General features: G+C 57.7%; 1 protein-coding gene across 1 annotated transcript; it reads right to left on the bottom strand.

Annotated features, from left to right (window-relative positions):
* Positions 1-231: 231 nt before the first annotated feature.
* LOC116279249 (uncharacterized) lies at positions 232-51,401 on the bottom strand. The gene is made up of 33 exons (XM_072975910.1): positions 51,223-51,401; positions 49,559-49,700; positions 48,902-49,116; positions 46,276-46,382; positions 46,000-46,153; positions 45,139-45,305; positions 44,158-44,313; positions 41,027-41,251; positions 39,414-39,517; positions 38,111-38,325; positions 37,149-37,369; positions 36,040-36,186; positions 35,330-35,494; positions 34,767-34,918; positions 34,281-34,449; positions 30,144-30,314; positions 29,810-30,034; positions 27,887-28,099; positions 23,446-23,570; positions 20,794-20,921; positions 19,970-20,114; positions 18,923-19,055; positions 18,484-18,645; positions 16,720-16,846; positions 16,337-16,548; positions 15,399-15,561; positions 15,096-15,178; positions 13,277-13,437; positions 11,300-11,418; positions 8,959-9,067; positions 7,215-7,352; positions 5,261-5,486; positions 232-396 (listed from the first exon to the last, which is right to left on the bottom strand). The coding sequence occupies exons 3-33, from the start codon at positions 48,964-48,966 to the stop codon at positions 392-394; spliced, it is 4,692 nt and encodes a 1,563-aa protein (XP_072832011.1). The 5' UTR covers positions 48,967-49,116; positions 49,559-49,700; positions 51,223-51,401; the 3' UTR covers positions 232-391.
* Between the last annotated feature and the right edge of the window lie 9,547 nt (positions 51,402-60,948).

Here is a 60,948-nt window from a genome sequence, read left to right as displayed (position 1 = left end):
TGCTGCAGGGAGACTCGGCCTCAGACACTAAACGTCCCAGGTGCAGACCCCCTGGGGAGGATGGAGGGCAGCTCAGAGCTTGGGTTCAAAGAACATGTCAGGCCCCAAATCCATCACCGCCCCTCTCTCCCCACGCCATGCTCAAGGACTCTGAAAGGCCTGGTTTCCTGAAGCACATAATGCTTTGAAGATACCAGACAATCAATAATATACTCGAAACATTTAATGAAAATCAAGATCGCTTTCCATGTTGTTCACGAGAGTGTGGAGGGAACAGTGAGGGAGGTTCTCCAGGAAGGGGCGCTTCTGTCTCAGGTGGGCTGTGCGTGAAGTGTTTCAAGCTGCCCCAGAAAGAGACAGGAAGCTTGCACTCTGGGCTGCTAATGCCATCTTAGCCTGAAATACATAACAGCAACAATAAAACAATATTTCAATAGGGAACATTTATGAAGTGCTGTGTCAAAGCTCCCTAGAGAGTTTACGTATATTTGCTCATCTAACCCTCAGACAACACCAAGCTAAGTATTATTACTAAAACCGACAGACAGAACAAGGAAGAGGGTGTCAGAGGCTACACTTACTGGACGTTTACTCTACTCAGGTCATTGCACTAAGAAAGTAACTTGTAACATCTCATTTCATCCTGCCGTGACCGAGTGATTTACACATCATTGTCCTACAGATGAGGAACACCTCAACCAGGAAGTGGCAGAGCCAGCTGTGAGCAGCTCCTCCCTGGGGAAGAGGGAACCTGGGTCCTCGTGCCCCTCCAGGGAGTTTTAATTTGGTCCCTTCCTCCTCTGTGCATGACATGCAAATGTCCTCGCCAGGGTTGGGCAGCAGTCTCACCTCTGCAACAGGTCATGGCCCTCCGGGTGAAGCTGAGTGCAGGTAAGCCTGCTCTGCAGTGATTAAGGGGGTGGAGGGGATGACTTTGAATCAGTCCTCTGAGCTTCCTGATACCAGAGCAGAGCTTGGAAAACTGGGGGCCGGCTGGGAGGCTGGGCTGTCAACACGAGGAAGGAAGGAATGCAGGGCGGGACTGGGCAGAGCTGCAAGTTCTGGGGCCGACCCTCCTGCACGGGGACAGACAGGTGGGCCAGGCTGGGCGCGCCTCCAAGACGGAAATGCTGTGGTGTTTTCCCCAGAGACACTGCCCGCGCTGGGGAAACAACAGGCCCTCTTCACAAAAGTGGCAGAGACCCAGAGCTTCACCCGAGAGGCAGGGCTAGGGCTGGGACTGCGCAGAGCCGGCTGAGAGTCTCAGCTCAGACGTGATTCACAGGCACACAGGCCCTTTGAGAAGGGAGAAGTCCTGCCAACCAAATCCTGCGTGGAGGCAGCATGGGACGTGGAGAAAAGGCGCCTTCCAGGAGTACCTTATTTTCTCGGTTCAGATTTCTTAAACTAACTTCCTATGAGTGTCCGGCGAGATGGCAGGGCTCTTCTGACGGACCCGACGGGCGTTCTGAGGTGGGGTGGACGGCACTGGCCAGCTTCTCACTTGTCTGGGTCGGTGGCACATTATTGAGAAAAGTCCACAGTCATGCAGATGTACCATTGCAAGTTCCCAAAGTTTAGATGTGTCTTGGTTTGGGATCAGGAAATTTCAAAATTAGGGCAGGAGAGTTATTTTGGAGTCTATGTTAAGATATACTAACTTAGCAGTTGAAGCGAAGACTTTGGTGACATCCAACGATTTGTATGTTGACAGTTAACGTCTTTGAATGTACTTTTTTACTTTTCAGTTTTAGAAGCAGTTAAGGACGCACACGGAGGAAGTGAAAGTCAGTCCCTGTAGAGGATTTGACGTGGGCCCAGGGAGAACGTGGGGCTTCTGTGGTGCGTGCCTTGGAACCCGCTAGCCTGGGAAAATCCGAGGCACCTCCCTTTGGGACTCTGGGTGTGTGCGGGGCTGCCATCACTAACCACGTGCAGATTTCAGAAGCTGGTGAAACCATCGTTGGGTGTCACTACAATGCGGTGGTGAACACCGTGGGCTTTGTTGTCAGACAGACCTGGGTCTGAACATGAACCCTGTTGCTTAGCAGTGCCTGCAGGTCACTGTGTCTCATCTGTAGAATTGATTGGTGCCACCTCCCTCGTGGGTCCTGTGATCTTTGGAGCACTCGGCCCAGCCTCTGGCATTTAGAAAGCACGGGCTAAGGGATGGGGACAACCTTTGGTGGCTGCCATGGCTGTGTCTGTGCCCAGACTCGGGGACGACAGGGGTCCCGGGGGCTCTGCATCCAGTGCCCATGCTGCCCGAACCCCAGGCTCACCTACTTGCCTAGCAGCTCAGACTCAGGAATAAATGAGATTCATGCCCCCTGACACTCTCAGCCTTTGTACCCCTAGACCACATTCTCCTGTGACCTCGACTCCCAGTGAGGCCACTCATAGCATCCTGGGCCGCTCCCCTGCAGCCTGCTGGACGTGCAGGGCATGGTTCCCTAGAATAAGAAGCTGCCTTCACAAGATCCCTGGCGGTTCTCCTGCACGTGGAGTTTGTGATGTGCTGAACCCCCTGCTGCTCTGCCCTCTTAGGGGCTCACTGTCTTCTGGGCCCAGGAGACCCCATCCTGCAGCCCCAACCTTCCCACCCTATCCACAGGGACCTCTGTAGCAGGGCCCTCGCTGTCACTGGCGCAGGGACCAGTCCAGGCCCAGCATCATGGAAACAGACTAGCTGCTCCCTCTTCTGGTTCCCTTCTGTGAATGAAGGCTGGTCTCCATTTGCTAAATGTCTGGCTGCTCTGATGGTTGACTTGGGACCCATGTGAGGTGGCCTTGGGCTCAAGTCTGGGTGGACACAGCTCCTACTCCAGGCAGCTGTTTCCAGGCTGATCCTCCAGACCCATGTGGGACCACATGGACACATGCTCGCCTTCGGCCTTGGTCTGCCCTGAACCATGCACCTGACATGAGTTCAGACACACACACACACATCTGGGCTGTGTTTAGGTGTTTGCTGGTGGTGGAAATGGGATTTCTAGGTCATTTGGGGTCAGTTGTGTCAATCTCAGAGGCCGCTGGGAAGCAGTTTGGATAGAGATCTACGTGGAAGCAGTGGGGAGACACATGGTTGGTGCTTTTTTATTACCTGAGTGGGGAGTGACTATCCTGTGTCCTGGCCCAGGGACTGCTGCTACTAAAGGGATGGGCGTCACTCGCCTCCGTGGAGGAAGGTGAGCATTTCTGAGCGGGTCATACCAGCCAGAGAAGCAGAAGCCAGCGGGCAGTCTGCAGAGCTGCCTCTTGGCCCACGCCCACCAGTGAGGACTGGGCAGGGACTCTGGCCCCTGTGGCAGCTCCTCCCTCCCTCATGACCTGGAGCCCCGGGTTGTAGGGTCTCACAGGTAGTGAGCTCCCTACTGGCGTATTTGGGGCAGGACAGGGGGTGTCCGTTCCTCTGGGCCCCACGTGAGCTGTGGCCCCTGGGGTGCCCGGCCTGGAGCACAGCTCTAAATGCCGGGGTCCAGGTGTAGCTCAGTCTGGCTGCGAGGGCCCAGAGCTTTGGCTCAACACTGGCCATCAGAAGAGGCTGACGCAGCTCTGTGCGCTGGCCTGGCAGCTGCAGCACAGGCCGGCCCTAGGGCCAAGGGGCAGTGGCCCGGGAGAAGAGGGGAGCCCCAGGAGCCCAGGACACTCTCCACCCTGCTTGCCTCTGTGGTTTCCTCTTCCTAAGTGATTCTGCCCTGAAACTTCTGGCCGATACCTGGCACGCTCTTTTGTCTCCTCTCTCTCTTTCCAGCCACCTAACTAGTCTGCAATGCTCTCCCTTCTCCCTGCTCCTTTCCAACCATCCCAGCCCCAGCCCTCCGTGAAGCTGTCCCTCGCCTCCGAGCACCTTCCTAGCTTGCCCACAAGGTTGGCCCTGAGTCAGTGCAGGCTCCCGCGAGCTGGCGTGGCCCTGACGTGGCTGTGAGGTCTCAGGGTCAGTGTCCTCCACAAGGTCAGTTATACTCATGCAGCACTTCTGGGTCACCCACTGCCCCATGCGTGAGGAGCAGTGTGGGGTGTGTGTGTGTGAGATACATGTTCTGCCGTAAGGAACTCAGTCTGGAAGGGAGGACAAAGTATGGCACAGGGAGTAAAATAGGAGTCAGAGCCCACGAGGGTGAGAGGAGGGGTGAGTGAGAAAGGGGTGGGGTGAGTGGCCTCCAGGGCAGGTCACAGAGGGTGAAGAGAATTTTGTCACTGAACCAGGTTTGCCTGCAAGCCAAACACTGTGAGCTGAGGTTTGCAGCAGGGAAAGGGTTCATTTTCAAGGCAGCCGAGTGAGGAGAGGGAGGATGAACCTCAGCTCTGCCTCCCTGAAGACCAGGGGCTTGAGATGCTCATGGGATAAAGAAGCAGGGTGGGCTGAGGCGGGGGAAAGGGGACTGGAGGCAGAGAAAAGATGAGGTAATTGGTGTTCTGCACAGGCCCAGTTTTAGGGTCGGTCATCCCAACCAGTCTTAGCCAGTCTGAACTAGGCGGGAGCTGACTCCAGATTTCTGGGAGACAGCTCGAGCCCCCCTTACTGTAGTAACTCATACATCAGAAGCCTGAGCTACAGGGCAGTTAAGAAGTCTGGTGACATGTCACCTGGGCCACGGGAAGCTCGGAGGGCGTGCAGCTAGAGAAGGAACAACAACAGCAGAAGAGACTCAGTAAAGGCGGGGCCGCCTGTCCTTGTCTGCTGCTCCGGAAGGCACACTCAGCTCCTGTTAACTGTGGGGCATGGTCCCAGTGCAGCTGAGTGACGGGGCTGCCCCAGAGTAGGGCTGCTTGAGCACAGGCATGGGGCAGGAAGTGCCGGCTGCCCGGGAGGCAGGGCCTGTCTCTGGCCTCCAGGAGGTCCTGGCTCCCAGAGGGGAGCAGGGTCCGGTGGGCTCCCACAAGGACTCAGCTGTGACGGGAGGTGGGGGTGGAAGCTCTGGGCTGGGGCTGCACCTGAGTTCTCATAGTCCCCACCCCAGACACCTCTCACCCCTGAAGCCAGGGCTCCAAGTGAAGCACAGAGGCTCAATGGACAGAGTTAGTGATGGGAACGCATGCTGATTTTCCAGCCTCACCCCAAAGGATCCCAGACAGAAATCAGCACAAGCCGAGGTCCAGGCTTTGAAAGGAATCTGGGTGTTACCGGGGAGCATGCCATGAAGCCCAGCACACACTCTGGGCCGGGCAGTCCCCCAGAGCCCACCCCTTCCTGCCAGCAGTGAGCAGAGGAGCCGTGTCTGCGTGGAGAAGGCCCCGTGGCCCCTGTGTGACTCACGTCTCCCCAGGCGGGGCCGGCTGCCATCTGCCACCTGGAGGAGCAGGGACAGCTCCCACTCCAGGTCTTCTGCCCTCTGGGCCAGGCAGGCTCTCCTGGCCTCCAGTGTCAGGGCCTGGTCACTGTTCAGGGCCCAGGTTCCCAGGTTCTCTCTGCCGGGGCCTCCGGCCTCTGCTGGGTCGGGTCTGTGTTCCTGCCACACAGGAGGGCCGGTTCTGGGAAGCACCTGAAAAGACACAAATGGAAGAGGAGTCAGCCTGCGCAGCGTGCTGAGTTCACTCTGCCCTGAGCCCACCCGCGACCCCGCGTGGCCCTGTCACCGACACTCTGACGACACCCACCCCAACTCGATGCCCACAAGTTACATCCAGGGACTGGCCTTCCGCTTACGAAGAAGGACATAGTGTCCCCTGAGTTTATGTGGCCATATTCATGCACAATAACAACTAATTACTGCATTACACGGTCGTCACGTTTAATAACTTGCAGCAATTGTTAAACAGTTTAATCTTTTTATGGCCCCTCAGCTCATGCTGGTTTTCCTTCCTTAACACAAGGGATATTTATGTCATATCTCCTGAGGCATGAACACTCCCTGGTACTTTATTCTCACCAAATAAGTGTAAACTTAGATTCTCCGTACAACTTGTGCTGGGTCCCTGCACCTGGCTGCCGCACACTGGAGCTGATGCCACAGCTTCCCTGAGGAGCCACCCCTCAGCTAAGCGTGACCCCTTTGGAAGGGGTCTGGATGAAGCTCAGGGACGGAATGGTAGACACGCTGGGAAGAGGATAATATCAGAGGCTGGCGCCTGCATTTGGGTTTCTCGGGGGGACCTGCTGTGGGGTTCAGGGACACTTCAGAGCCAGAGGAAGACACAGCTCCTGCAGCCCCTCTGGGAAGGATGTCTGTGCTCTTCGTGGCTGTGACAAGGCCCTCTGTTCCTTGTTTACACACAAGATAAAACTTCCCTCAGTTGTTTGTGAGCTTAGGTGCCCTTTCTTGTGGTTTTGTCTTAAGAGGTCAGATTGATGAAGAATTGATTTTCCAGACATCCCCCCCACCCCAAACATCAAGGCTCAGGCACACGCTCTGCTCCAAGCAGAACCCTCTGTATTCAGGGAGCACCTCAGCTCCTGGGCCCCCAACTCCTAGGGCCACTGTGCAGGTGGGCCACTCCCCGGTTGTGAAGAGGGAGTCCTTGGTGAACAAGGTTTCTCGGTGCTGACGCCCACTCCGGGAAGCCTGGTGAGAAGCGATGCCTGACCGTGCCCTCCACCGCCCAGGACATTGCCGGCCCTAGCAGCTCAGCAAGGCAGGAGCCAGGGTGACAGAAGGGAGGTGCTGGGCATGGGTGCAAAGGTCAGGGGGGCTCCAGACCCTCAGGTCAAGAGAAACAGTATTTTAATGCAGTATTAAAGATCAAACTGGCAAACTGAGGCCCACAAGCTGGCCGCCTGCTTTAGTAAATACAGTTTTACGGAGTGCAGGGCAGGCACGGCTGAAGCATCACTTCTGTCTCATGCCTCTGTCCCCCTGCCGTCCCTGTGTCTAGCCCTCCAGAGACCTGAGTTGGGCTAGGGTGCGGTGCAGGTGTGGGGGGCACCCTTGCTCCAGAGCCACGGCTGCTGGTCAGGCTGCATCTGGAAGAGCTGTTTCCATCGCTCGCTCTGCAGGTGCCCTTCCCCAGTCTTTCCAGGACATCCGTTTCCTGAGACACCTGCAAACGCACGGTGACTGTGCCTCCCGGACCCTGGATGCAGCCCTTAGCCCTCCTGGGGTAGGCTGCCGTCTGCCAAAGAGAACAGGCAAAGCTGGCCCTTGGCTGGTGGGCTTTCTGGTCAGAGCTGGTTGTTTTGGTCTGAACTGCTTTCTGTGGAAGGGGCTGTGACTCCGTGGGGCCCACGCCATGAGACTCAGCCGTCTGCGGACACCTTAAGAGCTGAGACTCACCACAAACCTGTTGCCTTCCCTTGGCGACAGCTGGCCCGGCCTGGCCTCGTCTTTCTGGAGCACTAAGGCTTGAGCAGTGAGCTGGAAGAACTCCTCATTCAGCTCATCCAGGTTGTCTTCCACCTGCCGTATCTTTCTCTAGAAATAAGTGACACAGGGTCTTCATTACTTTCACTTTTATTCTAATTTCATTAAAAATTCGTGAAGCTTCTGCTCTGCGACAGGCTGTGGCATCAGTGCTGGACATAGAGAGTTGAAGTCAAGTCTGGTCTCCAAGGGCTCAGTGCCTAAAGGAAAGTAGACCCAGACCTACAGTCCAGTCTGGCGAAAGCTGTTGTGGAGGGACACACAGGGGCTACAGGAGCAAGAAGCAGGACACCTGAAACAGGCAGGCGTGATCACAGAGAGCTTTCTGGAAGAGGAGAGACATCTCAGCTGAATCTTAACAATGGATAGGGATTAACTGGGTGGACAATGGGAGAAGGGCATGCTAGGCGAAGGGAACTGCATGTGTGGAAACACAGAGACACAAGATTGCACAGGGAACATTCATCCAACTGTCAGTTCATCCATGCATGCATGCATCCATCCCTGCATCATCCACCTATCCATCCATCCACTCATAAGTAAAGGAAGATTTATTGAGCACCCAGTATGTATCAAGCCAATGGTTGGTTCTGGGACTCAATTAGTGAACATCCACAGGGTCAAGATGGCAGACACAGAACAAGGAATTATCAGCGACCAGTGTTACCTGAGGGGATGTTCAGGTTGCTGTGGGAAATGGTCAAAATTCAGTTAGTGATAGCATGGAATTTGTTTGGAAAAGCAGAAGGAGGTGATGCAGGAGATATAAGGACAGCAGGCTGCAAAGGGTCTTGTGTGCCAGTCTTGGCTCCAATGGCAGAGACTTCTTGTTAATTTTGCGGGAGTGTCAGCATTTCCAGATGAAGAACTGCTTGTTTCAGACACTCTTATGGACAGAGATGATCATGTGACTGAGTTTTGGCCAAGCAGATATAAAAGGAAATTGCTGAGGGAATGGATTCTAGAAAACCTTTTACAAGAGAGAGCTGCCTCAGTTACCCTTTTACCTTCCTGCCTTTCTAGTGCCTGTCATATGACTGGACGTGACCGTGAAGATGAAGTCATGGCCGGGGTCACAAAGCAGAGCCATGGAGGCAAGGGTCAAGTTTGTAGACCATCATGGATGCTGATGGCTTTGCTTTGAATGTGGTAAATTTAAGCTACCTGCAGGGCATCCCATGAGTTCACACAGCAACCGATGCAAGGTGGACTCAGCTGTCATGAAAAGCCCACCTCTTGCTCCGCATATGAAATGCCAGATAAAATGCAAACACAAATGCAGAGCCACAGCTGAATGGAAACTCTTTTGATGCCGAAGGTGAAGACACAGACTGGGGTAGGAGAGAGCTGAAGGCTCCTCCTTGGAGGCCAAGGCATTAACTCCCACTTTGGGCAGATGTTGAGGCCGTGAAGACATTTATGGTAGAAACTGAGTCAAGCGTGGGTGGAAGTGGCTGAAATATCCCTCCCAGTCACCTTTCCCCCAAACCTGTGTTTGACTTCTGTCTCCCAGAGTCACACCACGGTGTGCAGGTAACAAGCAGGGCTGAGTGGTGGCGCAGCTGGATGGCACAGATCTCAGAGCAGGCGATGGAGCACGTGGTGGCCCGGAGCACCCCTGACGTGAACGGCCCCCGTCACAGAGCCCGGGTCCTACCTGCAGCCCAGGAAAGGCTCCAGTCCTGCGTCCACGTCCCCGGCTCTCAGCGTCTGTTCCTTTGGCGTCACCCTGGGGGAGCCGCCCAGGTCCTGACTGCTGCTGGGGGCTGGGAAGAGGGGGGATGAGAGGCGGGCTCTCAGGCCTCCGCTGCCCAGTAACACTTGGTTCTGCCCGAACCAGAACAGAAGAGACACCGGCCGCTTTTGAAACCTCTGTGGGCGTCTGAGGTTAGAGAAAGACGAGCTTTTAATGAGAAGGAGGAACCGGCAAGCCCTTAGGTCCCCTGTGGCCGGGCTAGCGGACCCTTGCAGCCTTCCTTACCCAGCAGTCCGGTGACTTCCCAGTGATGGGAGCAGAACATGCCAGCTGACACGTGCCAGCTGAGGTACTGATGTTTTTGAGGTGAAGCCAAGTGAGAAGCAGCAGATGCAAGAAAAGCTCTGTGCGCCCCCTAGTTGCCTAAAAACAGGACTCACATTCTGAAGGTCCCCGCCTCCCCTCTACCAGGAAGGCCTGCAGTTAATCACTGGAGACAACTCTAGATCCTTACCAGCCCAGAGATGTCACCAAAACGTAGGTAAAAACCTTGCCAAAACTAGCCCCCTCCACCATCAGTTTCCCATGTATTTACTTTCCCACAATTGGCCGCCCTAGAACTCAAAGTCCTTTTCTTTTATCTTGTTATGTCTCTAAGGATGGACTGTTCTCTTGTCAGGACGCTGTGCACGCTGCACCCCTTGCGTTGCTCGGCGCCCTGTGCTGCTGCACCAGGGCACACACGCGTGAGTGAGCTTCGGCTTGCTTTCCTCTGGTTGCTCTTTGTCGGTCTAACTTACAGGACCCATGTGGAGAACTGAGATGGGCAGGGGAAAAGGCTTTTTCCCTTCCCCATGTCACTGGCTATGCCCCGCCCAAGGCCACAGGCTCCGTGCTGTGCTCCTTCTGTGCCCGGAAGCTGCTCTGCTGACCCGCGGGGCTGCACGTACCTGCTCGCCCTTCCTGCACCTCCCTCACTGTGCTCTCCTCGAAGTTTCCCTCTAGAATGTGCCAGCTGCTTCCTGCTGGGACCCTGTCAGTGCACGACTGTACTCTTCAGAGTCCCCTTGTGTCACTCAGTTCCAGATCTCAGTTTCTATACTTTGAAATGAGACGGCTGGACTCATCAGGGAGCCCTCGGGCCTGGGGGACTGGTCTCAGTTCATGAGTCAAACCTGAGCTCTCTCACCTCCATCTTTGCCAAAGCTGTTCTCCAGGAAGACCCTTCCCCAACCCGCTCCTGATTAGGACTCCACCCTTCGTTTAAAGCCCACCCCACCTTTCCTGGTTCTCACAGGCTCCTTTAACCTCTAGAATCTCTTGCTGTAGTCACTTGTTCTTCCTGGCCCCTTCATCAAAGGCAGCAACCAATGTTTGTCGAAGGGAATGATCCTCAGGTTGAAGCCATACAGCTGGCTGGGAGGTGTCCTCTCAAGGTCTGCAGTGTTCGGGGCAGAGCCCAGGCTAGAATCCTGATTCCTGAGTCGCCTTTCCTTTGTGTGGCCACTCTTCCTGGAGTCTCGACCCTCCAAGAGCCCCAGGCCCCCGCTAATTTAGCAGGAGGGTTCAGACTTTTCTCCCCTTTCCTGTAGGAGACTTCAGTTGTTTGTGTGAGCTTTCTGGGCACCTTAAATCAGGAAACCAACAGGAGCGATGTCTGTGGGAGGAAGGACTGTTGTGGTTTGGTGGGGGGAATCAGAGGAGAGGTCTGTGCGGAGCGGGCACTGAAATCCCAGCCCTGTCACGTGCCGAACACGCCTCCCTGAGCTCTGGCTCACCCTGAAAGGAGCGCAAGCATGGGATCCGCTTCACAGGGTTGCTGTGAGGATAAGTTAGAGAGCAGATAAAGTGCTTGTCTCAGGACCAGGAACTACAAGTCAGTGACAGCACGTTTGCTAGTCAGAGGCAGTGCAGGGAAGGACAGACGGCGTGTCTGAACACCTGGACAGAAATCGCACTGGCACAAGCAAACTGACCAGCTCAGCCTCTTGCTGAGCTCGGGGAAGAACAGAGACTGGAGGCTACACCTGGCGGGAGGCTGGATCAGAGGAGGAGGGTCAGAGGAGGCGGGTGGGAACATGAAGGGTGGGGACAACCTCAGTAAATGAAGGAGTTCTGATGAGTACTCAGACCAGCAACGCTTTGGCAAACAGGGTGGCCACAACAATGGGGGGTTACCACGGCCAGGGGCCCCCAGACTTGTAGCTGGATTAGAGGGGTTAAGACTCTAAATCAGGCTCCGGTTATGAAGAATGAGAGTCTCGTTGCCAGGGAGCTTAGGGGGCCAACACCTGTCCCCTACCTTGGGCCTTGGTGCTTCTCATCCGAGGGCAGAGGCCGGGGCTTCAGGAGCACTTCACCCACCAGTTGAGGGTCTCGCTGACGAGCAGAGAGAGGCTGTTCACCAACCTGACCAGAGGCCTTGGAAGAAGAGACACTCCTGTAACTTCCCTCCAGCTCTGGGCTCAGAAAAGAACAGCAATGGACCAGGACATCACAGCTAAATTGACCTGGACTCATGTGCGGATCTGAGCTTGGGACTCCGTGTCTCTGAGTAGCCTGGCCGCTGACTGTCTGGTGCTCTTGGGGGCCCTGGGCACCTGCCCAGGAGCAGTTAAGACCCGACTTGGGTCATGGCCTCCCTCATCTAGGTCCCAGGCCCCTTGGGGACACTTGTTGCCATCATGGGCTCTGCCCTCTGCCCTGGGGGTGTCCCGGAGGGGGGACCCCTGCACAGAGGCCCTCTGAGTCCTCCTTCCCGCAGACACACTGCTCTCAGGGCGGGATCTGTGAATCGTGCTTCTGTCCTGAGCTCTGTGTGAGAGGCCAGATCAGCTCACAGACTGGGGAGATTCTCGTGTGTGTGTGTGTGTGTATGAATCTCCACAGCTCAGGCTAGCGGGGTACCTCAGGGGCCCTTCACCTTTCTGCTGATCCAAGCTTGTGGTCCGCTTGCCTGAGAAAGTGCTGACGCCAGAGCGTAAAGCACTCTGTCCAGCTCTGGCTGAAAGCCCGCGGGAGGGACGCTGAGGGTACAGCCTGGGGAGGAAGAGCACAGAGAAGCACCGTCTGCACATGGACGCCTGGCCCGACACTTACTTCATGCTTTCCCATTTTGGAAGCTTGTGTGTTTGCCCTTTTCATCCGAGGACCTTCCCTCCCGCTCTCTTTCCTCTGGGCAGTCACCGCCATGGGCTACGTGTGTGTGTGGGCTGCCTTGCATATGACCAAGGTCCTTTCCCTTTGTATACATCTCATTATGTTTCTTACTTTTTCTAAACTTGGAAATGTTTAAAGATCTGTGCATCTTTAATTTATGCATCTCATCTATCGCATCTGACTGAGAGCACCCATGTGGGGCCCAGGATGCCCCTCCGCACCCCGCCTTATCCTGCCCTGGTGGACACTGAACACCTGCTCCTCTGCAGCACCAAATCCTAAAGGAAGAAGCCTTTGCAGCCTGGAAAATGCTGGACTCTGCTGTGTAGCAGGAGCATTTCCGAGGTGTCATGAGAGGGGTTTCCCCGGGGTCCATGAAAGAGCAAATGAATATTCACATGCAGACTTGCAAGGCTGCCCGACTAAGTGGACTCTCGCTACCCGTTTATAGCCTCTTCTGTGCCGATGGGAATTTGTAAGGAGCTCTATCATTTTTGCCCTTTAGAAAAACATAACTAAAGGTCTAAACTAGGGAGACTGTCAAAGCCTCAGGGTCCGCGTCACCCTGATATCTTACACAAAGCCACCCCTAAAAGCCAGTGCTGGAGGCGGCCAGCAGGAGAGCTGGGGGAGGCCTCACTCCGCCATTGTTATCTGAGTCCCTTCCCTGGCCCTGGGGGAGCAGGGGTGCTGTCTGGCCGCCGTACCACGTGAGATGATGAATGTGAAGCGACACTGAGGCACTACCCACTGCGAGCGCTGCTGTCATGGCTGTTCACCTGCAGGTGTGGCACCTCCCCTCCTCTCACCTGGAGGACACTGCCAGGGCTCCCTGGGAGAAGCCACAGTGTGGCTGCCCCACGAGTCCTTGCTTTGCCCGTCATCTGTCCTGGCAGCGGCTCCGGCCCCCGTCGCTGGGTCCCCACTGCTGCCCAGACCTGGCTGCTCAGTCATGCTGAAGCCCTGCAGGAGGTCCTGGAAGAATCAGGGCTGCATCAGCCTCTCAGGTATGGAAGTCCATCTTGGCTCAGGCAGTTTCGGCAGTTTCCAGGAGGAAGTGGGCATCTGCTCCCCCAGGCCGGGGCACCAGGGGCTGGGTTGTCTGGGGTTGGGGGCTGACCTTGAGCCCCTGGAGCTGCCGGCAGGCGCCCCTGTAGAAGGCCAGCATGTCATCCCTGTGCTTGCTCAGCTGGGCCGCCACATGCAGGCTCTGGTCCTCAAGCTTGTCATATAGCGTGCGGACACTGATGTCCTCCAAGGTTGTGGCCGGGGGTGGCTTCCCTGCAGGAAGAGGCCTTGGAGTGAGACTGTGGGATAAACAGGGCCTCCTTCCCCTCAGGAGCTGTCTTGACGGAAGAAGGAAGGATGGTGTGAGGCCCCCACGCTGGCCTGGGGCTCCGCCAGGGCAGCACCTGCAGGAGCTGAGTGTGAGGCTGAGGGATCGTCCACTGCCAGTCTTCCCCAGGCCTGGTGGGTGCATGTGGGGGGAAGGGAAGCCCCATCTGTGCTGCAAAAGCGGTAGGGGAATTCTCGTTCTGAGCAGCAAACGTGGGCCCAGCTCTGGCAGAGCCAGCATCGCCTCCTTCCTCTCTCTGTGGTCAGGGTGGTGTCTGTCCCCCGAGCTCACTAGCCGGTCAGTTGGGAAGAGGGTAGGCAGCTGTCAAGAAGGCCGGACTGGGTCCTCCACTCTACCAAGCTCGCCCTCTCCACTGCCCTGTCACACACCGCACAGTGAAGGGGAAATTCACCCTCCCCGAAGGGACCCGTCCTCTATCCAGAAGGGCCCTGTCCCACCTCCTCCTGTGGGAGCTCCCAGCCCTGGGTCTGAATGGAGGCTACCTTTGGGGGTTAAAGTGCCGGCCTCAGTCCTGACTCTGTGTAGCCCCTCCGTGTCCACTGTACACCCGCCCCCTGGTCACATCCCACCCACTGGTCACCCGTGAGGGGTGGCCCGGGTGGGAGGGTAGGCTCGTCCTGGACTCCGTCAGTCCTCTGCTCACGTTGAGGGGGCGCTGTCCTCACTGTCCAGAGCCTTCACCAGGAAAGTGGCGACTGGCCTCTAATCCCCATGCGAAGGGTGCTCGGGGGCAGCAGAGCCAGGCCTGCCCTGCATGGTGTGCCCGTGGTGTAGGGCGCGTGGGTGTGTGTGTGGGTGAGGAGGCCTACGTTCAGGTTCACACAACGAGCAAGACTTCATGTGCTCTGACCCCACGACCACGCTTGTAACGATTCACTTCACTGCCTCCCCCAGGCCCCTGAGCATTCAACTCACTTGCTGCGGTCCCTGCAAGTCCCCAGTTAAGAATCAGCAGAGGCAACGTCTGAGCTGTGTGAGCCCAGGTCCGGGAGAACTTACAGGGCCCTTCCCTACCCCTTTGCCCGCCGTCCGAGGGAGGCAGCCTGGGCAGTGAAGGGTCTTACATCTGCAGTGCCCCCTGCATGCCCCACTGCACACACTTCCTGCTCACTGTTGCGGTCGGGGGCCAGGTGGGGACGGGGGGAACTGTGGGTCCCCAGATCCCCCAAGGCAATACCCAGCTCTCCAGGTGCAGGAGGAGCTGACAGGGCAGGGGAGTGGTCCTGTAAAGGGGTCCTGGAGAGCAGTGCTCACGCCTGTGCCTTCCTTGAGCGAGGGCCCCCCCGAGCTCCTGACCAGCACAGTGAGGACCAGACAGCTCTTCCTCAGCTCAGCCCTCCCAGCCTGGGACGCTGGGCAAGCCACTTACATTTCCTTGTGCCTCAGGCTCCGTCTATAAAATGCGGACAGCACAACACCTGAACACACCTACTTCTAGGTTTTGTTGTGAAGGAGAGATGGACAGCTAAAGTGCAGAAACCCAGTGCTGTGGAAATACGAGATGCTCCCAGGAGCGTGTACATGGAGTGCAGGTTGGATGGGGGCAGGCAGAGAGGAGGAGGGCTTGCCCACCAGCAGGTACCTGTGCCCCGGGCAGCGGCCCTCCCTGAGGAATTGGCTCCGTCCTCAGAGCCCCAAGGACCAAGGTCTTCAGAGAAGGGAAGGCTGCAAAGAAGCACCAGCCTCAGTGCACAGACACACATGAGCGGCCCAGGGCTCGTGTGGCCCGGGGGCCAGTGGTGAACCCCACAGGTCAGCTTAGGAAGGGGCCCCTCCCGAGCCCACAGGGCCAGGCTGGGCTCATGAGTGTGGGCAGGGCCAGGCCTGCTGCAGTCACTGGGCTGGGCTGGGGCCGGGAGACGTGTGAGGGGTGAAGGGGACTCACCTGTCCCTGAGGGGCACATACTCCATGGGCATGTGAGGCTCCCCAAGGCCCCTCCACTGAGGCCTCCAGGTCTGCACGGGGCAGGCCTGGGCCAGCGAGGGTCTTAGCACGAGGCCCAGGCCTGTCAGCAGCACAGTTGCCAAGCCAGCAGCCAGCAGTACCCCTGAAAGGTGGGGCAGAGGGGCGGGGTCCTGTGACGACCTCCCGGAACCTCCCTAGGCTACAGTTTTGCATGGGCCTCAGTGGCTCTGGTTTCTCTTCCTGCTGCCTCTGGGCCTTAACTCCTCACAGCTCCTTGGGAAGCAGTCCTCATTCCTGCCCGGGGCTTAACCATGTCTGGGGCCGACTAGGGGTTCTCCTCCACCCTTGCTGTCTCTGTGGAATCTGCTCCAGTCTAGGGCCCAAGGATGAGGGGGCCCTCCTGGGACGCTGCTGCCCTGCCCGCCTGGCCCCAGAGCCAGGTCCCGGCTCGGTGTGGCTGGCTGGCCGCTTCGTGCCCAGGCAGGTTTGGGCCTCAGCCACGATGGGCAGTATTCTCTGTCCACCTGGCAGGCTCAGCCTGGAGAGCGGCTCATGAGGACGAGGAGGATAAAAGACAGGAAAACCCACAGAGGAGGTTAGAACAGGCATCTCTGGGACCCTATGACTTCACCCAGGGCTCTGCTCACCGTGGAGGGACCCCATTCACTGGGACAGGCCCCAGAGCTAAGGAACACAGGGCGAGCAGGGAGGGTGAGGAAGGTGACCCCTGGGGAGAAAATTCAGTTTCTTTGCCTGGCAAATGAAGCCCCAGTTCAAGACAAGCTTGTTCTTGTCCCCATCTGTAGTCTGGGGCTATGCCCAGAGTCTCAGGCTGGACACATAGCTGGGGTCCCTGCTGTGTGACCCTCTTCTCACACCCCCTCCACATCCCGGCCCCTCTGGTCTGTGGTCAGTACCTGAGATCACTGCCCAGTCTGGGCCCAGGTTTGGTAGCTGGTGCCTGAGGACACCGTGCCTGGCGAGGTGATGCGGGGAGGAGGGCTGCACTGGGGACAGGCCAGGGTCGCAGGCCACCCCCTTCTCCTTCACCAGCACCACCGTGATGCTCTCGGGCAGCCCGTTGTCCCGAAACACATATGTGCCCGGATCTAGAAACTGATGAGCAAACCTGCGGGGGTGCAGGGCAGGAACATAGGGAGAGTCTGGGTGGCCGCGAGCCACAGCCGGGCCTCTCCCCACTCACAGGAGCAGCTGCCTGTGATCCCACCCCTCCCACGTGGTCTGCAGCCCCCACCCCTGGGTCCTCCCATCACCCACCCTGACCCCAGGCTGCAGTCACCTGGAGAAGTTGAGGTGAGTCTCGTGCACCAGGTGGGCGAGTCTCCTGAAGGCCCCGAAGTCCCAGTGGGGGTTGCTGTTGAACAGATGCTGCCTCTGGTACACAGGGTAGTGACTGAATGAGCGATCTGGGGGATGAAACGGGTTGGCCTGGGTTCCAGAGGCTTCCTGACCCCACCCTGGGCAACCCACAGCCCGTCTCAGGAGACATGTTTCCAGTGAAATGACGCTTCATCCTTTCATGCATGTAATCCCGGTGCCAGGGCCAGACCTGTTGACCTGCAGAGAAAGCTGACGTCCCTTTGGGGTGCACATGACAGCGCCCTGGCACTCTCAGAGGTGGGGGCCTGTTCAGCTCTGCTCCCCGATAGCACAGGGCCGGCACGCAGCGGGCACTCAGCACATGCCATGGGGGTAGGGGGCCCGCTGGCAGGACACACGGGCGGGCCTGGCCTGGCCAGTCCCTCCGATGAGGCCTTTCCCATGCACATGCGTCAGCTCTTCTTACTGAGATCGGTCCCCTGCCACCCCCAACATGGGGCTCTGAGCTCACATCCCCGCAGTGTGGGAAGGAGACACACGGGGGCATGTCAGCGATGCAAACGCCAAGGCTCAGAGCAGGGGAGGCTGCGACAGGCCCGGCGTGTTCATGCGAGAGCTGGGCCTGGGAACCAGGGCACACACGTTCGTGCTGGGCTTGGTTTCCCGTGACTCCTGTCCCTCTTGGTTTGGCACTACCTCGTGGGGAGGACCCTGGGTAGTCACGTGACGTGAAACCAAACACAGCCTGCTTCTACCTGGGTCAAGTGCCCGTTCTGTCCCAATGTGACTAAAAGCCTGGACTGTGCCACACAGTGACCTATCCAGACACAAGAGCTGAAGCCTCAATTTCAGGTACCGGAGGCTGAGATCTTCAGTCTCTCCTAAACCTCAGTCTTCGGGCCACTATCCTGTTGCTTTGTAGGGGCACCCTTTGTACTGACTTGTTGCAGTTATAAAGCAATTAGCGAGACAGCTTACGTTTGTAAGCTCTGCCCCATATTTTATCTCCTCAAAATCCATTCCTTAAAAAAAAAAGAAAAAAACTTATTGGAGAAAAGAAAGCCACCCTGGGGCTGGCTGCCCCCTTGCCTGATGGGCCAGCTGCCTGGTGTCCGGGGAGGTCCCTATGGGTCCCGCTATCCTGTGTGTGAGCAGATGGGCGGGGTGCCCATCCCCCGCGTAGCACCTGGGGAAGTCCAGGTGGGGAAGTGGGAGGGAGTTAAGGTCTCCTGAGGGCTGGACCATGCTCAGTGCCTGGAGGAGGGACGCTGAGCCGGGCTGGGGGCTGGGGGTGGTGAGACCCTCTTCTACCAGGGAAGCTGTTTCACGGAGGAGGTCTCAGGCTTGTTCTGAGGTTCCTGGGGCGGGAGTCACGGGGAGGCAGACTTCACTCACTGTGGGGAAGACAATCCTTATAAATCCCAGGAAGGAGGGGCTGTCAGGCAGAGTTAGGTCCAGCCGGCCAAGGCACAGAGCAGCCCTGCAGAGGGGCTGTGGCCCAAGTCAGAGGTCATTTTGGTGAGGACCCTCTCCTCCCAAGGCACAGAGTTCTGACAACCCCATGTTGGAGCTGGAGCGTATGCTCCAAGATGTGTAATTGAGGCCCATAGTGAAGCAACCCATCAGGCCAAGAGCAAGGAGGCAGCACAGGCCAGGGACTGGCTGCTGTGAGGTCACGGGACAGCCGGCAGGGGAAAGATGATAGAGTCAGAGTGGGACTCACTGTGGGGAAGAATATGAAGCTGGAAAAGAATCACGTCCCCCTCTACCAGGCAGACCACTGGGTTTGGAATATGGGGGTGGATGCTGGGATCCTGGGGGACAGGGTACTCCAGGGCTGTAGTCCGGTGACGCCTTTGCTGCCGTGGGCTGGACACAGGTGGACCTGGGAGAGTTTTGAGGAGGAAAGCTGGCGGACCTGGGCCTGTTTGGGGAGCCACACACCCACCTTTGGGCCCCACCTGTCTTGCTTCCCTTTAAGGAGCAGACCCAAGGCTGCCAGACTCTCATCTCCCCAACACCTGAGACAGAGCTGAGAGATTTCTGAGGGGTTTGAGGTGGGCACATAGCTTCCCAGGGCCTCCTCTTCCTGGAAGCGTGCAGGCACGTGCGCCCCCCCCCCCAATCTGGGAAACCTGGGCTTGGAACCCCTCTCAGCTCACCAAGGAGGAAGGAGTCAAGCACATCCCCTCTGGAGATAACAAAGCCAAGCATGCCGTGGGGGCCACACTGGACCAGATGGACCCTGGCGCTCCCTTGCAAGGACTGGTCTGGGCCCAGGGTGCTCACTGCTTCCTGAGAACGAAGCATAGCATTGTGTACCCCAGGAGCGGGGACGGGCAGCGAGATTTGGGAGGGTGGATAGACAGAAACACAGACTGAGACATTCAGCACAGCCCTTGTGATGTGGTGCCCACCCCCAACCTCCCTCAGGACATATTTCCTTCCTCACTAAGCTTGCCTAGGTGGCTTCCTGATCCCTAGGCCGTCCTTGTCTTCAGAAAACACCCCGGACTCAACTCAGGTCCCTGCACTGGGTCGTTGTTTGCCTCTCTTTTCTTTCTACCTGCAAACGTGCTACTCATACGACAACCAGAAACATCTCCCTATCACCTGAAACTGCTGCCCAGTCCCTGACCTTTCAGTGGTGAGCAGACACACCACCCAGAAGCTCTGGCAGAATAATACCTAGGGCGAGCCGGACCCACGCCGCACTGGTCCTCTTGCCCCCACCTCGAAGAAGTAACTGAGGCCCTGAGACAGCCATGGCCACCTTGTAGTGGCCAGGAGATGGCCCTGCCTTGTGGCCAGAGGTCCAGGCGGGATAAGAGGCCCAGGTTTGGCTCCGGCAGAGTTCACACCATTTCTGTGACCGTGGTGAGCGGTTTCACGCCTCTGAGCCTTGCTTCACCCTTTTGTAAAGTGAAGCTTCTGGCGTTCAGATTGGGTCGTTGATGTTGACATAAGTTTCACTGCTGTCACCTGCTCTCTGCCCTTCCCTCCAGCTTGCAGACGGGACACTCACTCAGACAGCAGAAGACCAGGTAGGGAAGGCTGCTGAACACATGGGCTCCCCCTCTGCCGCCTGGTTTCTTCAGACTGGTGCTTGGGTTTCCCACAGCTGCGGGTACCTGGGTGGCCCCCTCTGCCCTGCCTCCAGTGGGCAGAGGCTGTCCCTCCATCCCAGCCCCTCCCTGAGCTGAGCTCACCCTCTGGACACTGTCCCCGGCCTTGCCCTTCACGCTGAGGACCAGCTTTCTGCCAGGTCCCCAGGCCAGGGAGAGCTGGGGGGCCCTGGCCAGACACTGGGCGTCACAGAGCTCCTCTGCAGAGACATACTCCCGGCACTGGCAGCTGTGGGAGAGAGAGGGCAGGAGGCTGGCCCCAGCAGGCCCAGAGTAGCTGCCCACTCCCTAAGGCCCCTTAGCCAGTGCTGCCTGCTCTGGAAGGACAGGGACCTGCACTTTTGAAGGAGGCCCTTGAAGGACTGGACAGCACACCCTCTTGCCCCTATCCTGCACCAGCCCAGGCATCTCCCAGAACGGGAGCAGTGCCTGGGACAAAGGCCTTGTCCTGGGTGGGAGCGTTTTACTTGGGGTGTCCTGCCCTGGAAGAGTGAGGAGGGACCCAGCTGCTCAGCCTGGAACACGCCTGCTTATTTAGCAGAACTCCCAGCACAGTGGTTCCCCCTCCAGTGCCTGTTCAGGGAAGCTCGACCCAGGGCAAAGGGCAGCTGGAGGTGTAGAACTCAGGCCCAAATCAGGCCCCTTGTGGCTTGGCATCAAGTCAGGCTCAGGCTCTGGGAGCTGCTCGTGTGCTGGGATCCTCCTCCTCCACCGGCACCTCCTCAGCCCGGGCTGCTTGCCCTTGGCCGTGCTGGCCTGGTGCCCTCTCAGGGATGCCCAACCTGCAGCTTCTGGAAGGATTCCAGGCTGGGTCCTGCCAGCTCCCTTCTGGAGGCCCTCCGGGGACAGTCAGGACACGCCTGGGGATGGTGGCTTCGCTCTGCTCATAGCAGCTTTGCGTCACTCACATGCCCAGTGAGGCGCTGAGCTCCCCACCCACTGGGCGGCAGAAGGAGGAGCAGTCGTGCTGCTGGGGGGACACGCACGTGCGGGTGGCGGCCAGGCGGATGTCTCCAGGCGAGCAGCGCTCTGCTACCTGCAGGAGGGTGTGGAAGGAGAGTCCTGGCTCGGGCACTGTGCAGGTTGGGGGTGCGCCAGAGAACACTCCAGAGAACATTCCAGAGACAGAGGAAGGGTCTCTGGGGAACCAGTCTCCTCCGAGAGGTCATTTAGTCAACGTACCAAGACTAGGGTTAGGCTTGAGGGTAGAGGGGACCCACACAAGTAACAGGAGACAAGTCAGCTCCTTGGAGAGATACACGGGAGGGAGGTCTAGCTCTGGGGAGACTGACCTGGGTTCCCACGCCACAGCAAAGGTGACCTCCCAGGAAGTAAACATGGATGGGAGGAGGGAAGGTGGGGGCTGGTCATGGCGAGACCAGTTTAGAGTGAGACTGAGGGCAAGACGGCCCAGAGGGAGGGCAGCCCAGAGGTCGGAAGGACCAGAGTGTCAGAGGAGCAGCCCAGTCGGGGGGCAGGAGGGAGCAGCGTCAAAGGAGCCGGTGCGCTGGCTGGGCCCACACTGCCCTTCTGCCTCTGGAAGGTGTGAGTCCAGGGTGGAAGGGGTCTGGGGAGCTGCAGTCCCTTCCCTGGGGTCACGTCAGGGAAGACATGCTCCCTCCTGAAAAACCCAATTTTTTAGGCCAGTGGGTAGCCAGACTTTCGATCATGCTGCCCAAGAGTGAAAATGACTGTGAAAAGTATTATTACAACATATGCTAGACAGTGTAAAAAAATACACAAATACAAGGGAAAATCTCATGAGAAGGAAATGAACATGAACAGTTTTGATATTTCCTTCTTGGACCCCAGTGGCTTGAGCACACCGATTTTGGGATGGGCTCTGTGAGGCCAGAGTGTTCCCTGTTCTCTGACCAGGGTAGTAGGGGTAACGGGTAAGGGAGTTTGCCCATTAAAATCAGGGGTGAGTTTTAGGTGCTACCCATGAAATCAGCCGCACCTCTGGGGAGCTGATCTGTATGTGATCCCATGATACGTCAGAGGTGAGCCCTGCCTCTAAGTAGCTGAGTTTTGTCGATAACCTGGTTTGCTCTCTGCACTTCACTCTCTTCATGTGTAAAGGGGGCAGCTTTGACATTCTGGGGACCAGAGGCAGGCCAGGCAGTGTGTCAGGCTCCACGCAGGGCACTGGGAGGCCACCTGAAGGCCTTGGGCTGGGCAGCAGCTCTGTGTGGGAAGGAGGCTGTCTCTGAGGGTGGGAGGGCTTGCGTCTGCAGGGAAGTTCGAGAAACAGAGATGATGGGGCAGGTTTGGTTTTCTTGGCTAGGGGGGCAGGCGGGAGGGGGCCCAGCTCCTCACAGACCTGAGTAAGGGTGCTGGGAGCCAGGGCCAGGTGGCCACGTGAAGGACAGACGCCCAGACCTGTCTAGGGAGCAGCTCCTTGTCCAAGCTGAGCGCCCTCAGCCGAGCTCAGACTTGCAAGGCCTGGGAGCCAGGCTGGTGAGCGGTTTTCAAATGTCAGTGACTGTCAGAAACATTTGGAGGCCTGAGGAGACCCAGCTGCTGGGTCCCCCTCCCGGAGTCTCTGCTTCACTCCGCCAGGGGCAGGGCTCAAGGATGAGCATTTCTGACAAGCTTCCAGGCTATGCTGATGCTGCTGGTGCAGAGACCACACCTGGAGAGCCACTAGTCCAGCAGAAGGAGGAGCAGAGCCTCTCGCACACAGGGGAGAGGGGCTCAGACAGCGAGGACTAACTGACTTAGGGCTCCAGGCATGTTGGAAGCCAATCAGGCTGGGGCCATGGCCAGGGGCTGTGACCGTCCCCCTGGGGGAGACGGTCACAGCCTGCCTCACCATGTTGGCTCTTCTCCTGTTTAGCAGCAGGGTCTGCAAGGGGGAAGGTAGACCCGCCTGGAATGGCACAGGTAGGGGAGAAGAAGGGCGGTGAGAGAGCAGGTGTTCAGGCTGAGCTCCTGTTGGACCTGGGCTGGTGGATGGGGTCCTGACTGTCGTCTTGTTTTTCTGTGGCTCAAATGCAGGATTAAGATGACTGAAATTGGAGATTTGGAGTCAAGGGGGAGACCTCTGCTGATTGAGCCCGGGACAGCACAGGGGCTTCTTTGCCACGTGGCTGGTTGGGCGAAGGGGCCCCCATACAGGTGTTGCTGCCTTTCAAAAAAAGGTCAGATCCAGGGCCTCCAGAGCTGGCTATGAGAGGAGGGGTTCCCGGCTGCCCCCAGGGCTCTGTGCCAGGGAGGGGCACTGCTCTTGTTCTAGCGACCTATCCCACCTGGGACGTGGCCCTTCCTGCTGTTTGTGACTCCTTGTTTCATGTGCTCCAGGGACAGACCCCTGCAGGGGCGACTCTAAGATCCTGTACAAGGCTGAGTTTCTGTGGTTCTCTGATAAGGAGAGACGTGTGTCTGGACCTGAGCTCTCTGCGGTCTTCCCATTTGTGCAGGAGCTAATCCCTGGGCACAAAGGGCTGGACGGGAACCAAACAGCCAACGGAGGTGCCTGGCACACAGGGCGGCCACCGAGGCAGTGCTCCCTTCACCCCCCAAGCCTCCCCTCCCTGAGGCCCCAGTGCGCTCGCTACCTGGGGCTGACAGTCCTCGCCACTGCTGCTCTTGTCCTCGGACTCGTGTCCTGCCTGGCAGATGCAGGAACTGTCTGACTTCTGGAAGACCCTGTTCAGGCCTCGGCATGTGCAGTGGGAGGCACCTGGAGGGAGAGAAGTCCCCAAGCTCATCATAGGCTCCTGACGGGGAGCCAGAGACACGAGGCAGCCCGGTAGGGCAATCAGACACCTGCCTTCACCAAAGTACTGACCTGAAGGGTCTCTGAGGGGAAAAATGAGCTCTTCCAAGTCTGACTTTGCATTAGAATTATCCGAGAAGCTTTTTAAAAACATTTGTCCCCTTTAGACCAATTAAATAAAAATCTCTGAGGGGAGGCCAGGACATCTACCTTTTAAAAACTTCCTGGAGAGCTTTATTGTGCAGCCAGGGCTGAGATCTAGCTATGCAGTTGAAAGTCCCTGACACCTGTGGAAGGCGCTGTTCCTACCAGGGTCACACAGAGCCTCGGGGGTGCAGGGGGCCGTCCTGAAAGGCTGGCCCAGGCTTCTGTCTCTAGGCAATGAAGGGGTGAGATCTGCAGACTGAAGGCCCCTCGAGACCTTGAAGGATGGCCTGGAATGCGTGGACGGAGCTGGGTAAGGAAGTTAGGGTTTTATTTGATTGACAAAAGGAGCCCAGGTGGATGTTCCTCTGGGAGAGGCAGTTGTGGGGAGGCCGAGACTGGGACCTTGCAGGGGACTGAGGTTCACTGTGGCTCTGGCCGGTTTGCCCCTGTTGGGATTGGCGTCTGCTCAGGGAGATTAAAAACTAATCAAAGTTTAGCCCCTGAAGATACCACTTGGACATGGTGCTCAGTAGCCAAAAGATCCTCAGCAGAACTTGTTGAATGAATTGATTAAGGCTGAGATTTTTTGCCAACATGGTTACAATCTCCCCCTGCATTCCCAAATTTAGGGACCATTAACAAGAAGGAGAATTATTTTTACTATAGAGAAGGATGGAAGTTACTCAATCCTGAAGTGACACAGGGGGTTTTCTCCCACAGTCAGATTGTCAGCTCTCTCCACTACCCTGAAGGCTAGAAAGTGCTTTGGCCCATCTGGACCCACCCCCGCTGAGTGAGACGTGGGCCCCATCATGATCCAGGGGTCTTCCATGTCTTCTCTTTGTCCAGAGCCGTGGGCTGCAAACCTGGGAACCTGGGTGCTGGGGAACTTCTTGCGTGAAGGAGTGACTAGATGGGTGAAGGAGTGACCAGTTATGAGACCTCATCCTCAGTGTTTTATAATTCAATTATATTAATTTCCTGAATAACAACTTTTTAAAAAAGTTTTCTTTTGCTAAAGAATACTTTGAACAAACGTCTGAACGCTTGGTGTGGCATTCATGCCTATAGATTCGACCACAGACCTTGAAAGTATCATTTTAAGTCTTTCCCCCACCATCCCAGCCCAGTGGGATTCTACTCACCCCCAGGTTCCTGTTTAAATACGTTTCCCCGAGCTTGCCCTGCCTCTGCCCTGCAGAAGCAGCTCTTTTCTGATTTGGAACCATCCAGACCTTTAGGCTCACTTCCTGTGGCGCTGACACTCCTGCTAGTTCTTCCTGTGTTTTCTTCCTTCTTCCTGTGAGAGCTGTCTTCGTATCTTTCACAGTGCCTCTGTGGCACTAACAGTTGGAAGCTAGTGTCTGTGGGCTGACCTTTAAATACATTAACTAAAAAGCCCCCACCTAATCCTGAAAGGGAAAGAGGCAGTTTACAAATGTGCATGTGCCTGCCAGACTTTTTCCTACCTGTGGCAGAGTAGCTTATTTCAGACCCATCTTCCTATGACATACAACTAGAAAAGCCAGAAAAAATACAGAAAACGTCTGTCTGAAGGCATAAAGAACTTAACTACAGACTTAAGAAAAAGGGCGGGAACACCCAGAGGACCGGCCCACATTTGGGACACACCCCCTGAAAGCCGCTGGGCTCTCAGATGACAGGCTGAGATGCGCACAGCTTCACGATGGCCCTCGAGGCCCTGGGGACACCGAGAATGGGGGGTCTCCGGTCAACACCACGAACTTCAGTTCGAGCCACTGAAGATCTGCAGTCAGGGATGCACTGACTCTCTCAAAACCTGGAGCCCAGGACTCCTTTCCTGAATCCCTGATGAACGGAGGGCTTTTGTTGCTACTGTGACTGCCTTCCAAAACGAAAGTGACTCCTCCATTCTGGAAGGTAGCAGCATCCAGAATTTCAAAACTTCTCTACAATTTTCAGTCACAAAGCCTAGCATCCAACTGAAACAAACAAACAAACAGAATAACAACCACAGCAACAAAACCAGACATGCAAAAAACAGGAATTGTTAAGAAATCCAAAAAACCCCACATGTTCAATTTAGGCTCCCAAGAGATCCAAATGTTGGAGGTGTGAGACATGACATATACTTTAAACTGTGATTTGCATGTTTGATAAATCAAACGACAAGATGGAGAATTTCACCGGGGGAACAGGGAACTATAAAGGAATAACAGAAAATCCAGAACTGAAAGATTCAATAGCAAAAAATAGAATATCATTAGATGCATTTAATAGCAGATTATATGGAGCTAAAGATAAAATAAAGTGAAATATAGGTCTGAAAAAAATCCCAATTGAATCTCAGGAAGAGAACATAAAAGATGAAAAATGCAGCAAACAACGCAAGAGACACGTGTGTGGTAAAAAGAGGTAACATGTGTAGCTGGAGATCCAAAAGGAAAGGGAAAAAACAAGGCAGAGTAAATATTTAAAAACATAATGGCTGAGAATTTCACAAAGTTAAGATACATCAAACCACTCAGGAAGTACTAAAGGAACTCAAGTAGGATTAACTCAAATAATACAAACAAAGTTTGCAGGGAAAAAACCCTCAGTTTTATTCTTAAAAACCAAAGACAACGAGAAAATCTTAAAACTACTCAAGGAAAAGTACATTTAGCTGCAAAGAGCAAATATAGGTGCTTAAATAAGACTCCTCAACAGAAACAATGGAAACAGAGGCCCTGGAAGCGCGTCTTTGAAACGCTGAACGAAAATCACTGTCAAACCAGAATTCTAGCTCAAGTGTGCCTTACGACTAGAGCTGAGGAGACATCTTTAGACAAACAAAACATCAGCCGATGACAGTTTAAAAGCATTTACAGTGGCATCAAGATACACGAAACGCCCAGGAAAACTCTGATTCTACGTCGGTGTAGACACAGTGCTGTTTTCTTCACTGTGCTCTGATTAGGCTTCTCAACTTCCACAAGACGTCCCACTCTAGTTACTACATTTTCCCTTTCTGTTTTCTAAAAGCGTTGTTGACTTCTTGTATAGGACATGAGTTAAGAGTCAGAATTCACCGTTCCTAAGTAGATCGCCATGGCATGGTCCTTTTATTGAGGAAACACTCATGTTTGTCATCAACCACACATCCTATATATAGCGGATCTGCTTGAGATCTGTCCTGTTCCGTTGGTCTTTTACCCTGTCCTAGTCAATGTAGCTTTATAATAAATCTTCGTATCAGTACTCTATGTCTCCCAACTTCATTCTTCTTTTTAAGATTGTCTTAGCTATTTGTGGCCCTGGAATTTCCACATAATCAGATCATATCCACAAAGACCATTGCTGGAATTTCTATGGGGTGGCATAGAATCAACAAATCCTTTGGGAGAGAGATGATATCTTTATTATATTAAGTCTTCTTATCTTTGAACGTGGCTTAACTTTCCTTTTATTTGTGTGTTCTTTATTTTTGTTCATTTTGGACAGCACTTAGACAGGACAGTACCTGGTAATTGCGCTTAATACTCTCCTAGAGAAAGTCCACCGACTTTCAGCCTCCATTAGGGGGCAGGTCTGCAACGAGCTAAATATGTATGATGTGAATGTCTTCAATTCCCCATTGTGGGACTATCTGGTTACTTCTCCTGCTTGCACAGTGGAGAATGGCTCACAGCAAAAACCACATGAAGACCACCTCTTTGAAATGAGGGAGGTGAGGAGTCAGCAAGGAGCCACTGGCACAGGCCGAGAGCTGTGCTGACAGCTCTGCAGCTGCCTCTACCACATGGATTCTAGGATAGGGACGGGCTTGGGGCCTCAGCAGCGTCAGACCTGGACTGGACAGCCTCAGAGCAGAGACCCAGCTCCCCGACCAGCATGGTGCTGTGGAGCAGGTGGCTCAGCCTCTCTGAGTGTATTCCTCACCTCACTCATCTACGTGTGGAAGTCACTGTGTGGACTCTTACTCTGTCCACACACACCACACCGAGACATAGTGTGGCTTCCATAGAACAACTATACTCAACGATACGGTGGTTTTCTGAAACCACTGACCCTCAAAGCTGCAAGGGAAGGAGAACTGGTGTACTTGGAGCCAGTATCTGCAGACAAGAGCAACCAGCCAGCTGCGGGCAGGCAGGCGCTCCGAGACTCACCTGGTGGAGAGAAAGCAGAGCTCCCGCAGGGGAGGCAGCCCTTCTGGCCTGGATGGGCACTGAAGGTGCTGGCGGGGCAGGGCAGGCAGTCTCCAGCTGCCCCTGCCTGGCTGCTGTTTCTGAAGGTTCCCGAAGGGCAGGGCCTGGGGCTGTGAGTCCCGGCAGGACAGTAGTGCCCCGCTGGGCAGGGCTGGCTCTGATAACTCTCTGTCCCTGGAGGGAAATGAGGGGAAGTTCTGAGCCACAGACTCCAGCTAAGGCAGGGTTTGAGCAATGGCAGAGGGAGTCCAGTGGAAGAATGACCTGCTGGGGGATGCGTGGAGGTGCAGGGGAGACAGCAGAGCAAATACAGGGGAGAATCTAGATTGTGGGGAGGACGGTGGAGGCCCTGTACCCGTTGTACCTATCCCCCACTTCCAGCAGTGCCCTCCTGACACCTGAACACGCCTCCATCTCTCTCCGCAGACACAGGGCAGTGTGCCTGGCATCCCTCACAAGCTGGGCAGCCATTGTCTTATTTTCAGGAGCACCTGGGCCGCAGGCTCCAGTATGCTAATTTGTGTGGTGTTGTGCACAGACTGTAATTTGTAGGTCTTTTAACCTAACATCAAGACAGGTGCGGCAGCTGCCTGCTCTGAATCCTCCTCGACCTGTGTTGTCCCTGTGTTCTTGGGTCTTTCTCCGTCAGGTGGCTGGCCTAGCCGAGAAAAACTACACGCCTGTCTCCCGCCACACTCCCCAGGACCCTGAGGGTCTCTCCCTGCCTGACACCTCCACCACCTCACCAGGCTCAGCCCAGTTCTGACTCGAGGCCCAAGCCCTCCCCTGCTTCCCAGACTCACCCTGGTGGCAGCTGAATCCGGGGGGGCAGGGCTGGCAGGGCAGGGCGTCCAGGGCCCAGCTGCGGTAGGTGCCCGCTTCACAGAGGCGGCAGCAGGTCTCCTCAGAGACTCTAAGGCCGCTTCCATTCAGGGCCTCAGAGCCCCCGGGGCACGCACGTGCATGGGTGCTGCCCGGAGGGCAGTAATAGGGAAACACGCAGCTGCGCAGAGACACAGACTCCAGACCCGGGTTTCACGCTGGTTGGGTCTGTGTGTGCTGCTGCTTCTCATCTCACTAGCAGAGCCCCAACACTCCCCAGGCTTGGGCCGTAAGCTGGCGGGGGGGAGGGGAGACTCTGATGTTACCCTGGATAGGGGGCTCTGGGGTTGCCTTGTGTCTAATGGGGCCTAAGCAGGTCTGGGTGCCTTCTTGGAGAAGGCTGAGCCACGTCCAGGTGACCAGACTGGATTTCCTGAACTTTTACTTGCCAAATCTGACCACCCCACGCAGGATGGCCCTGGAAACTGATGAAGGACATCTCAGTGCAATTTGCTCCGTCATCCTCCTTCCCTGGGACAGAGGCAGGGACAACCAAGCAAAGGGTTACCTGTACTTGTCTCTGAGCCCTGCTGTTTGGCCTGAATCCTCCGGGAAACTGAGAGGGTGGACCCCTATCGGGAGAGCCCGGAGGCTGAGACACGGCGAGGAGCCTCTCACTGATGGGAGAGGGTACTCACAGCTGCCCGGGGCCAGTGTAGGTGGAGGAGCCAGCAGGGCAGGCGTAACCCCCAGGACAGAGTGGGGGGATCCCAGTCTGGGGTCCACAGTAGGAGCCAGCTCTGCACGTGGCCTCAGCCACAGCACCTGCGGGAGGCAGGAACAGGCATCGTGGTCTTGGGGAGGTCCGGGTGGTGAGACCCAACCAAAGATTAGTTGGACCTTGCGGGCTGGCCAGATGGTTTGCAAAGGCAAGCAGGTGGCCATGGGGTTTCTGCCTGATGTGCCCTGGGCCTCCTGTGTGAGCTCCTGGCCAAACCTCAGGGGTGAGGGTGTGAGGGCTGGGGGCAGGGCTGGGAGGGAACTAAGGGCCGGCAGTCTCACCTGCAGGGCACTCAGACCCCGCTCTGCAGGGGATGGCAAACACATTTGCGTGGCTGCTCAGCTCAACCCCTGGGCAGTAGTAGCCAGCGGGACACAGCTCACAGTCTTCCAGCGATGATGCCCCTGGCTCTGTCCGAAAAGTTCCCGGTGGGCAGAGGAAGACACCCTGACCACCTGGACACCAGTGGCCTGGAGGACATGGGTGGTCTTCGAAGGAAGAGAGACCTGAGGCAAAAGCAGCAGGCAAGGAAGCGATGCCTCACAGGGCCTCCTGATGGCCTCTTGACTCGCCTGCCCAAAGGTCTGAGCATCTGGCCAGGACATGACCTCTCACCTGGGGATGGGCAGTGGTACCTGGCAGGGCAGGGGAGGCATTCTGCCAGACTCTGGGCCCCTTCTGCTGCCAGGTAGGTGTGTTCAGGGCAGGCCTGAGGGGCTCCTGGGTTGGTCTCACTACCTCCAGGGCAGTAGTGGCCGGCGGGGCAGGGGCGGATGGCCATGGTCCCTGGAAAGCAAGAGCTGGGCTCACATTCCATCCTCCACCCCGTGCCTTTCTCAGGACCAGCGCTCTTCGGGCTATGGCACAGCTGCCTCACCAGCTTGGCACCAGCGCCCGGCGGGGCAAGGCCCACAGTCCTCTTGCTTCTTGGCTCCGGGGGCTGCGGCCACAGTATGAGGAGGGCACAGGATGGGTTCTCCACTGCCCTCTGGACAGTAGAAACCTGAAAAGCACAGAGGGTCATGTTGGGAAGGCAGGGAGGCTGCTCCACTGTGGCTTGTGGGGAACAGCACCAGGACTGTGGGGTGCATGTGTCCAGGGGTGGTCTGGGGGTTTCCACTGACCCAGGAGCTGAGAGGTCTGGGTGTCAGTCTTGGCTCCCCTCACCTCTTCACTTGCCAAATCAGTAGCCAACTGAATTGCATCAGGAGCTTGTCACATTAGATACCACATACATGCGGTCTATGTAATGACATACATATGCATATGCACATGCACATACCTACTAGCTGTTCAACAACTGGGATCAACTGTTTTTAGAGTCTGTGACACAAGAGATCCTTTGCCTGGGTGGGACATGTGGTCGCTGCCTCTCTCACACACCACAGGCAGGAAACGAGCATGGTTACCTGGTGAGCACTGCTTGGCACAGAGCTGTCCCTGGGAACACGTGGTCTGGGGCTCCCTGGGACCTGGTGTCGTCACTTCAGAGGTCCCAGGTGGGCAGAAATAACCAGCAGGACATTTCCCCAACACCTGTCCACCTCTGGCAGCCAGGAGGAGGGGAGAGAGAGTAAAACGAAGAGAATGGAGGGCCCGTCTGACCCCAGTGCCCCAGCGCCAGGGGAAGCTTGCCCTGAATTCGGAGTTTTGCCTTTGACCTCTGCCCCGGGAGCACACGTGAATACATCCAGGTATATGATAGGAAAAGGATGAGATACCTCATCTAGCTGTAAAACAGGGCATGAGGCTCACACCCAGGGGCCCCGGGTCCAGCGCAGCACCCGAAGCCCCACCCCTGTGCGAAGTCCCGCAGGGGCTGGGTTCCTGGGTGTCTTCTCTCCACTGCATTTGTGGAGCCCCGGGGATAAAGAGCAGGACCCGGGCAGGGCTGCCAACAGCAGGACAAGCCCCTCCAGGAGAGGCTCTGCGGCCCTGCTGCACTCACTGTGGGATGAGGAGGGAGAGGACAGCAGGTGCTCCACCTGCTTTCCTCTCAGTCTCCAGGGAGCACTTGGGGCCTGCCGGGGACTGAGCCCTGGAGACACCCATCTTATCTCCAGCTCTGCAGCAGGAGAAAGCAGGCCAGACCTCAGGATGAACTTCCCGAGACAGGGAGAGGCGCCTCCAGAAGGGGACACTGAGGGGCCCTCTGCTGTCCCCTTGTGCGTAGTAGAGTCCACTTTGAAGCAAGTACACCCCTGCCAAACGTCTAGCAACTCCTCTTCTGATGAGTCCTCTTCCCAGTCTCCAGAAACTGCCTTTAACAAATGTTGGGAGATTTCCCTGGACCAGAGACCACCAGGGTGCTTTCATTTTGTCCGTGAGTCTCTGACTCCCAAGGATAGAGTTCTTGCAGTGATTCCTGCTGCTCCTTTGCACAGACGGGTAGGCCAGGTGCAAGTGCGCACGTGCCTTACATACAGTGAATGCGTGGAGGACATTCTGGTGGAATTTGGGCCCTAAGGCCTGCTCTCTGATCCTTCTGTTTAAAGACACTATGTATTGTATCTCCAGCCCAAGCAATTACGAAAGCTACTCTCATGGTGGAGAACTCAGAAATAGGGGTGCAAGGAAGCACTGTGCATCTTCCCCTGGAGTGTATGTGCAGGACACTGGTGTCAGCTAGAGGCACCAAGCAGTTCACTTGTAAGGAGCTGCCCCTGGTTTTGCAGAGCAGAGCTCTTTTCATTTCCTACGGAGCCTCCCTCAGTTTGAATGTATTTTGTTTTTAAATCTAGATCTGTGCTGATTGTCTTGGCTCTCTTTACCTGTTCAGGCCTGTGCGGCCAGGTGGGACTCTGGTCTCACAGAAAGCCCCAGCCCCTTACACATTAGCTCCCCTACCCACAGTCTGGGGGCCTTGGGGCAGGCCCGGGGACACCCTCGGCCTCTTCCTCCAGAGGGTGCACTTTGCTGGCAGTGGCAGGTGAGTGACTCTGGGCTGTTACTGACCTGCAGTAGTGACCAGGGGGACAGATGGAACAGTCACCCTCTTCCCGGAGGCCCAGCGTGTCCTGGGGAGTGAAGGTCCCTAGAGGACATGGAGGCGGGGACCCCGTTCCTGGAGGAAGGGGAGCAGCTAGTGAAAATGGGCAGCCCAAGGCTCGGGTCACACCCGTGCCTCTGGACCTGCCCGGGCCCGTCAGTGTCCTGCTGCCCCTGATGGTGCTGAGTTTCTCGTGCTGCTTTCCCAGAGCCGATGAAGTGATGACACAGTGGTGACCTCAGTCTCTCTCCCTGTGATTATTGTCTCTTTATAAGAGTAACTCCCTAGTGGAGGGTTTTCAGATAGCAGTGAAGCTATTTTGGGGAGAGGGGCCATTCATCTAGTCGATGGGATCACTGAGCTGCCTACCGTGAATCGGACACTGTGGGCTCTCTGGGACTGAGCTGGACCCGCATCTGTCCACACGTCAGCGTATCTCGTTTGAAGACTGCCTCCTCTCTGACCTGCCCTCTGTCCTCAGTGCCCTGCTGCCTGGCCTGGGTGGGTGGGTGTGCCTGTGCTACTTCCATCCTCCTCCGGCTCGGCACCCCCCAACGCCCTCACATCCTCAGCCCTCATCCTGGGGGTGTCCTCTGGCTTTGCCGGTCTCAGTGTTTTCTTGTGCACGTGGGCTGTGCTGGTAGGTACCAGTGCATATGCCTTGAATGGAAATAGAAGGAGGAATTTCTCGACAGCGAAAAAGGTTTACAGGCAGCAGCTAGATCTACTGAAAAAAAATCTGACCAGGAGCGGGAGTAAGGAGCTGAAAGGTGTGAGTTTAGTTTGGGGCCGTTGAGAGTAAGGGCGGGTGAAGGTCTGTGTGGTGGGCCTGAGAATCCAGGGCAACGGTGCTCCTCAGACAGGGGCCGTCCTCCCTGTGTGCGTGTGTGCAGCTAGTACGACACGTAACCATCAGGACAACAGCCCAGGTTGTTTGAACTTGGGACATTCTAGTATTCATGGGTAGGAGGTCACTCATTAAAAGGGGCACACCTTTACACCGTACTCACGGGACGAACAAACGTGTCCACCACCTGTGGATCAGACACCTGTAATGTACTCAGCCCTTCCAAACTGGCAGGACTCTCTCCCCCGTTTACCTAACACGTGATGAGGATTATGAACTTCTGTGGACACCTACCTGTCTGCTGGGCTGCCTGCGGACGACATGTGTATGTGTCTGTGCATGTGTGCACGCACGTGCATTTGGGTGCACATCCTGTGTGTGCATGTCTGTGCATCTGTAGGCATGTGCGCCTGTGTTTTGTGTGCATGTGCACTGTGAGGGTGTGCCTGTGTGTATGTATTTGCATGTGCACGTGTGAGTTGGTGGGAGCATGGGCTCACGCAACGTGTGTTCTGGGTTAGCGAACTGGTGGCCGTTGTGGCTCTGCTGTCTTACTTGCTGCTTCCCCACCACAGGCCCTTCCCCCTGCAGAGCTGAGGAAGCCCTCCCCAGACTGTCGACCCAGACTGGCACAGGCGATGACAACTGTTTGCCACCGTCTCTGGTCCAGGTGCTCTCTCAGGGGCCCTGGCTGAGTGCGGGGAAGGGGCAGGACACTGAGCATGGGTGAGCCGACTGGTGGAGAAAAGAGATGCGACGGTCTGGGTGGGAGGGTGAGGTGGTTGGGGGAGCGAGGACCAGGGCTGTGAGTGTGCTCTTCACTGTCTCCCCAGTGCAAACCGGGGTGGACTTTGGATATGAATGAAGGAAAGGGAGGCACGGAGGGAGAAGGGGGAGTTGCAGCTCCTGGGCATACCAGCTGGGCAGTAGGCATGTGCTGGGCAGAGCGTGGGCACTCTGCTGCCAGGATGTGGACAGTGAAAGCCAGCTGGACACTGCAGGCAGGTGTCTGAGCCCAGGGAGGGCTGGTACTCTCCCGGGTGGCACAGGGCAGGCCAAGCAGCCCCTGGTTGGCAGAAGTGACCCTGGGAATTGAACAAAAAGTAGCACCTCTGAGAGCCAGGCTGGGTGTGGTTTGGGTGCCCAGGGGCTTGGGAGGGTCAGTGCCTTATCCTCCCTTCTGGTTGGTTCGGGCCCTGGCGACTAGAGTCCAGGAGACCAGGAGGCTGGATGGCGCAGCTGGGGAGAGGATCAGGGTCTAGGAGATGGGGGAGTTGAGGTCCCTCTGGTGAGGCACTGAGAGCTGGCCAGTGGAGGGTTCCAGCCTGAATCCTGGGCAGGGAGCCCTGGCTGCCCCGGGGGTTGGTGTTTGGGCCCCCTCCCGCCACTCCCCGGGAGGTACCTGAGGGCAGAGGAGAGCCATGGGGCTAGAGGCACTGGGGTCCGAGGGACATTCAGAGCCAGCCACACAGGAGCCAGGGGGAGAGCTGAGGCCCAGGCTAGGGCAGAATGAGCCAGCGGGGCAGGGCCTGCAGCTCCCCTCAGAGAGGCCACCTGGATAGAGAGGTCCCCTCAGGGAGTACCAGCCCCTGAAGACAGACCTCCCACTGCTCGGTCACCGCGGTCCCCTGGGGCCAGGACGGAGCCAGCACAGTGTGTGTCCAACGAAGCGGCTGTTGGCCAGGACCTCCCCTGGACTGCCGGTGGCGCAGTCTGGCATTTTGCAGACAGAGCCCTGCCTTGGGCACAGCCTGTCCTGGGGGTGTAGGCCCTCAATCCACACCTAGGCACAGCCTGTTGCCTGGACCCCAGCCCAGCCTGTGTCCATCCCAGTGGGAGCCCCAGAGACCCTGGCCAGCAAACGCTCCGTGGGCTGTTTGTGTCTGTCTGCTCCTCGGGGCTGGAGGGGGCTCTGAGGGAGGAGCGGCCCCCCGCTGGGAGGGGACGCACAGGCCAGACACTCACCTGGGCTGCCCCTCGTCATTCCCGCGGGGCAGGGTACAGGATACAGAGTCCCCTGTGGGCAGTAGTGGCCTCGAGGGCAGGGCCCATTGAGGGGGAAGGCAGGGATTCTCCAGGGAGTGGGGCTGGCTGCACCCCCCTCACAGTAGTAGCCGGCTGAGCAGGGTCCTTGAACACAGAGAGATGTAGAATGTTAGGGAGGCAACAGAGACCCAACCAGCTGCCTGCACTACGCAGAGCCCATGTCCTGCCCTCCTGCCCTCAGTCCTGGGGAAGGACAGAAGTTAAAGTAGGAGGAAGGAAAAATGCAGGGGAGCCAGGGACTAGCTCCACATGGAGCCCAGGCGAGGGGTGACAACAGGAGACAGCAGTTGCGGGCACTGCTGCGTACCAGGTGCCACTCTCAGCTCCTGGTCTGTAAGGACCGCGCTCTCCTCAGCACCCGTTTTACAGGGGAGGAGACAGGCCCGTGAGGTTAGGTGACCCATCCAGGGTGACACTTGCAGGAAGTGCAGAGCCAGGGCCAGAAGCCCACTGGCACCTCTGGGAGCCCCGCTCTCGGCCACAAGGCCGAAGCACCTCAGGAAGGCAGGAAGGAGCAGGCTTCGATGGAGGAGGTGGCAGGAGGCGGCCAGTCCGCTCCAGACCTATGCTGTGGTCCTGCCGAGGCGCATCCTGGGGGAGGCTGTGCTCTGCTGGGTTGCTGTGCTTACCCTCGGGCTGCCCGTTGCCCTCCCCAGGGCAATACCTCCCTGCAGGGCAGGGCTGGCAGGCCCTGGAGGAGAGAGTGCCTTCTCGCGGGTTCAGGGTTCCCTCTGGGCAGGGAAGAGGAGAGGGTGTCCCTGTTGGGCAGTAATGACCTATGGGGAAGGCCAGAATGAATTAGCGCTGTGTCCTGGCCCCGCACGGCTCCCTGACCCCACAGCTGGAGGGCGTGGAAGGGGGCATGGATGGGGTGCTGGCCCAGGAGGCGGGAGGAGGCCGGGAGGGCTTAGAATCCAGGCAGAGGGGCGGGGGCTCTGCTGGAGGCCTGTCTGTGGTGTGCCTGCGTGCCTGTGTGTGCACTTGTGCGTGAGTCTGCGCAAATGTGTGCACGCAGGGACATCACATCTGAGGTTCCTGGGGTCGTCACTCAGTGATGAGTAATTATGTGTGTGGTCTGGCTCTACAGGGCTGAGAGAGGAAGAGAGTTTCTTGTCTTGGAGGAAGTGGGGTCGTGTACAGACCCCAGTTTTCCTCTGGAGAAGTGGCTGCCTTTGGAGCACCCCCAGCAGGCAGCCTCGCCACCCAGATCGCTGTGGCGTCTTCTCTGGGGGCTTACTGAGCGGGGCCCCTCTCCCGAGGAGGAGTGCTCCCAGGCCCTCTGGCCTCGCCTTGCAGACGGATGGAGGCCGCCCAAGGACAGCGGCACTTAGGGGCAGGGCAGGGACTGGCCAGCACACCCTGCCTCTCGGGCCTGTGCTCTCCCCTCCGTAGCACAAGAGTCACCTCCGGGCCCTCGCTGGAAACTAGTGGTGAGCAGGAAGGAATGGCTAAGAGAGGCCTGCCACAGACCGTGGGGCAGGACTGGCACCCCAGGGGGTGTGCTTCCTCGATGAGCTTCACCCCACGTCCTTCCCCGCAGCACAGCTACCCCCACTTCATGGGTGGGCCACTGGCTGCTGGGAGGGCTGAGGCCTTGCCATGAGGCACGGAGACTGGGAGAGAGCCGAGCTCCGGGAGACAGGGGTCCCACTCTTGGTGGACCCTGAGCTGCACCCTCCATTGTGGTCATGCCCGTGTCCCTCTGTCCCCAAGAGACTGGCCTGAGGGCATTCACCACCTTTGGGGCAGGTGGTGGGCTCCACGGTGGCAGCCTTTTGGCAGTAGGTGCCCCCTGGGCAGGGCAGGCAGGTATCAGCTCCAGGCAATGGGCTGAAGGTGCCAGGTTCACAGGGCAACTCGCTGTGGGCCCCTGGGGGACAGCGGAAGCCAGGAGGACATCTGTATCCGTGAGTTCCATCGGAGGGTGAGGGGACAGCACTGCCTCCCAGGCAGATGTACCTGAGAAAACGGAGAAGCGCGGCTGAACTTCCTCCAGCACCACCTTGGGGTCCTAGTCTGGCTGAAGGTGAGGGCCAAGGGTGGACTTTGGAGCCCCAGGCTATCAGGGCTGTGCTGAGGAAGGCCAGTGTGGCTGCAACCAAGGGCCATCCCTGGGATGAAAGGAGCTCCCCTGGTCCCTGAGATAGGAAGCTAAGCAGCAGGGGCTCAGGAAGACAGTTCTGGAAAGGGTCTGACATTTTCCAGAGTAAGCATGACTTCCCTCTCCAAATGTTCTCTGTCCTCAGGGCCCCTGAGCAGATGGGCCAGGTCTTCCTTTGCACAGGACCTGGCCGGAGCTTACTGGTGCTCATGGCCAGTCTCCATCCAGCCCTTTGGGCAATGCGGGGGATGCACCTGAGTCAGAATCTCAGACACCTGTTGGCAGAGGGTGTTGGCCAGTGGGCTAAAAACCAAGGCCTGGCAGAGGCCACAGAGCGTGTAGAGGCCACCCTGGGGCTGAGCACACCCAGAACTCCTTGGACCTTGGAAGGTTAGTGCTGTGAGGGTCAGTGAGGGTGTGTCCAGTTCAGCCCCGTATCTGAGGGATGGCACACTGGAGGCCCACATGCCTCAGGGAGATAGTCACCCTGACCTGGGCTCCTCAGGGGGTCTGGGGAGAGATCATGGGAACTTAGGATTGGTATGACTTGAGGAAAGCCTAAGCTGGGGATGCCCCTCCCTCCTCAGGCCACTGCTCACCCTGCATCACAGGTCCCTGCCTCCAGGATGTGCGACAGCCCAGGATGGCTGCAGTAGTGCCCTGCAGGGCATGGCTGGCACTGGAGCCCACTGGCCAGGCCTGGAGCAGAGGAGTAAAACCCAGGCAAGCATGGCACCGGGGAGCCTGTTCCCCTGGGGCAGAAGAAGCCAGGGGGGCAGATGTCATTCCCAGAGAGTCCAGGAGCCTCCACCACCTGTGCATCCAGAGAGAAGGAAGAAAGGACATGAGGGCAGGGCTTGGTCCCAGGCTGCAAACACCACTGCTGGCTCCTGGGGGAGAAGACGTGCGGAGTCAACTTAAATGAGGCTACTTTGCAAATAAAAATGTTACCTGCAAAATCTCCCCGTTAATATGTGTTTTTAACTGTGCCAGCGGAAGCGTGGGAGGCTGGTCTCGGACATCTGGGAGGGGCCTCTTACTTCCTAAATCATAGTGCTGACTCAGTGGACGCCCCTCCCTCCCTGGCTCATCTCCCAGCCCAGTCTCCTGTCTGGTGTTGCTGTGGAATCAGTGACTTCCAAAAGAAGGGGCAGTCTCTGTTCTAAAGGGGGCGCAGTGCCCAGAGAGGGCAAGGCGCATGTATGCTCATAGTCATGCAGCCAGTCAGTGACAAAATGAGGATCAGAGCCAATTAACCAGCACACCAGCACCCGTCTGTCCATCTGTCTGTCCAACATGCGTCCTCGCATCTACCTGCCTGACTGACTCCACTGCCCTGCTCTGCGGAATAATCTAACACACCGATGGTCGCTTTCTCGCCGTGTGGCCTTGAGAAAGTCCCTTACCCCATGGGTTCCTGAGTTTATTCCTGCCTAAACAGGGTCACCCTGGGGCCTCCCACGGGGCCACTGTGAGGCCTGCAGTTTCAACGCGTGCACAACACGTGACGCTGCCAGCACGGAGTACAGGATCTGCACGCGCGACTTGCTAATATTGCCATGTGTCTCAAGCCCAAGCTGCCATGTACTGGAGGGAGAGCAATTTAAAAGGAAAAACATCACTGCCATTATGGTGGCCAGTTGCCAAGGGCTATGAGACACTGCTGGTTTTAGAGACGGTAGATGTGAAAAAGTGGCCCGTCTTAGGGTCTGCACCAGGCTCTGCACAAGGCCCTGGGGACACTTATGTGAGGGGGGTCCGGCCCTCGGGGTGCTTCGACCCTGGTGGGAGAATCAGGCAGCTCAGCAGGCACCTCAGCCAGCTTTGTGGTCCAGTACACACATGGGTGTTGCAGGGCGGACTCTGCTGCCTGTCTGGGGTGCTGTGCCCAGCTCTTAGTACCTTGTGTTTGATGGGGGTGGGAGACACTGCTCCCCCTGAGCAGTAGTGGGCGGAGTGGCAGAGCCCCGATGGCTGAGACAGCCCTTCTGATGAGCAGAACATCCCTAGAAAAAGCAGACCCAAGGGGCAAGTGACAGAGGGACTTCCCTCACCTCCCCCCTGCTCTGGCAACAGCCCTGCCGCCCCTGGGCTGTGCCCCTCCCACCTCCCCTGCCCCCTCCCAGGGTGCTGCTCTAATGGCCAGACACTCGGGGAATGAGGGGCAGTCCTCTTTCTCCAATAATACCAGGCCTCTGAAGGGGACATGGGTTGGCCTTGTCTTGAGCCCTAGAGGGCAAGTGGGCTGGACTGGGGCACAGGGCAAGAGGAGGCCCTGGGAATCCAAAGGACGGTGGGGGCTGTAGGCCTGTTGAGGGTTGGCAGGGCCCGGCCCATGTGTGGACCTGACCTTGCGGTCCTTGATCCGGCCACTGGGCTCGTGAGGTGCTGCCGTGACAACATGGGCCCAGGGAACCTTTCGCTAGCCCTCCTACTTTTCCTCATTCTCTCCTCGGCTTCTCAGCCTAGGCTTCCCGAGGGCCTACATCAGGGTCCACGCACCTGCTGGGCACAGCTCGCAGTCCAGCTCTGCAGCAGCCCCTTGCCTGGGCCCGAATGTCCCCTGAGGGCACGGGTGGGCAGTGGCGGAGTGGGAGCCGGGGGGACAGAAGTAGCCCCGGAGGCACAGTCTGGGGCCACTGGCCAAGGCACCTAGGGGCAACGGCAGGGTCAGCCTGAGTTTGTGGTGGGAGACTCAGGACCCCCAGGCTCTGAACCTGCCTTAGCCCAGGCCCTCAGTCAAGGTGCTTTATGCTTTGTCTAATTTCTGGGCTTGTTGGCTGCCATGGGCCCCTCCATGGCTGACTGTCTGCATTGTCCAGGAAACCTCCGCGGGCCTCTGAGATCTCCAGCCCCCAGAAGGCCTGTCTGTTGAGCATAAGGCTCCCTTTCTCCAGGACATGGCATTTGCCCATGCTGGTCATACTACGGCCGCCCCCCTGGGCTTGCTCAGTGGCTTGCGGACCCCACTGCGCAAGCTTCTCTATCCTGCATTTAGAGATGGCCCAGGCCATCACCGGGGAAACTGAGTAGGGCCATAGCCAGCTGGATCCTAGGGGCTGGATCTCAGACTGTCCTGTCCTGCACCTTGTGCCTACCGTCCTGATGAGTCTCCATGTAGTGCCCTGTCCTGGGTCAAGTCCCTGGCAAGCCTTTCCCTCTTACCTGGCCTGTTTCAGGGACCCCTCCCTCTGCTTTTCTGTCGGTTGTCAAGGGCCACATGAGAATCATAACACTATGACCGTGACAACCAAGTTCCTGGCATAAAAACTCCCAAGATACATTCTAAAGCCAAAGCTGAAAGAGCACATACAGGGAGGCATCAGGGTCTCCTGAGGCCCTGAGCCCACCCCCTGTGCTGGCTTTGGCAAGTCACTCCCCTCTCTCTCTAACAGGGGAAGTGAACATCTTGGTCTTCAAGGGGCCCACGGAGAGCTAGGTGCTCCCACCACTGGCACCTTGCCCTGAGGCCCAGTGCCCTGCTGCGGCCTCCTGCTCGGCCCCAGTGAGCCCACCTGTGCTGGAGGCCTCACAGTAGAATCCCGCAGGGCAGGGCTCACAGGAGTCCTTGGCCTCCTGGGGCTGGAATGTTCCATTCTCACAGGGCCTTGGCTGGGGAGATCCCTCAGGACAGTAGAAGCCTGGTGGGCACCGGAAAGATGAAGGGGTAGCTGAGGTCTGGCCAGGAGGACAGTAATAACCTGCTGAGCACGGCCCGTCTGGGAAGCGTTTCCCGGCTCCTGTGGAGAGGGGGTGGAGACAGTGGGCCTGGCATCAGACAAGAAGGGAAAGGAGGAGAGGGGCTGAGCTGTACCCACACTTGGAGGCCATGGAGCTCAAGGCGCAAGGCTTTGGAGTCAAACTCTGCGTCCCTGCTGGCTCTGCTGCTCACTGACTACGCAGCTATGCAGGGGGCCTCTCTGAACTCAGGCTTTTCATCTATAAAAGAGTAGCCTTATTGTGAGGATAAATGAGTTAAATGGCCTGTCTGGACACATCCCATGGGGTCATGGAGCCAAAGTGAGAGTGCTGACTGAGGAACCTAGAAACACAGGCCAGGCTGTGGCGGTTGAGGTATGCAGAGCCTTGCCGCCCTGGCTGCAGGTGATGGGCCAATGCCTCACATCCCCAGCCCTATTCTGGTGTGACACACTCAGGCCCTTGTGGGGACCCCTGGGGCCTGGGGCCATTTGAGGGAATACACACTTCCTTTCTTCTGCTTCTCGGTGTCATCACTACTTACTGCCCACCTCCATCTTCTGTAGGTAGTTTATATAGAAACGGAGTAGCCAATGAAAATTGACAAACTCTCATCACAATCTTCTCTTCTTCCTCTCTCCAACATGGCTACAGCTTTGTCCACCCTCTCATCTGTGGACTCAGTCTTGGTGGGGTCCCCTGAAGTCCTGCCCCTGGCTGTTCTGGCCAGAGTCCCTGCTTCCAGAACAAGGCTGGTAACCTTCAAAGCCTGAAGCAAGCACTCCCTGATTCCTCCCTGAGACACTCCAGAAATCAGGGTGCTCCTGGGCTGGAGCACTCGTCTGTCTCAGTCCATCCCCTTCCCTTCTGTGAACTCACAGGGGCTGGGGCCAGGTCACCTTTGCCTGCCTCTCCTGCCCTCCTGTCCAGGCCTCAAGCAGTGTCCCTTACGGGGCTGCAGATTGGATATAATGTGAGGGGACCTGGGATGTCCACCCTCAGGGAAGTTAAGTGTCTTTGGGACCACACTTGTGGTCACTGGGGTGACCACAAGGACATTGCAAAATCCCAGAGAGAGATGGCTCTCGCTACCTGAATCAGAGCAGAACTGTCCTGCAGGACAGGGGCTGCAATCCTCAGTGCTGCGTGCTCCAGGCCTCTCTCGGAAGGTGCCCCTGGGACATGGGTGCTGGGTGGGAGTCTGGGTACCCAAAGGGCAGTAGTGGCCAGCAGGACAGTCCACTGGCCAAAGAGGCCTGGTTTCCGGCTCCCAAGTCCCATAGGGACAGAACCTGTGGACACAGCCAGTGGGTAGTCAGCAATGAAGGATCAAAGACTTCTTTATCTCCAGGCTTCCTAGTAAGTAAGGCTCCTGCAGTGCTCCCAGGACATGGAGGGTTTGGCAGAAGCAAATCTGAGGTCAGAGGAAACGGACATTAAGACAACGGCCTTCTGTCTCACTGAGTCTTGCGCGTGAAGCCTGCAGCCCTCCAGACCCTGCACTGGCTATAGTGTTTATTACGCTGGGCCTTGTGGGGTGATTGGGGCCTGGAGTGCTCATGGTCACTGGTTCCTGCAACCTGTCTGAGCCCTTCCGGCACCAGGGGAGGGCAGGAAAAGTCAGAGGTCACTCGGATCGAGGAGGAGCCCCAGCCCCGTCCCCGCTCCTCACTTCCCAGCAGGGCACGTCTTGCAAAGACTCTGTCCAGGTTCATCCTGATACTGCCCTGGGGGGCAGAGCTGTGGCTCCAGGCTGCCTGGGGGGCACAAGTACCCAGCGGGGCAGAGAGCGCCTAGAAAAGCCAAGAGAGACAGTTATTTCCTCTCAGGAGACTCCCCATCTCCTCCAGCCAGAACCCAGAACCGCCACTTCTTTCTCCCTCCATGTAAGTGTGGCCGAGGTGGGGGGCGTGATTCGTGGTGCCTATGGCGCAGGACACTCCTGGGCGCCTCACACCTCAGTCCTGTGAATGCCTGGAGGGGAGACAGGTTCAGGCGAAAGCCAGCCTTGTACGGAAGGGCCGTGTGGTGGAAGGAGTCAGGTCTGTCGTGGCCGGGCTGAGAGGGGTGCAGGGACAGAGCTCCCCCCAGGCTTGGAGTCGGAGCCTCACTGGGTACGCAAGGCAGTCTCAGCTTCCAAGTCAGAACACTTCTCACAAAAGGTGTTCCCAGGGGTCCTAGTACTATGAGATGTTCCTCAAAACATAGCTTCTTTTGGGAAATGCTGCGTCAGCAAAGCCCCCGGGAGACCCCGTGCTCACAAACCGAGGGCTCTTGATTGACGGCAGCATGAGACGTCAGGCTGCGGTGGGCTAATTTAGGCCACGGGAAGGGATGGGGCCAGATCAGAAAACTGTACTGTGTCCATATTCTGGAGGATGAAGCTGTTTTCACGCTTTCATATATTCACTTTGTTCATTTCCTGGGATACGTAATGAATGTTTTTGAAGATGCCGTCCTAGATTGGCTGTGCCCCAGAGTCGGGGCTGAGGCCAGAGCTTACAGGTGGGGACTGTTGGTGGGGGGGACCCTCCTGAGCACTGCAGTGTCAGAGGAGCCTCGCCCTCAGGTCAGGAGCCCCTGCCCCTCTGACGCTGTCAGGTTGGAGCTTGGTGAAGGCAGGGACGCAGTGCCATGCCTGGCACACAGGCGTTATCACGAGTGCTGGTTGGCAGACAGCCTCTGAACGGGGTCACCACCGTTGCTGTGCAGGCTGGGTCCCATCTCCCTTGCTGAGCTCCAGGCACACGAGGAGCCTCCCTAATGCATGTTCCCAGCCCTTTCCCAGCAGCCTCGGGTTCACAAGGGGCTGTTCCATTGCTGTTGGGCTATAGGGGCCTGAATGCACAGGGAGAGCCCACAGGGCGTGTCTCCCTTCCAGGCCGGCCCACTGCAGATCCCACAGCACCCAAGCCCTTCCCAGATTGTGCGGAGAGTCTGCCCTTACCTGGACTGTGCCCAGAGACAGAGGCCCTGGGGCAGAACCAGCCTCCTTCACATGGGGCCTCTGGGGAGCTCAGGCCAGCTTGGGAGCAGAACCAGCCGGCTGGGCATGGCTGGCAGTCCTCCAGCGACGTGGCCCCAGGGATGGGCAGGAAAGAGCCTGCAGGTCCACACACTGTGGTCACCACAAGGAGGCCTCCCAGATGCAGACTCGTGGTGGCCCACCTCAGATTACAGAGCAGATCCTGCTCCGCCTGCGAGGCTGCCCAGCCTCCCAGCCACCTTGTCATGTGGTGTGCTGCACAGCTGAGATGTGCCTCATCCCCCGTCTCCGCTGCCGGGACCACTCACTCTCACTGTGTCTCTGCTGTCCACCTCTTCTTGTGCAAACCTCCCCCGGAGAGCCTGGGCCCAGGCTTTAAGTCATCCTGTTTATCACTGCGGCCACTAGCCCCATGCTGTGTGGATGCAGGGCGGAAGCTGCCCTTTAAGAGCAGTTTGGGGGTTTCTTTTGTGTCTTTCCCCAGGAGGCTCCCCAAGGCTGGGCCTCTACTCCCTGCCCCTCTTATGGGCCCAGAGCAGACCCCCGCACTGCTGGTGCTCATCCAACAGTGACTTACCAGCGGGGCACGGAGTGGGCCTGGGGCTGCCCTGGGAACAGAAGTGGCCTGAAGGACAGAAATCTCCTGTGATCCCATCCGTGGGATTTGGGACAGAAGCTCCCTGAATGCAGTGGAATCCTGCACTGCAAGGCCCAGACACGGCCTCTAGGCCAGACAGGAGACAGTAGGAGCCTGTAGGGGAGACGAAAAGACGGGATCCCTGGACTTGAGGGGCAGAGAGATTGGGGCACCCCACATCCAGCTCGCAAACGTGGGCTGATCTAATGCGCACTGCAGGCTGTGGCCAAAGCACCCGCATCTGAGCCAGGCCTGAGTCCTGCCCTCACTGGCCAGGGGTGACGTGGCTTAAAGTACCTCCTTACCTGGCTCACAGGGGGTGCAGTCTGACCGCCGGACAGCCCCTCTCTCTGGCTGATAGGTGCCCCTGGGGCAGGGGAACTGAGAAGCAAAGGAGGTGGAGGCAGGACAGTAATGGCCAGCAGGACACTCGTTCCCCACCACAGAGGAGGTGTTTGCCGGGCAGAAGAAGCTACAGAGAGGACAAGGTGGGAGAACGGGGCTCGGAGAGCTGCTGTGTTCCTGCAGCACAGAGAAGAGGGGAATGGCTGCCTTCCTCCCACAGCCTCAGCAGCTGGCCCTGGGCTGCAGACACAGCTCTCCTGCAGCTCACGGGACTGGTGGGAGGGTTTGCGTGGGGCTTAAATGGCTTAAACTGCAACAAAGGAGACCCAGGTTTGAAATTAGGAATGACTCAGCGATACCCAGCAAAGAGATCAGAGACACAAAGATGGCAAGAAGTTGTGGAAGTTCTGTGGCTTCTTAATGTCAGCGAAAACTCTTTAGGGAGCGTCTCGTCTGACCACCTCCTGTAGCAGGAACGCAGACTGTGTGCCAGCTGCACATGCGGGCCCCTGGGATGCCTTTTAGCACTTACCCCTCAGGACAAGGCTCACAGTGGCCCTGGGCAGCCAGCCCATTGTGGGTGCCTGCTGGGCAGGGCCTGGGGGTACCAGTGCCTGGGGGGCAAAAGTGTCCTGAAAGGGAAGCAGACCCAGCAGGTCAGGGCCAGGGAAGCCCCACTCCCTGGTGCTTGGAGCGGCCCTGTTCTAAACCCGACTCCTGGAGGGCCCAGAGGCCCCTTGGCCTCTGTCTGGGAGGCAGCCTTGGAGCTTGCTCCTTCCCCACCTCCGCAGGCTCCTCCTCAGGCCAGCGCCCAAGGATACCTGCAGGGCAAGGGCCACTGGTCCAGTCCTCCAGGGGGCCGTTGGGTGCGAGGGCCCCGCTGAGGCAGTAGAAGCCTGTGCTGCAGAGCCCAGAAGGGCTGGCGAGGCCAGAAGAGCCGCAGTAGTAGCCAGGCGGACATGGGGAGCAGGCAGCCTGCAGGAGATGACCCCATTAAGATGTACGACTACTTTTGACCTCAGGGGCAGTGCGGTTTGGCTGGATGCAAACAGGCCCACTCCACACCCAGACTTTTCTCCAGACTGGGGTCTGCCTACCTCTGAGCTGAGCTTGAGATGTGGGCTGAAGGTGCCAGGTGGGCAGGGCTGGGGCACGGCCGAGCCCCTGGGGCAGTAGTGTCCCTGAGGACATGGGCCAGCTCCCTCTGCAACCAAGAGACAAGTCAGCCTGGTCACTGGGAAGGACAGGGTGAGGTGTGGGTTCTCTAGCAGCTCCACCTGCATCCCTGGTACAGGCTCTGGGCCCAGGGGGAGTCGGTCAGCTGTTTCCCAAGGCACACCTGTCACTGGTCCTGCCTGTGACCACACCCTCTGCACCTGGCTATTCCACTCCAGCCCATCCGCTCATAGCAATGGGACAGAGGGCACTGGTTGCCATGGGTTGGTGGCATCTGGAAGGGGCCCCTGAGCGGGGGGGGAGGTGCTCCCTGGAAAGCTCGTGCCTTAGGGGATGGATGGTGTCTGAGACCGAGGCAGGGACTCAGCCAGATCACCACCCACTTCAGCTCTTGCTGCAGGACCCTTGGCAGACCTCCCTGTGCTGGCTAGTGCACTAACAGTTTTCCTAGTTTCTGGAGCTGCCTCGTGGTGTCTTCCCTTCTCCTCTCCTTCACCTCACATGGGCCGTGCTCTGAGTGGCCGGCCACCAGGGCAGCTCGCGGCAGAGGGTGGGAGGCAGCTGGTGGGCTGCTGCTGAGCAGACCGAGCTGTGGGAGCTGGGGCACGGGCTGTGCATCAGTGACCCCACCCCACAGCACCCGGGCCTCCCCGAGGGTGGTGTGACCCTTGGGGCTCACAGGAAGCTACACAGTGGCAGATAGCTGGACCTGGGTCAGTGGGCCTGACATCCAGCTTGGCTACTGACTGTGTGACCTCAGGCAAAGCAGACCCTATTCCTGAGCCTTAGTTTCCTTTTCTGTCAGAGGCAGGGGTTGGACTGGATCACAGGATTTTGTCCTTTGGGGCCTGGATTCAGAGCTCTAGGAACTCCATAAAACATAGTGAAAGTGTTGCCAGAGCTGTTCCAAGTCTTTGCTCAAAACATGCTAACCCCCACCTTTAGCAGGAGTGAACATAAATCTTTAAGTTGAAGAGTCCTGAGATAAGAAAGGAAGCTCCAAACAAAAAAACCCGGCTGGGACCAAGATGACAGGGCATCTGACCTCCTCACACGCTGGCTTCACTACATCAGTGTACTGAATGACACAGCTGACGGTGGAGGTCACTGGGCATCAAGGATAAAAAGGGGGCGGTGCCGCCTCCCCCAGGAAGCCCCGCCCCCTCCGCAGGGGACGAAGGCATCTGCCTCCCCATCATGAGCCTCACTCCTCCTCCCTTAGTCTTCTCTCTTTATTATCAAATACCCCTCCTCAGGTGGATGAGAAGCTGATCTATGAACTTAGTTCCCGCTTCTCCATTCTGTGGCCACTGAATGAAGCTTGGGCTGTGTCGATCTCAGATTCAATTTCGTTATTGGCTACTCGAACCTGAATGGAAACAGAACCCTCCCTGGCTGAGGCAGAGAACCTTGGCCAGGCTGGGGCCCATATGACTTAATTTGGTAACAAAAGCTTTGGGTGTTTTCCCTGGACATGTTTTCCTGGAAGTGTGTCCATAGATTCCATCAGTTTTCAAAGGACGCTTGGTCCCTAGAAGACTAAAAACACTGGAATAATCTCTCGGCCACGCATGAGAACTGCTTGGGAAGGTTATCAAAGTGACGTACCTGGGCTGGTCTACACCCCAGAAACTGAGATTGGTGGCTTGCTCCCCTGCCCCCACCTCCCCCCGCACCAGTAGGTACTGGTGCACCAGCAACTCAGATGCACCACCATGGCACTTCACCATGGCCCTTAAGGTGAGCTTCCTCAGGCCTGGCCAGTGTGGGGTGTGGTGGTCCTTGGGGGTCCCACTGAGGATGGACAGTGAGTGGAGGAAACAATGCCAGGGCACTGTTCATTGCTGGGCCACAGCGTTCCTCCCCCCAGGAACACGAGAGGCCCAGGACAGGTGCCAGGTCTCTGGAAAGAACAGACTCCTCAGTCTCTCTGGGTGTACCAGTGAGTGAACGGGGGGCTTTGCATCTGCCCCTCGCCTCCCAGTCGAGGGCCTCAGGAAACGGGGCAGGGGCTCAACATCCATCAGGGAGGGGTCCATTACCTTCAGTGCCAGCCTCCGGGTTGGGCCGGGTGGACGCTCTGGAGCAGAAGAAGCCCTCCCAGCACTCCCCGCCAGCCTCTGTGGCATTGGCCCTGGGGCAGAACCTGCCCCCGTCACAGGCTCGACATCCCTGCAGGCTGCTCAGTCCAGGCACAGGGCCATAGGTGCCCGCGGGACAGGGCTGCCAGTTGAGCTCTGTCCCTTCAGGGCAGTAGAAGCCTGTGAAGGGGCAGGGACGAGACTAGGGCCTGAGAAGGCAGAGAAGGGGAGGAAGCCTGGAGGAGGCCGGAGGAGGGAAAGCTCTGGGTGCTGGGCTGGGGCCTCTTTGCTGCAGGACTCCTGCCCAGGAAATGGAAATGTTCCATAAACTTATTATCATAATGTACAGCCCAAGCCTTTGCCTGAGGGGCCTGGGGGGAGATAACTGCCCTGTAGGCAACTGCCCCCACTCCTCCCTTCCGCTTTGGACCCTCCGCTCAGTCAGCTGGGCTGGCAGGACACTAACCTCTCGGACACAGCTGTGGCCTCAGCCCTGGGACACAGTAGTGGCCACTGGGACAGATGTGACATTTCGTTGTGTGGATGCTGGAGGCGTAGGAGCCAGGAGGACACAGAGGGGGGTCAGCCATTCCTGGAGGGCAGAAGTGCCCTGGGGAGCAGGATCTCCCAGAAAGCCCCTCCATAGGGGTGACGAGGACAGTTCCTCCACTGCAGGAAATGCTGGAAAAAATATGTGCTCTCAGCAGAGAACCATGGGCAGCAAATGGACTTTAAGCATGGGCCTGGGACCTTTCCTACCCTGCTCGCTCTGGAAGCCTCCCACCTCATGTCCTCCCACCCTCCAGTCCGGCCCCCGGAGGGTCAGCCTGGCTCTTCTGAGGGGTAGGGTGGGTGGTGGCAGAGACGAGATGTGCTGCCACAAGTCTGCACACCAGTGTTCTTCCAGTGACCTGTGCAGAGCAGTCAGATCCCAGCACACGGCACTCAGCACAGCCTGACCTTTGCAGGTCTACAAGTGGCCTGGAGGCCAGTGGGGGTGGCTCCTCCCTGACCAGTAGGGGTTTCCTCCTCTTGCTCTCTGGTAAGAAACCCTGAAACGGAACCAACTCCTCACTCTGTGGACGTGTCCCTTGCTGTCAGAGGAGGCACAGTGTTTGCCCACCCTGGGTGGTAGGGGGCTGGCCAGATTGGCGGGTGGCCACCAGGGCAGAGTTGCCCTCCAGAGCAGTCTCGACATCCTCCTGGGGTTCTGTTTCCTTCCTCAGACCAGGTTCCAGGGGGGCATCGGGCTGGGACGGAGGCGCCTGTAGAAGTTGGAGTGACAGGTGAAAGAGGCTCTGCGCTCTGCTAGCTCCCTCTGGCCCCAGGGAGACCTTGGTCTGGGCTGGGCTCCTGTCCCCTGAGCCTCTCCCTCCGGACAGTCAGACCACGGAGGAAATGCCTCCTCGTCTCAGCTTCCAGAGGGCAGGGACCGGTTCAGTCCTGCAGTCGTCACTGAGTAAATGAAATACTTTTGCCACCCTCTCTGGTGAGGACCGAAGAGGGGAGGAACACCCAGGCCTTTAAAAAACATCCTGGGTGGGGAGTAATTGAGGCATGAGGTGCCAAGGAGGAAGGCCAGTCACCCAAGTGAGGTTTCCTGAGATCCAGGCTGGAGGAGGGTTCTTGGAGAGGGGGAAGGTGAGGACTGTTGAGCAGAGTAGGGAGGGCATCGGGGGAGAGGGGGCCTGTGCTCAGCCCTGTACAACTCAGCACTGTCCTTCATTTAGGGGCCCTGTGGCCTGTGCTGGAAGAGGGGCTCAAAGCATGTGGAGACCCGCCTTTAACTAGCAGAGAGCTGGAAGGCAGTGGGCCTTCTGCCCTGCAGTGGTTGGCACGGCCCCAGAAGTGGTGAGGTACCCTCGAGGCAGTAGTGCCCGGCGGGGCATAGGAGGCCCCGTGCCCCATCGGTAGGGTCCTTGCTCGTGGCTCCTCCCTTGCACCAGTGCCCTGCAGCACAGTCTCCTAGGAGAGAGGATGCCTTGTCAGCTGTTCCTGCCATGCCCCTCACTGGAGAACAGCATGAGGACCGTGGCCCCTCACCCTTTCCCCACACCCACCCGTCCCCCACGATGGCCACAGACCGTAGGAGTCCCTGGCCTGAATCCAGTCCTAGCAGCCCGGGGCCCTGGTTCAGCAAGGTCCTGAACGGGCCCTCCTCTGTTCAGTACTCAGCTCCTGGGTCAAAGCAGGTGTGGGGTCTGGGGCAGTTTGAGATTTGCCCTCCTCAGAGACTGTCAACTTTCAGGCCTGGATTTTCCTTATGTATTAAATCATTTGCAGCCATTTTACCCAGAAACTGCCCAAACACCCCCAGAAAGTGGCCCCCTCCTTCCGCTTCCCTGAACCAGCTAAGGGGGGCAAGGGTGTGGGGTAGGGCAGAGACACTAAAGACCCTCTGAGAGAACCCTGAACACAGTGCTGGGAGGGGTGGTGGAGGCGCCTCTGCTGAGAATGGTGACTGGGGTACACTTCTGCTCTGAGGCAGGCGTGCAGCGATGAGACACTCCCAATTCTGGGTGATGTCAGGATCACCTGGAGAACTTCCTAAAACCAGACAGCTGGGCCCAACCCCACACCTCCTGGCTCTCTGAGGCGGGTCTGGGGAAGGCAGTGGAAATGCAGTCCCCCTTCTAGTCCAGCAAGCCCCAGCTGCCCTGACCCCCATGCTGTCCAGCGGTCCAGGTCCACGTGTTTCCCCTGAAGCGTCTCCTCCTCAGCCTGGTCTGGGAGCCACCGCTCAAGCCCACCCGCTGCCTAAGGACTTTTCTGCCCCGGAGGACATACCTGTTGGTGCAGTGAGCCCTGCCCGTGCACAGAATTTCCCAGCAGGGCATGGCTGGCATTCAGCGATGCTCCTTAGCCCCTTACGAGGGCCATAAGTGCCCAGTGGGCAGCTGTGGTGTGTGGCTACGGATGTGCCCAGGGGGCAGTAGTAGCCTTGAGGACAGGGGTACAGGCTGAAGTCCTGGATGGGCCCAGCACTGGAGTCACAGTAATAACCTGGCCGGGAGTGAGGAACACTCAGGACTCCCCCTCCCTGCCACCCTGGGACGTTTAGTCCTAGCAGGGGGCCATGGAACCCAGTGCCCTGAGAACTGTGCCCCTGGAGCTCCACTCCCAGCCGCATCTCCTTTGCCAACACCCCTAGGTCTTTTCTGCCTCTCACCTGCTGGGCACTGCCCACTGGGGGCCTGGAGACCAGCCTCCTTGCAGTAGAAGCCAGGTGGGCAGGCCTGGCACGCAGAAGGCATGGTCTGCTCCGGTAGGCTGGAGAAGGTGCCAGCGGGACATGGTGTGGGTCTGCACGATGCTGCAGCTGAGAGCACAGGGTGGCCTGGATAAGGGGAGGCCACCGGTCCAGGGAGTAGGCTTCTCATGGGCAGCAGGTGTGGACCCAGCCTCAGAGATGGGCCTGTAGGACCCATCTCTGCCCAAACTCCCAGAGGCCCGGTCCCCTCTGCCACACACTTAGAGACCCCAGACCCTTTACCTGTGGCTGGAGGAGCATTACCAGGATTCATATCCCTGAGAGCGAATGAGGCTTCTGGTGCCACAAGGCCACAGCCACTGGTCCTCAGCTGTCCACACCAAATAACTCAAGCCACAGCAAACACCCCAGGTATATTTTAACCATGTCCCTCTGCAATGCTTCTCGGCCTCAGGCTGGACAGCCTGTGGCCCCTCTTCCCTCTGGCTTCCTCCCAATTGCCCAAGGTCTAGATGCAAATGGAGGAATAAGGTCTGTCAGCAGCCCTGGGAAAGGAGGGCGAGTGGGGCTGAGAGTGCAGCCCAAGAAGACACTCACGGCAGAAGGTTCCGGGGGGGCAGGGGCCTCCTGTCAGCCCATCCTCTGGAGCTGGGGAGGCTGCTCCTTCTGCACAGAAGTAGCCACCTTGGCAGGGCCCACTGGGTGTGGAGAGGCCTGGGGGCGAGAGTAGACTCACTATGAGAAGAGGTTGATCCTGCAGGGCAGGCTGGGGGCCGTGCACAGTGTCGGGCCTCGGGGGACTTGGGGCCTCTGGACTGAGGGTCCCACCAGCGGCCAAGCCTGAGTTGAGTGCCTTGTCCCATTCTCCTCTCCATCGAGCACTGAGGCGTGGTACCACTCCTGTCTCACAGGGGCCTGAGGCCCCTGCCAGCAAGCAACCAGGTTCAGTGGACTCGGGCTGGGGCCTTGGCCCCACTGTGCTCTCCAGGCTGAGAGGGACTGAGAGCTGGGGCAGGAAGAGTCTAGCTCATGTTTGGGTCCCCAGTGACAAGTGGTGTCCAGCCACAGTCGGTTCTCAGGAAGTGTGCCACAGAGCCCCTCTCTCTGCAGAGACCTGCCCTCCTCCCCGCACTGTTCTGTGTGACCCACCTGAGCTGACTCGACAGTGACGGCCACAGATTTACGCAGCACAGCCCTGCCTGTAAGTGCACCAAGCACACCGCGTCGTGAGGCAGGTTCAGGCATCAGCTCTCAGTTTTCAGAGGAAAACCGTGGCGGCATGCTTGAGTCACACAGCTAGTGAGAGAGGGTCTAGGTTCGTGGCAGCTCTCTCACCACCCTGCCTAGCCCGGGTCACAGCACAATGTCCGGAGAGGGTGCTGGTCCTCACCAGAAGTGGCGCAGAAATATCCTGGGGGGCAGGGCATGGGCTCTGGGCTGCCCTTGGGGCAGAAGGAGCCAGCCGGGCACTTTCCCCCCGTGGCTGTGGCTGGGCACAGGCAGTTGGTGCTGGTGTAGTTGTCCAGGTCGAAAGGGCGGGCAGTCCACGCTGCCGATACGCAGAACCACCCTGAGGTGGAAGCCAGCAGGGAAGGGTAAGTGGTGGGGCAGTGGTCCTGGGGGTCAAGGGCCAAGCGCCCCCAGGCCGCAGGCCCACCCCTCCCAGTAGCTGTGCCAGGGGATAGCCCGAGTCACTCCAGGTCTGGGGACAGAAGGGAGAAGCGCAGGAATAAGTGGGAACTTCTTAAGGTACTTAGGGAAACTCACCTGCATCGCAGGGCCCGGAGGCCTGAGTCAGATTCTCCTGCCCGCAGTAGTGGCCTGGGGGGCAGGGTAGACAGCTGTCCAGGCTCTGGGTGAGTGGGTCTGGATTGTAGTAGCCCCGAGGGCAAGGGAACTGGGTGGCATACTTGGTGCCTGAGAAGCAAAGTTCAGAGAAGAGGGTCCAGCTTGCTGGAGTCCAGCTGGGCCCAGGGCTGGGGCGGGAGACAGTGCCACTTGCCGCTGCGTGTGCCCTCCTGCAGGGCCTGTCCCCTCACCAGTCGCTGCCACCGGACCTCCCAGGCTGTGTGGCGCTGGGCCTGGGGTCCACAAAGCCACTTATCTTCCCTGTGGTCAACTTTACTGGAAGGCATGGGGCCAAACAATTTATAACATATAGGTAATTTTAAATCTTTATTTTTTAGCCAACATAGATCTAATACGGAGTGGAAAGTAAAACTCTCATGAATTTGAAAGATGAGGCAAAGGAAGTGAAGAAACTCCATGTTCAAAGCCAGCTTCTTTGGGCTTGGCCCAGGGGGGACCAGTCCTCCCCTGGGTCTTTGGGATGGGTGGCGGGAAAGTCTCAGAGGCAGAGAACGTCTGTGTGCTCCTCAGTTGCCACAGCAGTTTTCAGACTGGCAAGAGCCAAACCCTCTGGCCAAGCCTGGCCCAGGCACTCACCTCTGGGGCAGTAGAAGCCGGCGGGGCAGGGGTGCTGGCTGTAGGTGGCAAGGTTCTCAGGGCAGTAGTAGCCAGCAGGGCAGGGAAAGCAAGAGGCTTGGCCAGTCAGGTTGCTGTAGGAGCCAGCAGGGCAAGGCTGGGGGAGGCTGCTTCCCCTGGGGCAGAAGTGGCCTTGGGGACAGGGCCCCCCCTGCTCCGAGTGGCCTGAGGAAAGGAAGGAAGCTGAGTGGGAGGTGCTGGCCTAGTCATAGCAGAGCATGCTGCAGCCTGGGGTGACCAGGGTGGTGCCACCAGGATGAAAGGGGGACCTGGATTTGGGTCAGAGGCTCAAGGGTTTTATAAAGAAATAATGCTGATAACTAATGTTTGCACATCCCCTTCCAGATCAAAACACGTGTGTTTACATACATGTTATATCATTAGAGCCTCAGAAAATCCCTCTTTGGTAGGTGGGCAGTAGTAATGATGCAGCCTTGCTGGGGATGACGACCTGAGAAGGAAACTGACCCTGCCCAGACTCAGGCCCTTTTCCTGACGTTGCTTATGGTGTCCATTCGAGGACAGGCTCTGTGAGCGCTCACTTTGTAATAACACAGACTTAGAGAGCATAGCTTTCACATGTAGCTGTAACGGACCAGGAGGGCTGGTTCTGGTTTTGGTGAGTTGTCCTGGCTGAGCCACCCGGGCCCCCTCCATCACTCCAGCCCCTGCATGGGGGACATGGATTCCATTCTCTTGCTCCCCTCCTGACACCCAGAACTTAACCTCCCACCCAAGAACAGGACTTCTGCCCCAGGTGTTTTCTGGACCAGTGGAAATGTTAGAGGAGAGGGATTTTAAGGGCCCTCGCCAATGCTGCAGCTCTGCTCTGCGCCCAGTCGGACATCCTGAGGATGAGGCACACCCACCGAGGACAAGGGCAGCGGCCACTAGAGGGAGCCCCTCTGCCTCACTCGTCCTGCTGGGGCGCGGAGAGTCTCCGGCCCCCACACTCAGCTCACCTCTGGGTGGCCCACAGGGCAAATTCTGGTACCCATCGGTCTCTGGAAGCTCCCTGGTCCTCCCTGCCCACCTCCTTGCAAATCTGTGACATTCCTGCCTTTAGGCCGATGGGGCCCTGATTCACGAGATCAGATGGCCGTGGCGGGCCTGGGGCTGCAGCTGTGACAAGAGCCCTGTGACTGCAGTGCAGGAAGGCAGTGAGCCACTCTGTGAGATGCTGCTGGGCAGAGGCAGGGGGTGGGAGGCCAGAGGGTCCAAAAGTAGCTGTCAGACCACTAAACACTCGGCCAAGGCTCATCTCCAGGCCTACCCTGCTCACACCCCCCCCTGTCCTCAGACTGCACCCACCTAGTCACCTCCCATCACTAGAATGCCTGCCTACCTCTGGGGGTCTGGCCAGGGCAGGGCCTGCTCCTGTCCTGAGAGGACCCTTACCTGTTGGGTTTGGGGAGAAGACTCCTGCCAAACAGAAGTAGCCAGGGGCGCAGGTTCCAGAGGGGGCAGTGAGGCCAGACGCACTGCAGAAATGGCCAGGGGGGCAGGACAAGCACTCAGAGGCCCTGGAGAGAAACATCCTGGGGAGACAGAGAGACTCTTGGGGAGCCGGGCCAGGGAGGTGTCCCAGGGCCAAAATAAGATGGGTCAGGGGACCAGGCACTCTGAGGGTGGAGGGCTGTTCAGGCAGGGACATGCCTTTTTGGGGCCTTTCCACTTCTCCTCTGTAGTCTCCCTGGGATTCCTCCTGCTTACACGGTATCCAGGGCAGCATCCTGGCAGATGCCTGAGCAAGAGGGTGGCCTCTCTGTCTCTCGCAACAGGCACCTGGTTACAGTTGTCCTCCTCTATCTTAATCTCCGATTCAAACTCAGGCTGTCTAGGGCCACAGATCTCTGGGTCTGGCAACTACAGTCAGAACACCCAACAGCCTTTCGGGCACTGGTTCTACTGCTGTCCCCTTGCTCTGGGGTATCCTCTCCCGGGGGGCTGGGAGTTTCCCAGAAGTGGGGAGACAGAGCACTGCTCTCAGGTGCGACACAGGCAGACATGCGGTGTTCCTAATGCTTTTCTTTCTCGGACATGACTTGTTCTCAAGCTCTCAGCAGTCGGCACTGCCTGCCTTTATTCTGGCCAGCTCTCTCCTTCCATTGTACTGCTAGTGAGGGGATTTCTGCCCTCACGGGCCACGTGAAACTCCTGCTTTCGAAGACCCGTGATCCTCCATGGAAGAGGGAGGGGTGTTGGTGGTGAGATGGTCAACACAGGAAGAGAACTAGGAAGAAAACAGTTCTGGGCTGACCCCCATGGGCCTGGGGGCAGTGGCGCTCACCGATCCGAGAACGTGCCCACAGGGCAGGGGAGGGGCACTTCCGTTCCCTCTGGACAGAAATGGCCTGGAGGGCAAGGTCCCCCTGTCTTGGCACGGATATCTCCATCAGGGTGGGTGACTTCAGCTCCTGCCCAAAGTCAGAGGTGGGTGAGATCACAGAGGAGCCTCTCCCCAGCCAGAGCTGTCACTCAGCAGCCTATACCTCATGCATGCTCTGCAGGAGGACATTTCCAGGACGAGCAAGCTGAGTTTGAAAGCTGCAGAGAAGGTACCTCACTCCCCAGGTGGCTCTCAAGCCCAGGTTCTGCCCAATCCTGATCTCCATGGGGGTGCCGAGTGGTGCCTCAGGTAGGGGTAGGGTCCGGAGATGTGTCCCCTTTTAAACTAATTACGGGTTATCTGGTTAGGACTCCAAAGTGGGGAGAAGATATCGGGATGCCAGCATTTGCCCTATCCTGGAGAAATGTAGGTGTGAGGCAGGAGAGGGCTTGGGGGCTCCAGGTCCAGCTCGGGAAGGAAATCCAAGTGGCCCAACATAGCCCTCTGCGACCTTTGTTTTGGAGATCTGGTCCCATCTTGGCCAAGTTTTCATTTTCATTTGTCCCCTTATGGTTCGCTCAAGCCTTTTTGGTATGAGATGGGGCAGATAATTATACCGATGACAAACTCTAAGAAGAGGGCTTTTGTACTGTTATGGGAAGAGAAAAGAGGGTGATGTGTGACTGCCCCCAAAGCCACCAGATTTGTCTGGGAAGGCTGCGTGTGTGCACGTCTGCATGTCACCCCTGGATGCAGGTGCCGAGGCTGGAGGAAGAAGGCTGGGTGGCACGTGTATGAGCACCGTGGCCCCACAGCTGTGTGAACGCCATCTCCACAGCACAGAGGGCACTGATGCGATGGGGGAGGAGAGACTGCCTCATGTCAGGAGCCTTTCTGGGACAAGGGAGGCCTGGAGTCACGGCCTCACCCTGGTGTGCCCCCAGACCTGCTTGTGAAGCAGAAGTGCCACCTGGCAGAGTCGTTGGGCCGGTGTTTGTCTTATAAACACATGTGGGCTTGGTGCCAGCCTCGGCCACACAGAATCTGCCCAGGTGGCACTGAGGTCACACGAGGTGGGCCTTGCTGGGTCACTCCATCAGCCAGACCCAGTCTTGTCACTGGAAGGACATGGTGAGAAGTCTGTTCCCTGAGGGCTCCTCCAGCCCAGGGGTCTGTGATTCATGGTCTTATGGCTCCCCTTGCTTAGCTATGCCCTTAACAGCTCACTTGGCTAGGAAGTCTCCTGATGCTGACCTAGGAGAAAGCCCGTCTAGGGTCGGGCCTGCAATGCCCCCACCCCGAGGAGGGCAGCAGGTAGGAGCTGCTACTCAGTCTTCCCTGCAGGAGGCCAGCCCCACCCTCTCCCTTCCGGGCCCGTGTCACTGAGCCCATTCCTCCATCACCCCGATCTACAGAGCTGCTCTCCTGTGTTATGGTCACTTCTCAGGCTCAGTCAGGCTGTGCTTATTCACTACCTTCCTGGTCTCTGCTTTATTTAATTTTTACCTCAACATTATGCACTCCCATACTCTTAGCAGTCCTATCAGAAACCAAGTTATGTGACTTCCTACACTAAGGAGTGGTGACACGGGCCTTCTGCTGAAAGACCCAAAGGCCCTGTCCTTAACCCCTGAGCCAGCAGGGAGAAGAGGTTCCCCGTGAGCTGCTGCTCCTCAGGCCGCAAGGTACAGCCTTGACCGTCTCCCCAGGAGATCCCATCTGCCCCTTTCTGTCTCCTCCTGTAGGACGTGGCCAGCAGCCTCGGGCTTGGTTTTGGCCCTGACATGGACTGGACATATCCAGGGGACAGGACAAGGGTAGGCAGCCAGTGCCCTGGGAGCAGCAGGTCCATTCTTGGCGGCTCTCTCGGCCGCTCTCTTGACCTAGAGAGCAAAGTGGGTTTGGTCACCCTGCGCCCTGCCCACCCTGTGCTGTAGACGGTTTCAATAGCAGCTCTGCTCTGCTTTCCAAGCAGCCCACATACCTGAGCCATTGTTGTGCTGCCCATCCACCCAGGGTATGGCCTCCAGCGAGCCTTCTGGACAGGTATGGCCCTCAGTACCGAGGTTTCCCCATGCCCCACTGAGAGGTCTTCGACTCTGTGCCCCTCCTGGACAGTAAAACCCTGGAAGCAGAGGAAGCACTCAGGCTGACCTGCTCTTGGGGGTAGAGCTCAGCTCCTTGACCTCCTGTCCTTGAGGGTCCTGCCACTCCAATAACGGCTCCTGTTTTGCCTAAGCCCAGCGACACTGACTTGGGAAGACTTCCCCTGGGTTCTGTCCAACCCACCTTAGCCTCAGGGACTGAGGATCCCAGGGCCAGTGCCGAGGTGGCAGGCTGGCCACCCTCTGCTTGGTGCTTTTCCTGGCCAGTCATCGGGGAGACTCGGGGGCCCTCACCTGGTGCGCATGGGCCCCTGGGGGCAGCCTGGCCCGCCTCAGCGCAGAACAGCCCAGGTGGGCAAGGCAGGCACCAGCTCACATCTGGTGCCCCTTTCTCCGCATTCCAGGTGCCAGCAGGGCAGGGCCTCTGCCTGGGGTCCTTGGTGCCAGCAGGGCAAAAGTGGCCAGGGGGGCAGAGGTCACCAAAGGGGAGTCCCTCCTGCAGGAAAAGGGGTCTGTCAAGGCTTAAAGTCAGGAGCAAGGGGGTTCTCTCATGGTCCTGCCTGATCGCCTCTCTGGGGAGCCTGCCTGGCTCAGCCTGGCCACTCCTGCTCCTGCATGTGCGTTGGTCTGCCCTCTGGGAACCGCTCTGGGAGTTTAACTTTGCAGAAAAATAAAGTGAACTGTAATATTAAATAGCCTAAGCAGCCCCAATCCCGTGTCTGTTAGGTGAAACTACTGATTCAGAGCCTCAGCTGTGGTCAGGTAACCTGTCCGTCTGTCTGTTTGTCTGTGTCCATCCATCCATCCATCCACCCGTCCCCTTCACACCAGCAAGCACAACTACTCGTCATTATTAATAGTTCCCCAGCTCCCCCCAGGCTTGGCATGGCATATCTCTGCCTAGGCATTGTCTTATTTCTGGGCCATTGTGTTTTGTATATTTTTGTTTCGTTTTGTTTTTGCTATTAAGATTTGTGGTTTGAACATCTTTGCATAAATCACTATTTTTTCCCCTTTCAGGCTCCTTTCCACATTGGAGTGACTGGATTGGAAGACCTGAACTGCCTTGGGGCCCCTGCCATACACTGCCTGGGTACAAAGGACTTTGCTCCCCAGCAGTGCCTGCCAAGGGCTTTGGCAATTGTGTTTACTCTTGATGATTAGTAGATGCATGTTGTGAAAAATGGCTTTGCTTCACGTGTCATTAGCTGTCAGCCCAGCTGCGCCCTTTCCTTAGCTGATGACATATTTGTATTTGGTCCCTCTTCAGGTGGAAGCTGGAAATCGACGTTAAATACCTTTTCTCTACTTTTTCACATTTTTATTGGCCGTGTGTAATAGTTGTGGGCCTACCAGCTCTGTCTCTGCAGTAGTTCCATCCTGTCTTTGCTGGGGGCGCACTGTCATCCCATTAGGTGGTGAGCCCTGAAGGGCAGGCACTAGGTCTTGCCCTCTGTTGCGGCCCCCAGCCCCGGCCCAGGCCTCTGCGCTTAGGCTAGCCTTGCCTCTGGGAGGCCCAGTGGGGCCTGCACTCACCGGGGAAGAGGTGTTGGAACCAGGCCCACAGTGATACCCAGGATGGCATAGCCCCTGGGGCTCAGCCAGGCCGGCTTTGCCGCAGAAGGTCCCAGAGCGGCATGGCTGGCAGTCCTCCACGTGGGCGGCCCCAGGGGCCTCTCGGAAAGTGCCCTGGGCAGAGAGAAGAATACCACCAAGATCAAGGTCCTGGAGACCAGAATAGGGGCTCCAGGCCTGAACAGGTTGGCTACTCTGCCAAGAAGGGAGGAGAGCAGGGCCCCTTTACCCTCACCTGGGACAGGAGGAGCAGGGGAACGGGAGATCCCTGATCGAGAAATGAGCCTCCGATGAGGGGAGGCTAAGGAAAAAAAAAAAAGAAAAAGAAGAAGAAGAAGAAAGAAATGAGCCTCCGAGACACTCGCAGGAATGGGTGGGATTTACTTTTCGACAGATCGAAAGAGTTTGACCGCAAAGTGCCCATCCGATGAGGAGTGTCGTAGCTAGACGTCATTCGATCTTGCTAGCAGGCAGGAAAAGAGAACAGGCCGCCTAAGAGGTGCGTGTATCTTGGGGAGAGGAAGCCGTGGTGTAGGGGGCAGTGGGGACAGAGGGCTTATGGGGCTTGGAGAGCAAATGCTGCCCTTCCTGCCCAGGCCCCACCTGGCCTCCTTCCTTTCTCTGCGTCCCTCTCACCCCTACAAGCCTGTGTCACTTTGTCCCTTGTGACTTTCTGGTCTGGCAGCACTATCAGAAACCAGCTGCAGGAAAGTGAGCGGCCCAGCCCTCATCTGAGCTGGGGTGGGAGGAGGAGGGCTGGGTGCAAAGGCTGGACCGCTGCACACACCACGGTGAAGGGATGCTGTCTG

Source organism: Vicugna pacos, chromosome 14, assembly GCF_048564905.1.
Source record: "Vicugna pacos chromosome 14, VicPac4, whole genome shotgun sequence".
Lineage (NCBI taxonomy): Eukaryota > Metazoa > Chordata > Mammalia > Artiodactyla > Camelidae > Vicugna > Vicugna pacos.
Note: the sequence above shows the minus strand (reverse complement) of the source record. Positions and strands in the feature narration are given on the sequence as shown.

Coding starts and splice junctions, on each gene's coding strand:
- LOC116279249 (XM_072975910.1), bottom strand. CDS start 48,966: ATGTCACATCTGTCCCAGTGGCCACTACTGTGTCCCAGGGCTGAGGCC. Junction 30,035..30,143: donor GTACCACTGCCCATCCCCAG/GTGAGAGGTCAT, acceptor CTTTTGCCTCAG/GTCTCTCTTCCTTCGAAGAC. Junction 18,646..18,922: donor GCTTGACTCCTTCCTCCTTG/GTGAGCTGAGAG, acceptor AAACTCTCCCAG/GTCCACCTGTGTCCAGCCCA.